Below are 72,089 nucleotides of genomic sequence, written 5' to 3' on the forward strand. Positions count from 1 at the left end.
GGGATAAAATAGTCGACAAAATTTTTGATGACGTCATCGGTCACATGACTCGGCAGCCTTTTTTTTTTTTTTTTAAACTTCAAAAATCTTCTTCTATGGCTGAACCAGTCATCACTGCCAGCAGTTATAATTATGTCTCTTATCAATTACCTTAACACACCAGTACACAAACGCCACACAAAATACACCACACAAAGCTTCACAAACACCACACAACACACCACACAAAACAAGTCCTGGCAAGGGTCTGCAATCTCTGATTGCTCTTTTTCTTGTTTGTGTGTTTGTTATGTGGCGAATTTTTTTTTGCCTGTATGATGGTCTGTAGCGTTTGTCTGTTTGTTTGTCTGTTTTTCACACGATTTTTGGCCACAGTTTTGAAGCAATCGTTTTGATTTTTGGGGGGTGTGTCGGTGACCGGCCAACGAGAGCAACGCTTAATTTTGGTGAAGATCCGAATGCGGATCCGGATCTGAAATTTTTTAAAGTGATTCTTCAACACTGAGGGATTGGGTCAAAACGATATAGAGCACAATATCTCAAAACGTTATGGATGGATTCACACAAAACTCAGTGGACAGGTTGGAAGTGCCACGAGAAAGAATTGATTCAATTTCGGTGAAGATCCGAATCCAGATCTGGATACGAGAGTTATTTAATTTTTAACCGATTCTTCACCATGGAGAGATGGGGCTAAAAAAGTATATTGCATGACATCTCGAAAAGTTGTGGACGGATTTGGATTAAACTTGATGCATATGTTGGGTGCATGACAAGGACTAATTGATTCGATTTTGGTGAAGATTCGAATCCAGATTCGAGAATTTTTCAAGTGATCTTTATCATCGAGAGATGGGACCAAAAATTATAAATACCACAATATCTCAAAAAGTTGTGGATGGGTTATGACAAAATTAGGTGAATGGGTTGGTTAGGTGATTAGAACAAGCCAATTCGATTTTGTTTGAGGTCTGGATTCAGATCGCACCGATCAGTGGGATACAAAAGGTAAACTGTTCAGCCTGGTGGAGGTATGTGTTCTTCCGAGTGCTGTTCTAGTTTATTCATGAGAGTATCTCGCTGAAACCATCCACAACTTCAAACTGTTCGGCTTACAAGAGCAAATTCCTCCTCGGGAGCATCTCGTGGAACACTCAAAAATTCCACCATGTTGTTTGTATTGGACATAATAAATAGATGGGACTTCATCAGGTAACCTACGAAGTAATGTGAGTTATATGCAGAAAGTTATTAGTGACACAGTTAACTACTGGACCTAAACTTTCAATGTATTTCATCCGAACTTTGAAACCGCTGCACAAATGTTGCTCTATTTTACGGTCTCTCATATTATTTATGATTATCTCTCGGTATTTCCAGAAATCTCTGTGTGTCTGTGTCTATGTGTGTGTGTGTGTGTGTGTCCGCGACCGCTGTTTCTCGACAACCCCTGGTCCGATCTAATTGAAACTTGCCAGGAATATTGCTGGGGACCTGTGGATGTGCCTTTTCAAGGTTTGATATTAATCGGACAAGCGGTTCCCAAGTTACGGACATTTATTTACCAACCAATGAAGGACATGGTGCTATGACGTAACGAATTACGTCACAATTCTTTTTTTTCTTTTTTTTTTTGCACGCACGTTTTTTTTTTGTTTTGTTTTTTTGCACGTACGGGCCGCGAGAGCGAAGGAACGGCCTGTGTGGTTGTTTCTGGCATGTGGTTTGAGTTTTTTTTTTTTTGCACTTACGGGCCTGCACTAGCACCTTTTAAATGTATCATTCAATGCCAAAATTTAAACACCCTATATATTAAATGGAATGAATGCTTGTCCATTACTACCATGTTGGTGTGATGCTGGTGACGTCATCGACACGGTGACGTCACCCTGAAAGGGCTTCTTGCAACGCCATTCCCGCATCCAGATTTTTGGGAAAATGGACGATTGAACAAATCGTTCATGACGATCATACCTTGCAGTCGTGCGCCGTTTGCTGGCAATCAAACACCGTCGCTGCAAATCCGAGATGGTTGTGTATGCAGAAGGCAGAGATGTAATTGTGCTGGTTCTGAGACAGGGCGACTTTCAATAAGCAGCGATCGGGAGGGCGGAGCAAGGCAGAGATGGACACGCCCACACCACGCCCACACCACGCCCACACCACGCCCAGAGCGCGCGCGCGCTCTTCGCACCGTCTGCTCAGCTGTCAAGTCTGCGCAGGGAACTGCGGAGCCCCCCATGCTCCCGCGCCCCCTCGCTCCCCGTTCGATAACCGCCTCTGATCTCTCCGGCTCGTTTTGCACATCTCCCCAGCAAGAGCACGTAAGTTCTCTTTCTCTTTGCTCTTCAGCCGCAGAGTAGGCTGTACCGTCTGCAGTCATCTTGTCTGCCTTGCCTTGCGTTGCGTCTGTCCTGCAATTCGTGTTGTCCAACCCCCGTCCGACAATATTGCGTTCACCGTCATGTTTTGCAGACTGTCTTTATTTCACAATCGTGTTTTTCAGCCACACATCGCTATCCTTGCACCTGTGTATTCCCATCTCTCCCGATGTACACCTGTAATTACATTTGCCTCTCGAGCGTCCACAGGGACGTACGTACACGTTACGGGCTGTACGTTGTGTACGTGAACGCAATTCAAATCTGGAAATGACGAGCAATAAACAAACGTCACGAAGACCACTGAACTCTAAACATTGACGGTGTTGATAAATAAAATGGAGATATTGCACATCGGTGGGTGTGATCGAAGGCGCCGATGCGAAATTAGAAATTATTTCCGCTTTTCAGTAATCATATTATCAATTCCGCTATCGGTACACCTGTACACCTGTACAGTGTCATGTCCGCGTGAGTGTGTCTACGATATCGCTTGTACGTGTACCCATGATATCATGTACTCTGTGTCTGTGCGGATTGGACTACGCAGGACCATTTTGGACAAAACTTTTGTCTAGCAGTTCAATTATGACATCACAGCTGGATTTGTACAAGCTTGTTTTCAAAGGAAAGCATTCTTATAAACAAATACGCCGTCCAAAAGTCGAGCAAATTGACTCATTCCAACAAGTCTTATGCTGACGTCATAAATCCATCTTGGCCTGCACCAGGTCTCTTTAATCACGTGACCTTTTTGTCAACTAAACATTGCTTGCTTCGCAACACCATGTCGTTTGGGTAGCTATTTTGGAAGGTTTCGCCCTGGTTACATTTCCTTGCAAGTCACTTTGGTAACAGCAGTGATGATTAATTGCTATGATGCAAAGGTTTTATTTAATTTGATGTATTTAAATAAAGACTTGTGTCGTGGGAAGAGGTTCCAGTGCGGTGAAGAGGATCAGAGCTTCTCAGTGCCCTGTCTCTTTGCTGGAAGGCAGCAGGCCTCCCATTCATCACCAAGCTTGCTCGGCACAGGGCGACAGGCCGTCCCTGCTCTTAAATAGCCCTTGGTAACCCTACCGCCGTGGGGTGAATGGCAGCACCACCACCGCACGCCGATTCGCACCCTTGGATACCCCTCCCTGGAGCAGGCCTCGGGACTTCTGGACCCTCTCCAGAAGGCATTTACTGGGCCTGAGCTGTTTGTGTTATTCTTGTTCTCATTGTTTGGCCGACATTTCCCTCTTCCCTTGTCGGTCTGCGAATATGTCATTATAGCTTCTTGTGTGTCCGTGTCTATGTATAGGCGTGTACAGTATGTCCATTTGGGCGTGCACCTGTGTCCACATCCGGAGTTTGCTCAGGCTAGGCGAGAAGGGAAAGGTCTTTTTGAACATCCGATTTATGCTCGGCTTTCCTTGCTTCTGCAAATTTAAACAACTACTATTGCTTGACCAAATCTTCCATTTCAGATCAGTGTTGATGTCAAAAACAACGCCTTTGATTTGGAACGATGAAAATATATCCCAACACACATGTCCCTTCACTTTTGGTGCTAAAAGTGGACCTTCCAGGTTGCAAACCACATCACCTCTTCTTACCACAAGCAGGATAACCTTAACTCCTGAGGCTTTTTTGTCATTAAGTCAGAGGAGCATCTCCTGATGCCAGTGACTCGTTATTCATGATGATTGTTGTAGAACAGCTTCTTCATGTGGTGAGGTGAGGTAGATGTTCCTGGCCTTGTTCCTTCTGTCCTCGTACCTTTGCATTTCCTAAGCTACCCCAAGTCACACGTGGTCCTCGAGAAACCCTCACCTGCTCACCCTCCTAAAATTCAGACTGCTTGCCCACCTGATTTCATCCCACCATATTCTCCCAACTGTATAATGGTCTCCCTGCGTCCATTGTCTCATCCTCCTCACATCAGACTTCCCAATGCACTGCCAATCACTACCTCATACACAGCTACGATCTCTCAGACGCACATTAATTCCTTCCCATTCTATTCCTCTCTGAGACATTCTGACTCATTTAAGTATTATTCCTTCCATTCCTCCACGTGTATGTCCACCCAAATGCCCTTTGGTAGTTTATGAGCCTGATGCCCTCTGTCATTCAGCTCCTCTATGAGCCTAGACCCTCATACAATCTTATTACATAAAATTGCAAATACCATCCGTCGATTCACTGACGGTAATACAAAAGGGGGAGGGAGAAAAAGAGAGGGGTGGGGGGGAGAGAGAGAGAGAGAGAGAGAGAGAGAGAGAGAGACAGAGAGAGAGACAGAGAGAGAGAGACAGAGAGAGAGAGAGACAGAGAGAGAGAGAGAGAGAGAGAGAGAGAGAGAGAGAGAAGAGTGAAGAGGTAGAGGGGAAAGGAGAGACGAAAGAGAGGGAGTGAGGAAGGGTGTGGGAAGGGAAGATAATGTGAGGTGAGAAAAAGGGAAGGCAGACATGGAGGGGAGCGTTACTTACGATACATACCGTCTCATCAAAATGATTCTGCATAGAATAACAGTGAAGATGGAAACAAAATAATTTGTGAAATCCATTTTCTAAAGGTCATACGATGAACATGGCCTGGAGACAAACTCCATCTGGAGACAAACTCTCGTCGAGACATAAATACTGTCAGGATGCATGCGGAGCCAAGCTGTCTGGAGACAAACACCGCCCAGACACGTCCGGAGACAAACACTGTCCAGACATAACCACCATCCGGATATTTCCAGAGGGAGAGAGAGAGAGATTTGGGAGGAGGGTGCTGCACTGTATTGAAAGGGAATAGAGCAAGGTTATCAGAGAGAAGAGAGAAGAGAGAAAAGATAAATGGGGTAGCGGAGTCAGCAGAGAGAATACGCTATGCTTCATGAACAACACACACACACACACACACACACACACACACACACACACACACACACACACACACACACACACACACACACACACACACACACACACACACACACACACACACACACACACACACTTGGCCAATATCAGCAATTTTTCAGGAAGACAGATTGGAATCGGTGTGATTACCAACGACAGAACTTACTGCATACAACCCAGAAACCTTGAGTAGCTTTCACCAAAACACAACATTGTATTTCTCTAGATGTTTCAGGGATATGTTCACAAACATTATTCTTTATAAACAGCTGTGTGTGACAGGTGGAAAAAATTGGCTCAGTTATTTAGAAAACACGTTAATACAGCAAATGGCTTGGAAATTGGGTGTTATTTCACAACTCGCCCAGAAACGACGAAGCACGAACCACTCAATCAGGGTGACGGAGCACGAATCACTGACTCGGGGTGATGGAGCACAAACCACTCGCTCAGGGTGATGGAGCACAAACCACTCGCTCAGGATGATGGAGCATGAACCACTCGCTCTGAATGACGTGGCACAGCAAAAGCGTTTGCAGAGAGTGAACAATTCGCTCAGAATGACGGAGCGCGGTACCGCGATCGACAATGGGTGCTCGGGAAGTGGCTTAAGCACTCATGCAGGCACTCCAATTAAATGGTTGATAAGGAACGGTTGGCCAGGCTTTCAATGCATACCATAAAGGATCCCTTTAACTTCAAAGCCCGTTTTCAGCTCACATGCAGTAGTTAATGAAATATAATGAATTAATGAAATAAAGTGACTTCATCCATAAAATAGTTGCAGCTTCATGTAGAACTACCCTGGGGACATTGCAAAGTTCAATTGCTCGAGAAATAAACATTGCAGAAAACCTGCCATATTGCCTGCTCATCTGTGCATGTGTCACGTGGTACATCGGTTCGAGGTCCGCATAAACATTAAAACTTTTTTTTTAAACTTCCGTTTTTTTCACCAGATTTGCTTTGATTACCTGTAGAGCATGTCGCAAAACCTCTGAAAATACAGACACATATCTGGCGATGGATCGGCAGGCAGTCCCTTGGGGGGCAGGGTGTGAGGTCTTGCAGTGAATGCATTAAATCATGTAGCTGAATGAAGCTGGTTAATTTTTTTTTACGTTCCTAAATTTTTTGTTCACTCCATAGAATTCTCCAAACAGTTGAAAAAGATAAGTTTAATGCTTTGGAAATTTCACATTTTCTTGTGTATGTGCGGAGGAGGGAACATGGCCTTGCTTGCTCAAAGTAAATAGCTATAATCAGCTTAGTTATAAAACTCGTTTCGTTAAATTAAGAGATTACACAACAGATTTCGACACTTATTTAGTCCGGACGATATCCGATCCTCAAAACCGAAATAATATTTAGATCATGAAAAATCGTATCAAATAATGCATGAAATCACTCCAAGCTACTAATTTGAAAAGTTATAGTACTTACAAAAGTGATGTACACAACAATTCGTTGCTATGATGAACAGGCATTCGATATGAGTGAGGAAACTGAAAAATAAACTTTATCATGAAGAAATCGTTGTGGCCTGTTTCAGGCCAAGGCATGGTTGAGCAGGCCAAAAAAACATGGCGGCTTCACACCCCAGCGAGGGTTCCCAGGAAATGCCTTAAGTCCCAGAGACCGAGGTTGCCGAGGGTCGCCTGATGAAGGATATAATTAAGGCCGTTAATTGCCTTCAAAAGGGGTGTTTTAATTAACCCAAACACCCAATTTTCACTCTTTCACTTCTTTGAAGTTTTCTTCGTGTGCATGCAAAGTTTCAGGCTGCTAGATTTTATGGTTTTGGAGTTATAGAGGAGACACGCGCGCGTGCACACACACACACACACACACACACACACACACACACACACACACACACACACACACACCGCATTTTATTCGTATAGATAACTGCATTCATCCCAATCATCATTGTAAGATCGATAATTCTGCAGTACCTATCGAATTGGATCAAAATGAAGGTTAGAAGGAACAATATCTGGCCATCTGCGAGTGGATGCATACTGAACTGGGATTTGATTACGGATTCATCCCGCTGCTCGCATCACTACTGAAGGGCGGATGTGCTGCTGATGTCGTAACCCTAGATACATCATGGCAGGAATTTGTCATCTGGCCGAGCTGCCGGCACTAACTCACCTACCCCTTTTCAAAAGATCCTTTGCATCCATCAGCTGTTCATTTATCTGAGGGACAGCACACCATTTCATGCATCCAATGCCTTGCCTGCAAAGCACCAGCCCGGCAGTTTACATCGGATCAAGAATCGAACTTGGAGGAGACAGCAAAGTGACAAGTGCAATCTTGATGGACATCACAGTCCAGACTGTGGAGTGGAAGGAAGCCTCTCCCACTTCATTCATTTCGTAACAACAATCGTTGTTTTGGCCGACCAAGTTCACTTGTCATGCCACAACAGGATGGCCTTGGCATAGTTGGAACAGAAAAACTCATTGTTTGGTTCTGATTGCAAGCTTAAACCTGGCTGCGAGCAACACTTCGCACAAAACTATGTTGCACTGGTCATTGTAGCGTGATTGCGTGATATTTTTTGACATCAATGGGCCGATTCATCTCCCGATGCACCTTACCCACACTGCGGTGGACCTCAAACCTTATTGTGTAAGGGTGAACCTCTTGCTTGCATTGAATATGCTGTCTCTAACTTTTGCATTTGTACTTTTTTTTTTCTTCATGCCATGCTTCCAGGTGCTGACTGTGTGTTGGTTTATCTGTTTACTTGTCGCATACAGCAATTCTACCCTTTCATGGTGTACTTTTTTTTCGATGTAGGAGCGAGTTTTTCTGGTTCAAGAACATCATTGACTTTGCAGTCGAACCTGGCAGCATAATACCAGTTTCTCATTCAATTGAATAATTGTCCCCCGGCCCTCCGATAAGGTCGGACGCAGGGGACGTTAAAATGAACGCCATCCGACTGACCGATCATCTGTCCATGTACTTTGTGTACGCTATATTTCAAAAAACATTGAACATTTAGCTTTCATATTGGAGATATCTATTCCTCATGACATTAACTCAACCTGATTAGATCACTGCTGTGATTGGCTGAATTCTGTTGCCAGGGTGACCATCTCAGTAACTTGGCTTGTGTACGTAATATTTCACAAAACGTTCAAGATTTAGCTTTCGTATTCCACAGATCTATTCCTCATACCACCCAATATGTGGGGGACCGAGAGTATCAGCTCTTTGTTTGAGTCCAGTGTTGACAAGATAATGAAGATTTTTTTTTTCTCAGGTTTCTTATGAATATATTTATAGGTGTTGTTTTTTTACTATCATCTTTCTATAATTCCAGCAATGTGTGTGTGTCTGTCTGTCTGTGACCGCTGTATCTCGACAACCACTGGTCCGATCCAATTGAAACTTGCCAGGTATATTGCTGGGGACCTGAGTATGTGTCTTCAAGGTTTGATATTAATCGGACAAGTGGTTCCCAAGTTATGGCCATTTATTTACCAAACCAATGACAGGACACGTTGCTTGGCGTTTTGCACCCAGCGCGTTCTCCATTACGGGTTACAACGTATGGACTTCTGGATAGTGATGACTTACTGTATTCTAATAATTTCTCAATTTCTTATGCGCATTTATAGATTATCACAATGCCCCAATCCAGTCATCGTTTACGAGAGCGAAGGAACGGCCTGTGTGGTTGTTTGAAAGTTTTATTTTTTTTTTTTACACGTACGGGCATGCGAGAGTGAAGGAACGGCCTGTGTGGTTGTTTCTGACACGTGGTTTGAAAGTTTTTTTTTTTTGCACGTATGGGCATGCACTAGTCTTATTAAAACATGTTTTAAAAAACCAGACACTTCAATGGAGATTTGACTGTATTCTTACCATATGGCCAAGCACAGCTGCTCAGGTGCCCATGCAAATGACAAAAATATAAGTACATGTTGAAAAAAAAAAAATAATAATAAATAAATAAATAGATGATGCTTTTCTTTGGAGTAACAAATTAAAGGTGCTAGCATTCTTATAAAGTATGGTGTGCGACATATTATGGCTGTAGTATCATCATCATCATCATCTTCATCATCATCATCATCATCATCGCAAGGATTATGCCAGTTGTTTGCCATTGCCTTCCCAGCAGTTGGTCAAGGCAGGAATTTTTAATATTTGTTCAGGATTCCAGCCATAACCCACCTCCTCTTCACGAAATGCACCGTGGGATCTTTAACGTCCACCAATGACCAGTGCCAGCAGACAGGTCCTTCAGTTTAACGTCTGTCCATCTGAGGGATTGGCGGAACGCATTGATGCCTTGCCCTGCCTGGACAACACCAGGATTACAGTTTATAGCTCAGCCAAGATTCATATCCAGGCTAGACAGCTTCGAGGCAAATGTGCGTACCTTTGGGTCATCCTGCCAACCTTATGTGGGAACTTATTCGGTGACTTGATAGCCTCGTACATTCACGAAGGAACTCCAAAAGCAATTGTCACAGTGCTGTGAGTCAGTGAATGAGTGAGTGAGTGAGTCCACATTGGTTCTCCAGGTCTACTGTAATCTATATAGTTCATTGTAAGGCATTTATATAATATTATTACATCACACACATGCTGATGTGAGCAACATTTAATATAGGGCTCTAAACTGAATTATTAAAAAAAAAATTGTTTTTCATCGATACGAGGGTCACACTCAGTGAGTGGCTTGGTGTGTGAAAGGGGTTGCCGAGACAACAGCCTCTTGAGGCTCGACATTGTTAAATGCTCTACCCTATGAAAACTGGTAACCTTCTTTTGATTTGAGTGCATATTTGACTGGGGTTCAAGTATACATTTTATCAACCGGTTGCATCGTATCAATAAGGCTGATGCCGTGCCGCTTAAGATTTTGCCAGGAATTTGGTATTTTGATGGTTTATTGACAAGTATTGGCCAATTCTCTTCTTTGAAGGGTACCCTGGGATCTTGAGAATATCCACCAAGAATACATACAGATTGCTGCCTTTTCATACTCTGAAGGATGATGCAACACAATGCCTGTGAAGCACCAGAATAGTAGTTTCGAGTCAGCTCAGGGATTGAATCCAGACTGGAGAGCTCAATAGCTTGAACGTTACCTTTAACCCATCCTGTCCCTATCAAACTTACTCTAAAAGACTTCATTTTAAAGATTCCATTGTAATTGTTTCTTAGTCTTGTCAAGGCTGAAGTGCATTTAAGTATTAGATTTCTTGTTACTCCTTTTGAGACTCAGAAGAAAAATATGCACTTTTTTTTAAAAAGAGAGACATTAAACTTAAGGCTTTCTTGCTTAACTGCCATTTTAGTAGTAGTGAGCCATACTTCTGAAATATGAACAATCCAGTGTTGCTACATAAAGCTAGTTCACCTCCTTTCTTTAATCCATAAACAGAATGACCTGCCTGTCCAACCTGCTTTCTTGTAGTGGAGACGTTGTGAAAAACCAAGAGAGAAAAGTGTATGGGTGGGGTGGGGAAGGGTGGGGAGGACGAGGGACTTCAAAGAGGAGCTTGTACAGCAGCTCCACCATAACAGCTGGCCCCTCATTTGAGCTGATTAATGGCCATGGCATCATCATGTGTCCACTGAAAGGCACTCAGTTGGAGAACCAGACATGACACTTTATTTACAATCTGACCTGCATCGGAGTGTCAAAAGCAATGCTTTGTAATGTCGGTTTATATGCAGCCTGTGGCTGCTGGTTACATCATTTCTGGCCGCTGATACAGTGTCCCATCACCACCTAGCTGATACTCATTTTGCCAACCTTTTGGAAGGATGACAGGCTGAGTCAACCCACTCGGTGTTATTTTAATAGCACGACAGAGGCTCAAGCTCAAGACTCTAAGATCGCAAGACAGCCACCTTAACGGCGAAGCCAACACCAGGGTTATGTTTTGTAATCACAGCAACGAAGAGGAAAAGAATGAACTCCCTTCCTCTCCTGGTATATCAGTGGATTCATTGTCGAGTATTGTTTATGGCTTTGTAGGCTGTAGCTATATACTGTAGACTTTAACGAAGACAAATGTTTGATAAGACTTTTTGATACCATGAATGACTCATTTATATACCACTCTCATTAGCATGAATCATATGAGATAGGTACAAGTGTGTTTTTTATGCCAACCATAACAAACTTGCCCTTTGTTGACCTTAGTAAAATAATAATAATAATAATAATAATAATAATAATAATAATAATAATATGAGTTCCCTTTCAAGGAACTTCAAGGTAGGATGAGGCCATTAGGTTCATCAAAGCCTGTGCTATTATTACCAACTTATGATTGTTTGTCCATGCCCTATCCTTTTTATCTGCTGGGCATCAAGCAAGGAAGCAGCCAGCACGTAGCATTTTTAGAGTGGTACGACTCAGCCAGAGTTTGAACCACTGAGCTCCTCGACTTAGAGCCAACACTCTAACCATCGCCACACTGAGGCTGGTGAAGCTGGATACTCGAACCATTCTTCTTACTTCTCCAATTTGTTTCAAAACATGAAACAGAAATGCCACGGATGAACACTGATTCTACGGTGTGCAGTGTATTGAAACATTAGCCAACGGATACAGGATTACAAGGTCTGGTGGGGATATGTCCTGATTGGCCGAGCAGAGACTCGGTTCGAGAATTGTATTCTCGGTTCGATCTCGGATTCGAAAATTCCCCTTTCCCTAAATCAGGATTTTTAATTTAAAAAGTTGATTGTTGTATTTTTTTTTTATTTTCATGTTTTATTTAATCCAATTTTTTTCACTCGAACAATTGAAAATTGCCTCAAAAGATTTTTCAGATTCTCCGGAACATCCTCCTTATCTATTTGCTGATGGCTCCACAGTCAGCCGTAGCATCTCTCATCCTTCAGATACACCGGCAGCAGCCTCTTCCCTCTCTGGAGACCTTCACAGAATCATGAGTTGGTCAAACAATCAGAATAGACATTTGAATCCTGAAAAATCCCATACTCTCACTGTCTCTCCGAAAGAACCATCTGGTGAAGCCTCCCATTTACTTTCTGAACAAACCTCTTGAAAGCCTGCTGTTGATTTAGGAGTTAGGGTGGTTGGCCTGGGACCTTGGAGTCCAGCGTTTGAGCCCCTGTTTTCACTGTTGAATTAACACCAGGTGGGGTTGACTCAGCCTGTCATCCTGAGGTCAGTGAAATGAGTACCAATGTACCGGTAATCGGGGCATTGCATCAGCAGCACAGTTATGGCCTCAGCCAATGATGCTACCTGCAACTGTGTGCTGCATATGAAGGAGGAGGAAACCTCTTGAAGAAGTTCAGTCACTCAAACTTTTGGGTCTTACCATCAGCCATTAACTTTTGGGGGCAATCCATTTATTCAGGTGGGCTGCTGACTGGGCATCCTCCATTGTTCAAAGTCTTTATTTGGAAAAATCTGAAGTTTTATCAGCTTGCAAGGAGTACTGCTCTTCATCTGCAGTTACATGGAGTTGGTGGTCTCTGTGGCTTTTACAATCTGCTTTCTTGTCTTTCATGCTCTCTCGCTTTCCATACTCTGGCCCACCCATGTGTTTTTTAGGCCCATATGGTCTCCCAGTGATCTAGTTCTATTGAAATTCTCAAAATTCAGGTTCACTGCTCATCTTCACTCTGTGATGCCAGAGCAGGGGGGAGGGGCAATTCTCACCCTGTCTTTTTGCCAGGAAGGGGAAAGAGGGGGGGGTGTCGAAATTACCTTATCATGTGGTTGCCAGAAAAAGTTTAACAATATGACGATATTGCTGAACTAATAGAGAGAGTAAGAGGCTTCTAAAATGCACCATATCCTTTGCCTGCCCATCATTTTGTCCTCACAAGTCTTGAGGAGCTTTTGAGAGGAAGACCTCAGGATTCCTCAAAAGGATTTGCTGATGCCGATCTGTCCTGTATTTAGTCTCTTTTTGCTGCGATAAGACACCGCACTTACCGCACGTGGGTGCTGTCACTTGTTGGGACCGTTTGTTTTTGTCCCTCCTTTCAGTGAGTAATTGCCCACAGTGAACTACCTGCCCAGGTGCTATAGGGTGGTACATAAGAAGCACCACATATGAATTGTTTGATTATTTCTCTCGGAAAGATAAGGCCTGCTAGTGTTTTACAAAAAGTATTTAGATTTTGCAAGAAGTGTCAAATTTGTGTGTTATGTATATCTGAGTTTGTTGTTGAAAGACAACGATTTTAACTTTCTCAGGTTCGATGATTTTCATTTCTTACACACTACTTTCAACCTTTCTCTATGATTGTATTTTTTTTTTTTTACCCTCAAATAAATTCTGCTCCCCACCCCCCTTGCCCTTCTCTCCTGTCAAACCAACTTCTCAGTCTGTTTAATCCCATTCTCTCCTCCAGGGCTTGAAGATGGCTGTGCACCCTCAACTTAGGTCATCCCCCATTCATACACATGATCTTTTCTACCCTAATTTACCTTCCCCAAGTATATATGTTCCTTTTCAAATTGGAGTGTTCTCCTCCCTCTCCTTCTCCTCTTTTTCATTTTTTGTTCCATTCTCTTACATCCTCGTTTTTCCCCTTTTTATTACCTCCACCACAGAAGGTGAAGGAGGTTATGTTTTCACCGCTTTTAGTCTGTTTGCTTGTCTGTGTACAGGATATCTCAAACAGTTGTCGATGGATCCGGATGAAATTTTGTGGACAGGTTTGGTGTGTGACAAGGACGTACTGATTAGATTTTGGTGAAGATCCGGATCCAGATCCGTGATTCTTCATCATTGAGAGATGGGGCTAAAAACGATAAATTTATTGGGCCTGATATGTTCTCTTGAATCAGGCATTGTGCGGCGGAGGTTTGCACTCGACCTAATGCCCTTCTAGTTCTTGCTGTGTTTGAGCTTGTAACCCGCTTGTTCACCTGTTGTGTCCTATCTCCTCCTTTTGCTCTTTTTCTTCCCCACACTCATTCTTCCTCCAATGGTCTGGTCCATTCTGCATTCAAGGTCTTCCACGAGCCTCGACTTGGTACACAAAAATTAAGACAAGAATTTTGATCGATTACGAGGCCCACTCACTGTATGCCATGTTTCATTATTTTTGGGGTTGGCGACTCATTGTCATGGAGTATTGTCCAAATTTTTCCCAAATTGGTTGTCTTGGGTTATTGTCTATATGATAAGGTAGACAAACAACCAAAACACCTCACTCTGAGCAGCAATTGTAGTCAAACCACACCAGTGAAGACAAACCAACAAAACATATATTTACTTACCCCCTAAAAATGATGGATTAGTTCTGAATGAGTAGCATAATACAGTACTCTTACCAAACAAGAATCTTTTTATTGCTCCTCCTCTCTGCCTTTCGTACTGACATGACTTGAAGCTGTCTAGAGTGAGTCTTTGATGCTTAAAAATCCATCCTTGGGCAGAGGCAGTGTATGGCATGCTGTTTAAACATTGGGTGAAGTATACAAAAGTTTGCACATTTTGACTTAAGGTGATAGGAATGTGTAATTTACCGAGGATACCAGAAATAGCTTACCTGCTCTTTGCAAATGACACTGTGGTATCTTTAACATTCACCAACTAATGCTTGCAGACACCTTGATGTATCTCATTGTCTTGGAAATAAGACAGGATACTTTGTAGCTGGCCTGAGATTTGAACCCAGGCTGGACAGTTCAGAGGGCGAGTAGGTGTGTATGTGTGTAATGTATGTATGTATGTATGTATGTATGTGTATATATGTATATATGTATGTATGTGTGTGTATGTATATATATATATATATATATATATATATATATATATATATATATATATATATATATATATATATATATATATATAGTAGCAGAGTATGCTTACACATTGTAAGCAATAATGAACCTTACTTCCCCAATGTCTCGGGTTGTTCTGCTGCATTTGATTTTTTTCATTTATTTATTTCCATTTACTTATATTTTCATCGATGGATGCTTTTTGATGGTTCTGTGATTTTTTTGTCCCAGTGTATCGGCTTTGCTGTCTGTCGGCACGCGAAATTACCATTCTTCCCCATTGTCTCAGGTTGCTCACCTGCATTTAATTTTTTTGGTTCACGAAAAAATATTTTCATGAAAAATATAATTTTTTAACGAAAAATATAATAAGTGACCACTATATTTGTTATTGCTGTCTGTCTGTCTGTCTGTCTGTATGTCTGTCTGTCCCGAGCATAGCTCTGTGGTTTTTGATCCGATCCTGATGAAATTTTGGTGGGAGGTTTATATCATGATATAGTTGTGTTTTCCTGAGAATGGGCTTGGTCTGCCAATTATGGGCGAAGCCATGCCCAAAAAACATGTGTTTTTAGGGGGTAGCCGATTTCAATTTGCATCTTCTCCGAGGGGTTTTGTCGAATCTAACAGGGGTTTCGGTATTTGGTTAGCCCAATGGCACCTGCATATCCCCACGGAGCTCGATTTTTCATTTTCGTGTCAAGGTCACAAGGTCACGAACTTAGAAAATTGCGATTTTGACATAAAAATTTCTTCTCCGAGGGGTTTGTCGAATCTGGCAGGGGTTTCGGTTTTTGGTTTAGCCCAATGGCACCTGCATAGCCCCACAGAGCTCGATTTTTCATTTTCATCCCAAGGTCAAGGTCACAAGGTCACGAACTTAGAAAATTGCGATTTTGACATAAAAAATCCATCTTCTCCGAGGGGGTTTGTCGAATCTGGCAGGGGTTTCGGTATTTGGTTAGCCCAATGGCACCTGCATAGCCCCACAGAGCTCGATTTTTCATTTTCGTCCCAAGGTCAAGGCCACAAGGTCACAAACTTAGAAAATTGCGAATTGTGTTTTTAGGGGGTAGCCGATTTCAATTTGCATCTTCTCCTAGGGGGTTTGTCAAATCTGGTAGGGGTTTCGGTATTTGGTTAGTCCAATGGCACCTGCATAGCCCCACAGAGCTCGATTTTTTTTTCTCCCCATTTTCGTGTCAAGGTCACAAGGTCACGAACTTAGACAATTGCGATTTTGACATAAACATCCATCTTCTCCGAGGGGGTTGTTGAATCTGGCAGGGGTTTCGGTATTTGGTTAGCCCAATGGCACCTGCATAGCCCCACGGAGCTCGATTTTTTTTCATTTAGTCCCAAGGTCAAGGTAAAGGTCACAAGGTCATGAACTTAGAAAATTTCGAATTTTGACTTAAAAATCATACGACCGCCCAAACTTTGAGAGCTAGGATGACAATATTTTTTATGCATAATCTTGAGGTCATTCCCCACCTAAAGTCTTGAACCCATTTTGCTCTATCTCGAACACCTTGCCCATGGCGCCCCCTTCAAGTTTGTTTTTACGCTGATTTCATCAAAGTATGGATAATCCGAGGAGTGCGAAATGCCATATAGCCTATATGACGTTATATTGTTCCCGGAATGTTCCGGAGGAAGTTTTGCACCAAAGGTCATAATCCTTGACCTTTGACCTTTAAAGTTCACAAAGGCAAAATTTTCAAAGTTGTGGGAATCGAACCGGGTTTTCGACCTTCTTCAACGAACTAACTCCATTAAGCTATAGCACGTTTCCTGTTTCCTTATTTTAATGTCCACAACATTGTTTTGGGACTTTTGAAGGTTATGCAAAGGTCAAATTTTTAAAGTTGTTGAACGAAACCGCATTTTCGACATTTTGCAGCTAATAACCTGTCACTCGTACCACATCTTGTTGATCATTTTTATAACTTGGTCAAACATTATCACATTGTCTCATCCTTGACTTCTGAAACAATCTACATCGTCAAATACTGCTCGTGAACCATCGTCGTCTTCAGACTTGTCATTTATTTATTTCCATTCACTTATAATTTCTTTCCGGACACTTTCCAACGGTCCTGTGATTTTTTTCCCATTGTATCGGTTTTGATGTCCATCAGCACATGAAATTACTATGCTTCCCCATTGTCTCCAGACACAAACTGTACCGCCGTCCATTGTGGGGTGCTCAGCAAGTGGCTTAAGTACTCAAGCAAGTACTTGAATTAAATGGTTGGCAAGCAATCGCTGTATCCGAATGTCCAAACTATGTCCAAATTAGACAAATGAACACTTTTTTTAGGAGTCGGAACTGCTGCTAAGTTAAATTCTGGAGCTTAAATTTTGTAATTCGGCATAGTTTACGAGTTTCTCAATGGTATGGCATAGGCGAAAATAAAATAAAGACACCAACGCTGGTGTCTCCAGGTGTTTATAAGCATTGCAATGTACCCAGTGATTTGTAGAACAGGCATTTGATAATATGAGTAAGGAAAGTGAAAAAAAAAATTTATCGTTAAGAAATCGTTGCGGCCTGTTCCAAATTAAGTCATGGTTGAGCAGGCCAAAAATACATGGCGGCTTCAGACCACAGCGAGGTAACTCAGGATACGCCTTAAGACCCCCAGAGAGTGAGGTGGCCGAGGATGGCACCTGATAAAGGATATAATTAAATAATTCCGTTAATTATCTCCAAATGAGCTGTTTTAATTAACCCAAACAACCAATTTTCACTCTTTCACTTCCTTGGAGCTTAGTACGCATGCAAAGTTTCAGGCTGCTCTGTTTCATGGTTTAATTTTGGAATTATGGAGGACATATACACACACACACACACACACACACACACACACACACACACACACACACACACACACACACACACACACACACACACACACACACACACACACATGCACACACAAGTTTCTCACCATCAGTCAGATCACAAAATTTACCTTTGTCGTCTTGCAAATGACAAAACCCCTTAAAGAATCTATGATACCTCCGAATAACTCCTGTTAACATGAGTGGTTGTATTGTTCTCTGCATTAATGGTGTCTGAATTGTGCCAAAAGTCATTAAAAGACTGCATTTTTTGAGGAAAAGGCACCTGCTCATACACGTCCATTGTACTCCACTGCTGTGAAATCAAGCCAACTGTTTCATTGTGTCATGATTTGTATAACCCAGTGAATCATTGCACTTCCTGTGTCATCTCGATTTCGCCAGCAAGCTAATTTTGTGGTTGAGACAGCCATATCATTAATAACTCTTGACTATGAAGCTTGATACCCTCACTCCTTTATTACACAAATGGAGGCTCAGGGGTGCTAAACAACAGAGGGCAGCAAAAGACGCATAAACACATTCGAGTATGAGAAGGGGAGTGGCATGGACAAAATATGTGGGGGGTAAGAAAGAGCAGAAGAGACTTTGAGTGAGTCTTGGAGAAAATCATAGAGCAGTGATGTGCTGCAGTCTTCAAAAAAATAAGCACGAGACAACAGACACAGAGAGTCAGGTCCACAGACGAAGGAAAAGTGGGATGAAAGAATGAAGAATGACTTGGGGAGCTTAACCAAGTGTGCTTTCCTGGAGGAGTGTGTGCAACCTGGTGATTCGGCTTGGAGGTTTACCTGCGACCCGGTGTTTAGAGGGAGAGAACAGAGGTTCATTTCTCTTTCCTGATGTTTACTGATCGATACTTTGTCATAATATGATGGATGATTGTGTGAACTTGTGCAAACCTCTCAATGATCTATAATCATTATGAATGGTACGTTCACAATGCTCCTCAATTATTAAGGTTTTTGCAAAGTGGAATTAATGATTGTAGTTGTTAATACTCACAGTTTGATGATGAGTCATTGGTCTTCCTTGATGTGAAGAGATTGAAGTGTCCCTGTAGTTTCAGCCACAGAAACACTCTCTCAGTCTCAAATGTCATACAGTATATTGGTGGAAGAGGGAGGACAAGGACAAGGACAAGGACATGATGATAAAGGACAAGGCCAGGAGGCAGGAATGTAAATTTTACCCAGGTGCCTCCACACAGTAGTATACTTTTTAGAAGGGTGATGTAGGGTCTTAAACATCCACAAATGAGTGGAAGCACAGTGGACAGGTGGATTGACACCTTGGAAATAGCAGTTTTCTTCATAATTCAACACAACACCTGTGCAACACCAGGGTAACAGTTTATAGTCGGATCTTATTACATCAGGAGCAAATCTAGTCTGACGGATGGGAAAGGCAATCTTAATAATGGAGCGAATGCATATATATATATATATATATATATATATATATATATATATATATATATATATATATATATATATATGTGTGTTAAAGAAAGAAGGAGGAGGATGAGGAGGAGATTGGGACCATACTCTGTGCAGAGCATTGGTGCTGTTTCAGCAGTCCCCTTGGCTATTGTGCACAATCCTGGACAGAGTGCCACTCCGATACAGTATACCAGCATGCCAGCGCTCATTTTGCTGACCTCAGAAGGATGACAGGTCAAGTTAACCCCATCTGGTATTAATTCAACAGCTGAGCGGGATTTTAACTCAGGACCATAGGATCCAAAGCCCACAACCCTAACCATGAAGCCAACACCAGGCATATTAATGAAAGACCCACCCACATCTCTCATCTGTGAATGGAGGGAATAGCCAATCAGCTCTCATCTAAACAAACACACCCAGGTGGCTTGGATGATATAAATGATTGACCCCTCCCACACTCCTCCAGCCCAAGTAGCTGCATAAATCAACCCATGAACACTTACACAAGGTAAGTGCTAATACTGTTTCGAACCCTTCCCAGAGTTCCTCAATAATGATAAAGACATTCACACATAGTACAGACATCGAAGCTGATACACCAGGATAAATCACAGAACTGTCAAAGAGAATCCATAAAAAAAAGAAAATGAAAATAAATAAATGAAAAATGAAATTCAGGTGAGCAACCCAAAACTGTGGGGAAGCACAGTTTGTATGCTTATGCCATGTGTAAGCACACCCTGCTAATGTAATATATATATATATATATATATATATATATATATATTCACAAAATATAAATATATCTATCTATAAGTTCAGCAATGTGTGTGTGTGTGTGTGTGTGTGTGTGTGTGTGTGTGTGTGTGTGTGTGTGTGTGTGTGTGTGTGTGTGTGTGTGTGTGTGTGTGTGTGTCTGTGACCGCTGTTTCTCGGCAACCGCTCGTCCGATTTAATTGAAACTTGCCAGATATATTACTGGGGACCTGAGGATGTGCCTTTTCAAGGTTTGATATTAATCGGACAAGTGCTTCCCAAGTTATGGCCATTTATTTACCAACCAATGACAGGAACCATTGCTGCGGCCATTTTTTATCAACCAATCACAGGAAGCGTTGCTGCGTAGCCATGGTCGATGGGGAAGAAAAACTCAGCCGCGTTCGCCATAACGGGTTTTTTCTCTTCTCTTCTCTTCTCTTCTCTTCTCTTCTCTTCGTGTTTTTCCTTGCGAAAAAGCAAAATACGTTGGCGCTAATTGAATAATTGGCCATTAAAACTAAATTGCAAATAATCGTAAATGAGATATGCGAACTTCTGGGCCACGCACGTACGGGCACGCAAGAGCGAAGGAACGGCCTGTGTGGTTGTTGTTTCTGGCTATGATGTTTGAAAGTTTTTTTTTTTTTTTTGCACGTACGGCCACGCACAAACGGGCACGTACTAGTAATGATAATAAAAAAAATAGGACCGTGCATCCTGAAACTCACCTGGATCAGGAGCAAGTCACTCAAACCCCCAGCAGAGCCCCTTAGATGTTGATTTTTTTTTAAATAATGCCGTGAATAAACTTTGGTACATCATGGGTGATCAAGGTTGTGGTCAAGTTTCATTGAAATGGTGTGTGTGGTTTCAGAGGAGACAGCAAATACCTACTTTGGGGGTCAACCCCCTCCCCTGTAGAACCCCTCAATGAGCACAGATTTTTATGCAGTCAATACACCTTCGTTCGGCATCAGATATTCCCAGGCAAAAATAACATTCTTTTTCTGTAGTAATTCCCTGCAGACTACTGCAGTGTATGGGAGTTTCATATACTATAGTTCTAACTGTAGAAACAACTTTCATATACTATAGTTCTAACTGTAGAAACAACTTTCATATACTATAGTTCTAACTGTAGCATTTTGCCTGGGGAAGCTTGTGGCCAAATTTCATCAAAATCATGTGATTGGTTCAAGCGATAATGACGGAAGTGTTTACGGTCGACTGACTGACTGACTCACCGACTCTCACCTAAGGACACTGCTCAATCGCATTAGCTCACCGGATTAAATGTAACCAAGTTACGTGTGGGCTCTACTTAAAGAGAAGCAGCCAACAAAGAATTAATTAGATCAACTGTGTTTATTACTGCTTGAGGCTGCTTGTTCACCACACTCTGCTATTCTGGTTACCATCACAATCCAATGCAACAGCTTAATCAGCACAACGTTGCGTATAAGCACAAGTTTACCTAGCCAATGCAATATCAACAACAGCTTAATCATCTACAGAGGACACTGGTATCATCTGGTTGGTACATCAGGCTGTAAACCATTCCATTAAAGAAACAGAAACATCCATTAAGTGTTATACTTAGAATAGCCAGTGAATTAAGAAGTGAAATTAAACGGTTGGTCACAATGTAACGACACCTGTAACGACGCACATAAAGTCATTACATCCTCTAACGATGTTTGAGACATTGTTTATCAGTGTGCATAACATCAAGTAATCAACAAGTTATATCACCAATCTCACAAACCCCTAATTCCATATGCGTTATACAATACATGCATGCCGTGATATGGCTACTTTACTACACACATACATCTTCCAAGATTTGTTATTGACCTTAGCATGGAGGAATGATGTTTGAACCATGGCAATCAACATAACCATAACAAACTGGATCCCTGGTGTGTACAAGCACCACCAGTCACGATAGCGATCATCGCATAACACATCCCTAGTAAAGCAATATTACACATGATTGTCCTTATTATTACAAAATGAACTTAGTGTCCATTACTTTAAACTAGATGTCAGCACTGCCAGCTTTGTCCACATGCATTAAACAAAGCCATAACGCTTTACTATGATGTAATACACACTATATGCAACACATACAGAACTTGGTGATGTTAGACAGCCTCTGATGCAAGTCCTAACACTTGTCTCTACCAGGGTTTGGCACGTAATGGTAACACATCAATTAAGACCTGAGTGCAAGAAGTACTTCAGTCACAAAATAACACTTTTGAGATATTGAGGATCAAAGTTTTCAAAACATGCTGCAGATACTTTTTTTGAAAGGTGGCATACTATGGAGCCTGTTGCTGGTTCCAGGGGCTATACAGAGCAGATAAACTCTTTTTTGTGGAAAAATAATCCTTTATTACGAAGAAAACGAGAAAATTAGTTTTGGACTTAAGTACTTTTTGTGGCTAAATACCTGTACTTTGGTACTTTTTGCGACAAAATGGCTGGACTTGGGTACTTTTAACACACAAAGCCCTTTATTGCTCATTTTTGATTGCCAAACAGTCATTTTTGCTACGTATCCTTGCCTTTCGTGGTTTAATTTTATGCAGAAATACTCAGTTAACTACAGTATTAATCCCAGTTAAGTCCAAAATTACTCAGTTAAATCGGAACTTAATGTCCTAAATAAAAGAAAACCTAACTTTGGTGCCAGTTGTCTTTCACATCACAAGTCCCTCATTCAGCAAAGTCCTCCTGCTCAGAAAGTTTGCATCAAAATCATACCACATCGGAAATATTACAACAAAGTCAACTCTTAAAGAGTATAAAAATACCATGGCCACCTCCATCAACATTATTTACGGATTTACATAGGAGGAAAACACAACCTATACTGAACTTTCACAGAGGTGACACTTCAGTTGTACCCATAACTGTACTATTCATACTCGTTAACATCATCCGCAACCCTATCATCTCCCCTGAGGTGCTGGTAGAAGGTAACAGTCGGTGACAAATTGATGTGCTCTAACAAAGCTTTCACATCCTTAAGCTTTGCTTCCTTGATTGGCAAGAAATTCGCGTATGCAGGGCGGACAGACATCATTGCTGCTTCGAGTTGCTCCAGCTTCACACCACGTTTCAAGAAGGTGACAGTATCTGTGCAATCTCCTGTCATAGTGGTATGTACCAGCAAAGTATAATGCATTGAAACTACATATCTGATGCTTTGGCATCCTTCATTCTCTTTCTTGCCCAGTCTCCAGGGTTTCTTTTACGTTATTTGTCCCTGTCATGCCTGTTATCAGGGTTATCCTCATTCACACCATGCTGTCCAGCCTCCATGGTCGCCATTTTCATAGCTTGTCACGTGACACATACTAGCATTTTGATTGGACAGTCATCGACTTAGGAACTTCTTGCTCAAACATTATGGACTTGGGTATTCCTTGCACTACATTTTAGTGAATTCAACAATGACCATATCCCAATATACAGGACTTGAGGACTTATTTTCGGAATTTTTTGGTATCAAATAATGCTCTGGCCATTTTCGATTATCGTACTGGTGCCAGCTCATTTTTTTTCAAAAATGTGACTTAAGTACTTTTTGCACCCAGGTCATTTCATCATTCAGTGTAAAATGTCCTTCAGTCGCCGAGATCACGTGGCTTGGATCGTATCGTACCTGTTACAAACTTTTGACAATTCACTCAAGAATAACTAAATTACAAGCTAACATTAATAATGCATATTTACATGAAGCCGAAGAGCCTGGTGTTGGCGCAGTGGTTAGGGCAGCGGCTTGGGATCCAAAAGGTCCTGAGTTCAAGCCCCGTTGGGCCACTGAATTAATACACCAGGGGGTTGACTCAGCCTGTCATCCTTCCGAGGTCGGCGAAGTGAGTACCAGTGTACTGGGCCAGTGTATACCCCGGTTAAAATAGGTGTACCATATCCCTGGGCCGTAAGAGGCGACCAGGGTTGCGCCAGGAAGGGCATCCGGCATAAAACATGTGCCAAATCGCTATGCGGATCATACGGATGATCCGCTGTGGCGACCCCTAACGGGAGCAGCTGAAAGAAGAAGAAGAAGATTTACATGAAGCCGAAGAGACTCACCGCCCAGTGTCTGGAAAGTCGATGGTGTTACCAGGACCGGAAATCCCCTTAAAGTTGCAGGCCAAAGAGCTTCACAACGAATGGTCCAAGACCACAAGGAAACCAAAGGGAACTCTCCATCCATGAGGTCGCTTCAGTCGGCAGAGTCTAACCGCCAGAGACAACACGTATGTTCCTAACTCAATGCAAAGCTCGACAACGAGCACTCACACAAAGATGGCTTCTCCAAACTGTGCACCGGAAAACCGTGCACCCTTCTGCTCAACCGTGCCCCCCCTGTGCCATGAATAATTACAACATCCGGCCCAAGGGGAAAACAACCCCTCCACATACCAACAACAACAGCAACAACAACAACAACAACAACAACATGAGTCACGTGTCCCCAAAATGACCAGCACTATTCCTCACCCAACCACCTAAAGTCCCAGTGAGATAATAATAATAATAATAATAACAATAATTAATGAAAATTATTTAAACAAAATTATTCATTTGGCTTCTCCAGTTTCTCATAATAAAGTTTTGTTGAAAATTTGATGATGAAAGCTCAAATGGTAAAAAAAAAAGTTCCAGCGCGGACAGCCACACAGACAGACAGACACACAGAAGTGATTGCAAAACCCTGTCTTCCACTGCGCGGAAAATGGCAGACATGGGTCACACCATGATTTTGTCTTGGTTACACGTGGCTGCCTAACAATTGCGAGGAACGCTTGATTGATCATGAATGCCCAATTACATGGCCAGCTCGGTCTTCAGAACTGACCCCATTGGATTACTGATGGGGCCACCCAAAATAACTGGTTTCTGAAACTCAGCCAACAATTCACACATTTGAAGAACTTGAGGATTGCATTGCTGGAGCATTTCCATCCATTTCTGAGGAACTGCGATAACATGCATTTTCTGACTTTCCACTACACATTAGAAGACTTATCCAACAAAAAGTGGGATTCATTGAATCATCTTGCAAATCCCAAATCGCTTCATTGCAAATAAACAAACTTAAACCCTGTCCTAAATTTCTGCCAATTTCCATTGAAATTATTAAATCGTCCGTGATACCACATAGGGACCTCCAGGATTCGACCTGCCACGAAAACAGTGGACCATACTGAACTGGATCCACACTCTTCATGCGAGGGCATCAAATGCACATAAGTGGGAATTCAGGGACATCCCAGCAAGTGACGGTGTACACCTACACCAAACTAACATCGTAAACAACTGTTAATTCAGAGAATTCAATGAAGGAATTTGAGGCAAACCACCTGACGACAGACGGCGCTGTGACTTGGCTGTCTAATTTGGAATTGGACCTGTGAGCCACTATTTACCGTATGCAAGAATAGGAGGAAAAAGAAGAAGTTTAGAAATTATTTTTCAGTTGTACGAGTTATTTTAAAATAAATTAATGGTTCGGTCTTAGTTGGGACACTCCGTACGTTGGACAAGACTTGTAAAGATATTGAAAACAAGATCCCCTACTCAACTTCAGAGGCCTCCTTAACCACGCCGTCCCTATTTCGGTATTTGGAGGGGGTTTACCCATGATGCATGCAGTTAGTACACATAGCAAATCAATAACCAGTGAGCTCTTTAGGAAATCTGTCACAACATTTACTCCACTAACTGTAGCATATCTCAACCAGACCTTGTTTGTACGCCCATATTTGTTCGCTGGGAACCCTTACAGCGGCATCTTTGAGGTGCGTATCGGCAACTTGGAATATTAATGTTTTGATATTTCAGCTGAAAAAAAAAGCAAGGAGACTCTAATTTTATCATTGTATTTGCTTTTGCAGTTGTACTACGAGTAATAGTTTTCCCATTATTAACTACTGTATTTATATTCAGAAACCAACAGGTCAAGTCAAAAATGTGTCATTGTGTCATCGTTATTACCTCCGAAGGTGAAGGAGGTTAGGTTTTCACCCCTTTCTGTCTGTCTGTCTGTCTGTTTGTCTGTCTGTTTGTCTGTCTGTGTGTCTGTGTGGAGGATATCTCAAAAAGTTGTGGACGGATTCGGATAAAACTTGGTGGACAGGTTGGGTGTGTGACAAGGAAGAATTCATTCGGTTTTGTGAAGATCCGGATCTGGATCTTCACTGATTCTTTAAAAAAAATTTTTTATATCTTGTCAGTGATTCTTCACCATTGAGAGATGGGGCCAAAAACGATATATAGCACAATATCTCAAAAATGTATTGGGCCCCATATGTTCTCGTGGATCAGGCATTACGTGGCGGAGGTATGCTCTCCACCGAGTGCCCATCTAGTTACATTGGACATGGCAATGACATTCCAGCCATCTGTCAGACTGCAATTGTTTCACTTACCATGGAGCCTTATACGACAGTTTGGCATGTTGCAATATATCACAAAATAAATCGTGTACATAACCAGGCCCACACTGCTGCCGGATGCCACAAGTTGCACAGGAGGAAGTGGATGACGCGTTGTGGGCATCGCCGGCCTGTCTTACCTCGCCCCCACTGAGCCGTTAACCAAAGCCATTGTGATGAACTCGGCATTTGATTGTATTTGCGTGTTTGTTGTTGCATAACTGCAAAACTACAATTCGTGTTTCTTCATTGACAGGTTGAATATGGCTGACAAGGACGTCGTGCAGGCCCTTGAAGAGTCCTTTCGCAAGTTTGCCATGCATGGCGACACAAAGGCCACTGGAAATGAGATGTCAGGAAAGAATTTCGCCAAACTCTGTAAAGATTGCAAGATCATCGATGGCAAGAACATTACCACCACAGATGTGGACATCAGCTTCTCAAAATCAAAGTACGTGCTTCCGGCTTGTGTTTTTTTTAACCCCTTTCACGAGTCATGTCTCTTGCGCATCCTTGTTGCTGTTGCCACTTTACCTCCATTTACTCTCCAGCCAGTACAGTCGGTTTCCTCTCTTTCCTGTTTCTTTGCTCCGGGTCTACTGCCGTGCCAAATAGCTGTTTGTTATCGTACTCCACAATATTCACCGAAACCCCCCCCCCCCCCCGAAGCACCGGTTGCCATGGTAACCGCCATGTTTTTCTATTTCGATCCTGATAGCCCGGCTGTTTTTAATGATTTGCGGAAGGGCGGCCTCATGGGACAAGTTCAGGATAAATTAGCAGCCTGTCTGCCTTCCTGTAAATTCTATTTTAACAATTCTTGGGGTTCTCTTAAGAAAGACTTGGTGGAAGAAGGCGGGATGTTCTTAATGTAGGTTCTAATGAAGAACACATCACGTTGGCTCAAGTCCAAAGGTGGAAAGCTTCCTCCTCAACTTCTGTAAAAGGCCATTTTATGAAGACATGTCACATATTTCGCTCGTAATACTTGGTTTAACGTCATAGTGATGTGTTTATATTTGCTTGAAAATGTTCAAGATGTAAAACTCAGCCTTTTGCAAAAGCAATCTTTCAGAAACAAATTGAGGCCTTGTATAACAATGATTTCCATGCATAAAGTCAGTATTTGATTCCCTTTGTCTTCAGACCTCAGTCGGTTGCTATGTACTACCCATGAGCAATGTGTGAGCTTGGCATTGTAAACATGATCAAAGACGATGTGAGAGGGTGGCAAACAAAACGGTTCTAATTTGTATGGCGTATGTGTGTGATGTAATTACCACTGCACTGAAAGAGAGAGGTTAATCCAACAGAATGATGCATCGATAACGTATTTACCTCTGAGCTGTCTCGGCTTGGTTTGATTCCTGACTTGACTAACAAACTGCCAGATGGGTGCTTCGCAGGGAGAGTCTTGCATCACAAAGTGCATTGTCCCTCGGTTAGACATTAAATTGGGGATCCGTCATGAGGCAATGCCTGGTGGACGTGAACTATCCCTCAGTGTGTTTCGCGTATAGTAGATGAGTTATTTCTGGCACCCTGAACAAATGACAAATTCCTGCCACCTGAAATTTAACATCAAGCCTGGACAAGATGGTGGGAACAATTGGGGAATCATCGTAGCAGTTGTAAGAGTTGTGGTTGTCGCAGTAGTAGTAGTGGTATTAGTAAATGAGAAAAGTTCGATATATTCCCATTTCTGCAGGCTCTGCCGAGAAAATTCCTGCAATTCTGCGCTTCTTGTAAAAAGTCATTTTGATCATGAAATTATTTCTTGTAGGAATGAACCCGGCAATGAGACGCAGATGTCTCACAGCAGTGGGAATCTGCTTTTCTGTTGAGAGGGAGCATTATTACATCTGTTCAGTGCACTTGAATTGTAAGCACTGAGCTGCAGCACTCTTCAAATAAAGCTCGTTTCCATAGCTGGCCAAAGTGGCTTGCGATAGCAAACTTATCCTCTGGTTGGCTTTCAGAGTAGGTCTTCTTGGAAACCTTTGGATATAATTGTTTTGGCGATCGCGTGGGTTCTTCGAGCCAAGTTTCGAAAGTCACCTGTGTCATTTTAGGAACGCAGATTTCATTCTCCTTGAGCATGTTTTAGTGAAAATACACAGATTACTGTCGGGACTATATTCCCTGCAAGTTGCTTGTCTTGGTCAATATGTGCCTGGGAATGGTACAAAAGGAGAAAATGAGGAAAGTTAACAAAAAACAAATATACTTTGTTTTGCTTTGGGTAATTCAATATTATATATTTATATATATATATATATATATATATATATATATATATATATATATATATATATATATATATATATATATATATATATATCAAATGGAGCAGCTCTGACCCGAAATGTGATATGATGCTGACGTGTTGGCATAATTTATGCGCATGAAATCACCTCCAAACTAGGAGACATCCCAATGGTACTCAAGCCTTTGCAGACAGATTAAAGCCCATGGTCACGAATAGATGAAAGCAGAGATGTCAATCTAGATTTTGCCCTTGTTGTGGGCTCATCAGGACAACATACTGCTGATCGTTTATTCATGACCATGTAAGGCTCATTAATATATTTCAGTTTGGGGGTTTGATTCAATTATATATGTTGTTATGGTTGTGGAAATTCACAGGACACCATATAGGTCCTTAGATCAGTTATGTCGTTAAGTCTGTATTCAGATAGATTTTCCCCACCGATGTTTTAAGGGAATTATTCGTGCAACCGGGCTGTGAATCTTCAGTTAGCCATTTTTCTTTTGCTATCTTTATTTTGGACCAACCGCCTCTCAACCACCACAACCACCAGCAACCGCATCTCAACAACCACAGCCACCTTTTCCACAACCACCTTCACAACAACCACCTTAACCACACCACCATCACGACGACCACAAAACGCCGGCCACGCCACCATTACCACAACCACCGTAACCACAACCGCCACAACCACCACCGTGTTTCCACTTCGGCACACGGTTGCGAGAAGCCTGGCATTCGTCGAGGGAGAACGGATGACGGCCTCACCCCCTCCCCCCAACGAATAACCCTGCGAGAGGAACAAAAACCAACGAAAGCTATGAAAAAAAGGCAAAAAGAAAGGCTCCGATCCAGGGAAAAAAAACGCCCTTCTTCTGGAAGTTTCCCGCGCGTGTTGGAAGAAGGGGTGGGAGGCGAGGGAGAGCGGAGCTTGAGATATAAGGAGGAGGCGCAGGCTCTGGAGTAAGTGTGCGTACGCTGAAGCTTTTGTCTCTCTCTCTGGGCTCTGCATCGCGCGTGCTCGCTGGATAGCGCTCGCTGGATCTCTCTCTCTGGGCCCTGCATCGCGCGCGCTCGCTGGATCGCGCATGCTCTGGCTCTCTGTCAGCGAGCTCTCTGGGTCGGTCGTGATGAGAGCAGGGAAAACGAGATTGAAGGTGCCGAAACGCCAGCGCTCTCTGGGTTGGTCGTGACAAGGTCGGATCGAGAAGGACGGAGCCTGAGAATCCACCTCACGGTCACGATTTTCTTTCCTTTTCTTTCTGGGTTTTTGTATGAGAGTCTGTGGCACCGTGTCTGTTAAGTAAACCTGGTTCAGTGTACGATAATAACTATAGACAAAAGGTTGTAGTTTTCTTTTTACTCACGTCCTTACCCCCCCCCCTTCCCCCATTGCTTGATGCATTGCTTTTGTTTGCCTCGCCTGATTGCATACATGACTGCATGACTGCATATGTGTCGTGTGTGTAATAAATGTCCTTGTGTGAATGTTGATCCGTTCGCTGCGTCCTTTCCCTCAATTGAACTGCCATAATTAAGTTCGGAATATAGCTGGTTGTTAATAACCAATAAGAGAATCTGATCTGGCGGGGCTTGGCGATATACACCGCTCGGCAAATCGCAAACGGAGCGAGCTGCTTAGCGGCTCGTTTCCAAGCAGGTCCCGTCGAGGTGTAAATCCCCGGCATTTCTGTCTGCGCGCAGAATTCGGTAAATCGACAATTCGGCGATCGGACCCTGTCGTGTGCGGACAGAATAGCTGGCTGATTTTCTGTGTGATTAAAAGCACATCCGTAGCTGGATTTCGGTGTTGATCCGAAAGCTGCAACTAGGTTTGTCCATTCGGTGGGCGAGAGCGGCCGCCATTGGCTAGAAGCGGTCGCCCGCACGCCGACGGGCGGGAAACCACAACAATATATATATATATATATATATATATATATATATATATATATATATATATATATATATATATATATACATACAAACAACCTGTCCAGGATTGTGCACGTGACTCTCAGGATATGGTCCAGGATATGGTTGAATCCCATATATACATACAATCTCTTTCTAACCACTGACTCATTCACTGACTGATATTGAAGATCGGATTGGTGACTGATATTGAAGAAGACCCAGTGACATAGAAAGCTGAAATTTTGTGTGCCGATGGACATCAAAGCCGGTACACTGGGAAAAGTTCACAGGATCGTCGGAGATCATCCATAAATGAAAATATAAATAAATGAAAAACAATGAAAATAATTCACCAAAAAACCAAAACAGACAGAATGGAAGAAGCCAGACTCACTTTGCCACTGTATACTGCCATACTACCCATGCCTTTACAAAAGGATTGGCAGGATAGTATGCAGTACATGGATTGGTGGAGTCTACAAGGGCTGGTTCTGGGTGCTCATCCCAAGTGAGTGGAACATTTTGGGGACAAAGAAGGTTGCTCTCTGCTTTCTCTGTTTTTCCTTGTCTTTGGGCACACTTCATGTTTGTCTGACTTTGTCAATGGCTTACTTCATCATTGGTTCACTTCATCTCTGATGCTCTGTTTCATCGTCATTATAAATAAACCCTTTGAAAAGGTAAGAAAACCTCTTCCATAAATCTGCCTCCTGAGCATGTGCCATTAATTTTTGGTTTATGTGGGCAATCTTAGGGAATGGTAAAGTTGAAAATTAAAGTGAATGCAGTACTAACACGAAAAAAAAAGCAATCAGAGATTGCAGATCCCTGCCAGGACTTGTTTTGTCTGTTGCTTGTGTAGTTTTGTGTGGTGTATTTTGTGTAGTTTTGTGTACTGGTGTGTTATGTAATTAATGAGACATAACTATAACTGCCACTTGATAACTGCTGGCAGTGCTGACCATGTACCAAGACGCCGCACCTTGATTGGACACCTGACCCTGACCCATGATGTTTATTATTATTGAATTGAATTTAGAATGGGTTTGAAATAAATTCAATTTAGATCACATGGAAGACCAAATCGCTACAGTCTTGCATTAGAGTAATCAGAAGGAACCCAAACAGGCAAAAAGCAAAGATGAAGTCATCAGGAGGAACCTGCATGGGATTCACATTTCAGTTGCTGCTCCTCTACCCTCAAACCCATCCAGGCACAGGCAGTGGTTGAATTCAATGCCCTATTGAAAAAAAAACAAAAAAAAACCCAGATAAAAAATTCAATAATTCTGGCTGTCAGACCATGTGTCCGATCAATTTGAAATGTCTAAAATTTATTCCCCATCATGACGAGATCATAATTGTGCAGTTTTACATCGATTGATTAAGCTGTTCCAGAGAAAACTTCATTTAATATTTTTCTTCAATTCAATATGGCTGCCAAACCATGTGACCTATCAATTATTCCTTTACAAACCTGTACACCCAAGGCTTGGGGAACATTGGTGTGAAGTTTCTGCTCGATCTGTCCAGCCGTTCTGGAGAAGATTTTTTTATAGGTTTTCGGGTAAATCCAACATGGCTGCCAAACCATGTCACCTATGATGTCATATGTGTAAACCTTTTGTTCATCATGGATAGCGGTCATACTTGAAAAATTTCTCTCGATCTGTTCAGCCACTTCAGAGAAGAAGATTTTTGAAGGTTTCAAAAAACAAATAACATGTCTGCCAAATCACGTGACCAATGACGTCATCATTTGTTTTTTTTCTCTGGACCATTTTATCCCGAGATGACCCTCAAAATTTTTCATAGTGATCAGATGTAGTGTTCTACATATGCAATTATGACGTCATGATGAAGGCACCTATGATGTCATAAAAATCACACTATTCCCATGAGGAGTACTTGCTGTCTGGCAAGTTTCAATTTTTTTTCCTTGTGCGGTTTCAGAGATACAGAGGTCCAAAGTTTTTTTTTTCCCCATTTTTCAAACATGGCTGCCACACCATGTGACCTATGGCATCATAATGATGAATAAAACATTCTACATGAGTAGTCGCTCCTTTGAAGAAAATTTTGTCTCAATGTGATAAGCTGCTGCAGAGAAAAGCACTAAAGTTCTGTGCAGACAAACAAACAAACAAACAAACAAGAAAAAGACATCATGCAGAACATGATACAGTACTTGCAAAATCCATAAAACAAATTTCACCTCAACAATATTTGGTGGTTGAATTCAATGAGCAAATATGCAACTCCTCTTCAAATTTCAAGTGAGGAGGAGGAGGAGATTGGTACCAGACTCTGTGCAGAGCGTTGGTGCTGCTGAAGCAGTCTGCTTGGCTATTGGGAAGAATCCTGGACGGGTCGCCACTCCGACACAGTGTACCAGCATGCTGGCACTCATTTCGCCGACCTTGGAAGGATGACAGGCCAAGTTTAACCGAACCTGGTATTAATTCAACAGCTGAGCGGGATTTGAACTCAGGACCCTAGGATCCAAAGCCCGCCATCCAGGCATAAATATCAAGTGAATCATATGAAAATTGACAATTTTCTAAATTCGCCCTATGTTGACCTCAAAAATATTTGGTGGTTGAATTCAGTCACCTGATATGCAAATCCTTTTCAAATTTCAAGTCAATGGGATGAAAATTGAGGATTTTAGAAATACCACCTTAGTTGTTGACCTTTGGCCTTTGTTGACTTCAAAAATAATTGGCTCGTTGAAGTAATTGACCTGAAATATAAATCCTCTTCAAATTTCAGGTCGATCGGATGAAAATGGAGGATTTAGAAATCTCACCTAAGTTGTTGACCTTTTGGCCAATTTTGACCTCAAAAATTATAATTGGTGGTTGAATTCAGTAAGCCGATATGAAAATCCTGTTCAAATTCCTAGTTAATCGGATGAAAATCGAGGATTTTAAAAATCTGATAAATTTGTTGACCTTTGGCCTGTGTTGATATTTTGACCTATTGACCTCAAAAACAATAGGCTTCTTGCTTATGCTAAACTCTACATTGTGGTGAGGTTTCGTGAAGATTGGTTTAAATTTGTGATCTGTAGGCGATTGACAGACAGACAAACAAACAGCCAGAATCATAAAATTGACTGACCAATATCGTACTTGAAGAATCTTCGATTTTGCAAGTAACAAATAAACGGACCCAAATGCAATACCCTCTCCTCCGGCGAGGGTAACTAGAACGGCACTCGGTTGACCACATACGTATGCCAGGCTGAATAGTTTATGGTTTGTATCCCACTGATAGGCCAGATCTGGATCCAGACCTAAACCAAAATCGAATCGGCTTGTTGTTGTCACCAAACCAACTCATCCACCTCGTTTTGCCATGTTGTCCACAACTTCTTGAAGGATCATGTTTTTTATTGTTTTGACCCCATCTCTAAATGGTAAAGAATCATTCAATAAATTCTTGCATCAAGATCCGGATTCAGGTCTTCACCCAAATCAAATCAATTTGTCCTTGTCACACACCGAATCTGTCCAAGTTTCGTCCGAATCTGTCCATCATTTTTGATAGTGTTATGCAGCACTGTACTCACTATCATTTTTAGCCCTATCACACAACGGTGAAGAATCGCTTTTAAAATTTCATATCCGGATTCGGATTCAGATCTTCACCAAAATCTAATCATTTCGTTCTTGTCACACAATGACCCGCTCGGAATACCTTTGTCCAAATCCATCCACAACCTTTTGAGATATCCCATTCACAGACAAACAACCAGAAAGACAAGGGTGAAAACATAGCCTCCGCCAACCTTCGGGACATGTTGGAGGTAATCCAATTAAATAATTATATCATAAGGTAATTAATTATCTTTTTGACTCAAGTACAGGATGGCATATTGCGTGGTTTCATTAAATGTACAATGAGTCGATTAATTAAAGTTGTACAATATAGCATTTACAGTGATGTACAATTTCTATATTTTATGTTCTTCTTTGTGAAGTACTGTAAAAACCTGTATATAAAATTATATTTAATATTCAGGAAGTGAAGACATTTTGCATGAAGGATTAGAATGATTAAAACAAGTATGTATTATATTGCTAGGGTGGAGTCACAAGTGTAACACACATAGTCAGCATTATGTCATTATGTTCAGTGTGCTTCTTTGGTTGATTTTAATGCTCCTGGCTGCAAACCTCCTGACTGGTGATCAGCAGGGGGTGACACTTGTTGCTGACAGGTAAATTCAGCAAGCACTGTGGATGGACTAGATTTGCACCCTGCTGCCTCATTAAGTTAGGGGGTTCGATGAAATATAGTGTGTGTGTGTGTGTGTGTGTGTGTGTGTATGTATGTATATGTATGTGTATATATATATATATATATATATATATATATATATATATATATATATATTGTTGCGGGCCGGGGGTCGGTGGCGAGAACGACCACAAGGTGGGGGAGGCTACGTCGTCTCCCACCAGACTCCCCGGAATTGTAGGCCGTAGCTCTGGATAACTCCCTGAGCCGGCGGGTCACTGAATCGACCGTGGACGCCAATATCCCAACCCCGTTAGCGTAGGGTCTCTTTTTCGAGAACCAATTTACCTAATTAACTACGCAATTTCGACTACCAGGGAACCACGCCCTCAGTACGCCTTGCCCGAACCGGACCACTCTACCAACTACCAACTGCCAACTACCTTTCCGGTTCGGATGCAGCGAGCGGATCTGCCAAGTTCGTACCGGCTAGAATGTTCGGATTATCGGTTATAAAAACCCGCCTAAACTCAGATCCGAACCATGCTGGACCAATGCAAGAAGGACCGGAAATGAACTGGGAACATTTCTACAATTGTTTTATTTACAAATAAAGAAAAGACACAGGGCAAGACTTATCGTGGATATGCAAGCAAAATTTACAAAGATTCAAGCACTTAAACAGTTTCTACTTACAAGACGGACCCACTCACATCAGACGCACACTCAGACGATTTATTGAAAGATCCTCGCAGCCAGAAAGGGAGAGACGAGCTGGGGGTCGCAGTTCATGTGAGTACCTGCACATTGAAGGGAGGAAGTGCTCCGCAGTGCGGCACCTGCCAATAGTCGTGCAGCTCGGCCCACGGTCACATGCGTGGGGCTCGTGCCCGCGGAGGAACTCAAGTCGAGTGGTCGGAGTCCCAGGGAGGGAATCAGGGTCACGGACAAGACCCAGCAAAGCTCCAATGAACGCCCCACGCAGAACTCTCTCAGCAACAACCAACAAATCCCTTCAGAACTCAGAACTCGCTCAGCACTCAAACCTTCCAGCCAAGGACCAACGAACTTCTTCAGAACCAACGAACTCTCTCAGCACTCAAACCTCCCAGCCAAGGACCAACGAACTTCTTCAGAACCAACGAACTCTCTCAGCACTCAAACCTCCTAGCCAAGGACCAACGAACTTCTTCAGAACCAACGAACTCTCTCAGCACCCAAACCTCCCAACCAAGGACCAACGGACTTCTTCAGAACCAACGAACTCTCTGCTGAGGATGGCGTTGTAACTTTTATGGACCTCCCCGAATGGGGCGGGGCTCGGTGGAACAGACGTCACTGTCTGCCCTGATTGGACGGGGCTCCCATGGGTCCGCCCTCTCTGGGCGGGGTTTCGGCTATGCCGGGAAAACCCCGCCCCCACTCCACGCATGCCCATACTCGTCAAAAAGAAGTTACAAAGTTTGTGGAAGTCGAGAAGGAACTGCCAGAGATTCTACCTCGGACAGCAAGTCGCCGGTTAGGCAAGTGAAGCGCTTGTTCACTTGCAGGTTGTTGGTTTGTTTGTGGGAAGATTTAATAACCTAACGAAAAGAAATCGCAACGCACGCCTTTGATTCTCCCACTAGACAAAAGGAAGGGACCTGTCTCGCATGTACTTAACGGGATAATTGACTTTTGGGACACCTGTATGTTGTATGCACATGGTTTCCAGATCCGTAACAATATATAGACATACACACACACACACACACACACACACACACACACACACACACACACACACACACACACACACACACACACTAGCATATAACCCAGTTCCCCTAGGCTGTCGTAAGTGAATTAGTTCCCAGATATGTCATTTAATGAACCACTGCAAAATAAACACTGTTCCTTCTCTATTGGCTCGGTGATGTTTAAATGTGTGGAAATCATGAGGTTTCCTTTGAACTATCGATGAAAGCTTGAGTTGGTGGTTCACAATCAGATTGGATTGATAAATTATAATCTTATCAACAGGAAACAAACACTGGCACTTAGTAATGCATCTGATTAGCCACATGTACTTGGCAGAGCACCACAAGTATTGGTACAAGTATTACTTTTAATTTTCAAACATCTCATTGGAGTATATGTCATACTTCCTGATTCAAAGGAGGTGCTTTGGTTCTGATCGTTAAGGTTTTCTTCTGAATAAAGCAATCAACAGAAGATGGGAAGTTTTGGACTGGCACAAAATGACGGAAAGGAACAGTAATAAATAGATAGACAAACAAATATGACTTGAAAGGGAAGGTGGGATACAGCAGGAGGATTCTGGGAATAAAATTAAAGATGGTGAATGAAAATAGGAGACAATATGAGATGGTGGTGGTTAAGAGATACAACCTTGAAACAGTGGAGAGAGGAACAAGACGAGAACAGGTTTACGGAAGTGATTCCACAGGTGGGAAAAGAGAGGAACAAAGGAATACAGGTGAGTTAAGATTCCTGGACTTTGAAAGTTTAAGTAGGATAAAATGAATGTGATAAAAATTGTAATATACATTATCTAGACAGCAAAGGTAAGGGACTCATTTAGTGCATGTAACATGACCTTTAACGCCCTTAATCGCAGTGTGTCAATGTCAACATTGTTTGTCGTGCTGGATACTCACGCCCTCTGTCGGACCGAAAAGGTTTCTTCATAGACAAGCAGCAAGAACACGAAATGTTTTAAAAAGCAAGTGATAATCAATGGTCTGTCTTCTATTTATGGCAAGTTGTTCCACTTTAATCACCTTAATTTTGGTATTTACATCTGAGCACTTCCAGAATAATGATGTGATCCTAGGTCCGAATCCCACGTATTGTTTTACTTTGTCCATTTTCTCCTATAATTTGCTTGTTTTTCATGGACTAATGTACCATATTGATATGTCCTCATGGGTGGTATTTTTGTCTGTTATTCCCCAAATGAGTCGAGTCCGTGATATAAACCTGTATCATGCATTAAGTGGAAGGTGTCTTTGTTACCACAATTACGCCAATCATATATCTGGCTGTGTTTTGTCATACATGCTTGGTGTTGGCTTCATAGTTAGTGTGGTGGGTTTGGGATCATAGTATCATCGGGTCCTGAGTTCAAATGCCACTCAGCTGTTGAATTCATACCAGGTGGGGTTGTCTCAGCCTGTCATCCTTTTGAGGTCGGCAAAATGAGTACCAGCTTGCTGGGATGATTGAACCATTTGAGTGGTGACCTGGTCAGGATTGTGCCCAATAGCCCAGGAGGCTGCTTCGGCAGCACTGATGCTCTGTACAGAGTATAGTCCCAATGGATTTGGAATTGATTTATCATCCCTGTGATGTGATTGAACTCTTCATCCCTGTACATCATCCTAAAAATGTTCAGTGTTCCAATGTGCATCGCCGTGCCAAGTTCATGCATTATTCGATACAAGCACCAATAATTATTTATCATTCAGATTTGTTTAGAAATCCACTGGAATATCGCTTTGATAACTTATGAAAAAGTTTTCACTTTAGGAATGACTGCTGCCACTCTCTTAATTGTCAATGTGAATTGGAAAAATAATCTCCCTTCATTTTGGAACTGAACTCGATTTTTGAAGATGATAATTTCACATAAAAACATGAGTTACGTTATTTTAAATTTAAGGGAAATGTAAGGTGAGATTTGTCATGGTTTGCTTTCTACTGAATAAGAATTGATTCTAAATTGATGATTTAATATGGGACTTTCAAAATGACGTAATCCGCCCCAGAATGCTCAGCACGCATGTGCAGAAACTCCCCGAAACAACGATCTTCGGAGCATGTGAACTTTGAAGGTGTGTGCAGTAAGGATTCTTATCTAAAATGGATCACAAAGCTTCTAAAATAAGCTGAAAATACTTGGAAAAGAACCTGAGAGAAAACTGGTGTGTGCTTCTGCACAACTAAAGAGTTGGAGGGAGACACCACATCTGGTTTGGGTGCTTCTGAACAAAGATAGGGTGGTCATATCTGGGTCTTTTTAATGAACAGGATAAGTTTAAAATCAACTTTAAATTGACAATATTTACAACTATGTTTGAGGGGAAGGGAGGGTGGCAGGTATGAGTACCGTTATAAATACAGTATATATTTTGTTTGGTTTTGGGGCCACAAGAAAAATTGTACTATATTTTTGCATCTGTTGGTAAAAGGAAAAGTGTGTGTGTGTGCGTGTGTGTGTGTGTGTGTGTGTGTGTGTGTGTGTGTGTGTGTGTGTGTGTGTGTGTGTGTGTGTGTGTGTGTGTGTGTGTGTGTGTGATTTATTTATATATCCAATGCCACCGCTCACTTGTATTAACAGGACATTGTAGGAACCTGACACCTCTCATCTGTGGATATTTCTCATATTTCCTTTATTTTCATAAGTCCGATTCGCATGCAGAAAAACAACCATTATGGTTAACCATTTTAAGCCTGGTGTTGGATTAGTGGCTAGGGTGGCGGCTTGCTATCCGAGGGTCCTGAGTTCAAGCCCCGTTGGCTGCTGAATCAACACCAGGGAGTTGACTCAGCCTGTCATCCTTCCGAGGTCGGCAAAATGAGTACCAGTGTACTGGTCCCAGTGTATGCCCCGGTTAGAATAGGTGTACCATATCCCTGTGTGTCGTAAGAGGCGACCAGGGTTGGCGTCAGGAAGGGCATCCGGCATAAAAAACATTGCCTCAAGAAAAAGCCAACCCCTGCACAGCAGGGAAAAATGGCTATAAAAAACGGTCATTATGGTTAACCATTTTGAAATTTCCACTCCTTCATTTGAATGACAAAAATTATGCTAAAAACTACAGATTTCGCACTGGCAACAGCGGTTTAAAAATTCTCCATCTTGCAAAAGCGAGCCACTGAAACACACACACAAAGCACACGTGTGAAAGGCCTCGTTAGTATTCATACATCATGTTTGAAAGTCCCGTAATAAAGGAATCACTTGATACACACTGATTTGGAATGGTAGACGATAAATGCATGCATAGGCCTACCCTATTTGCATTGTGACCTGCAATTGTTGTTGTTTTTGTTGTTGATACAAAGATGTTGTTGTTGGCCTTTTATTCATGCAGAACATTTCAGAGAAGCCTAGCTCGATAGCACGCTTCATATTCTGATTGCTCCACCTCCCCGATGCCCAGTAAACACCAGGAAATACAAGAAGTGAGATGTGATTAATTAGTGAACTATTCTCAATCTAAATGCATCTATGGTGAGCTGGGTACTCGTATATGTGATTGAACTCTTCTTCCCTGTACATCATCCTAAAAATGTTCAGTGTTCCAATGTGCTGCTCAGTCTGATGGAGGTAGAGTCGTTCACTTGACGGAATGCCTATTATGAGAGCTCACATGTAGCATGTGGTCAGCAGGAAAATGCGAAAAGCCCATTTTGATTTTCCTATCAATCAAGGATCGTTTGGATAGATTACTGGAAAGTTTTTGATGGAAATACTCAGATCTCTTTCACAATTTATTAAACACTTGTTTCTAAACATAATAAAGACAAAGTCAATGTTTTTCTTTTTAACCTATCTGATAATTTCTTTTGAAATTCCAGATAAAGCACTTGGTGGTGTCCTGTCCTGTTCAGTAGGTATACTTAAACGACCACCATAAAGGGAGAACTATGCCATTTGGGTGATAGTTCATAGTAAAGTCGGCCCTACACCTATTTCCCTTTGAAATCTGCTTGGAGGCTGATAAATATCATTGCAGGAGTCTATGAAACGCATAAAATGAGAGGGTACGAGGGATCCGATAATTGGTGGCACCACCCGAGCTGTACCGATATCATAGTACGTAATGAGATGGCTCATTGGCAATCCTTTGCATGCATTGTCACAAACTGGGCCAATCTTTGAGCAAGTAGGGATATTTTGCAGCAGCTCCCTCCTCACACTCTCCTTGTTTCTCTCATTTGCTTGGCAGAGACCGATCTTCACGACTGATCAGCTTCCATCAGTTTCAGAATGCTTTGCAAGACCTATCACGCAAGCGGTTCCATGGGCATGAAGAAGAACAGGCGCTGGAAGAGATTCAGAAACTGGTGGCTGGAAAGTTTCCAATAATTAGTGGCGTCACGGTAAGTCATTGTCATTATCAATATATTTGTTCACGCACATGGCATCTCCACCCACCCCTCACATCCCCATTCCTTTTTTGCATCCACTCAAGTACAGTGGCAATCAATAACTATTTGCTTTCACCATGAAGGCTCATACCATTACAGAGTTGTTTCCCATGTAGTTTTGAGAGAATGTCACACGTTGTCACAGAAGTCGTGTTTTTTGACTGAAACTTTTAGAAAAGGGAAAAACCTTTTGACTCCCACTCATACAGTGCTACAAATGTATATTTATCAATTACCTTATTGTATATACAGTGCATGCCCGTAGGTGTGTACCCGTACGTGTATGCCCATACGTGTGTGCCCATACGTGCAGCTTTGTTCCTTCACTCTCGTAAACGACGACTGGATTGGGGCATTGTTTCAATTAGATCGGACCAACCGTATCATAAATGGCCATAACTTGGGAAACACCTGGGAAACAGCTGAAACGGATGAAGAAGAATGATATCAAACCTTGAAAAGGCACATACTCAGGTACCCAGTGTCAATTGTGACGTCATATCAAACGAAGAAGAAGAAGAATTGGCGCCCCCCTCTCTCGCCCCCTCTCTCCCCCCTCCTCTCTCGCCCCTCTCTCTCGCCCCCACTCTCACCCCCCCCACATCCCCTCTCGCCCCCTCTCTCGCCCCTCCTCTCTCTCCCTCTCTTGAATTGTGACGCCCCTCTCTCCCCCCTCTCTCGCCCTCCTCTCCCCCGCCCTTTCCCCCTCCTCCCTCCCCCTCCTCTCTCGCCCCTCTCTCTGTAAATGTATTCACAAATGTCTACCAAGCACAACAATTAATTCAAACCTTGGGGAAAAAACAGCTTTCAAACCCTTGGGAAATGCCTATTTCCCTTGGGAAAATTCAAACCTTTAGATTAATTAATAATTTGAACGATTAATTCAAACCTTGGGAAAAAACAGCTTTCAAACCATAGGAAACACTTGGGAAACAGCTGAAACGGATGAAAAGCGATATCAAACCTTGAAAAGGCACATACTCAGGTCCCCAGCGTCGATTGTGACGTCATACCAAACAAAGAAGAAGAATTCTGACGTCAATCGTGCAATAAAAAATATAAATAAATAAATAAACATTAATTGTGACGTCATAGCACCATGTCCTGTCATTGGTTGACAGACGTTATTGGTCATTCTTGGTTGACAGACAATATATGTCGTTATTGGTTGACAGACGTTGGTCATTGTATCACGTTATTCTTTTAATTACTGCCAATTATTGTGCTATTATTATAATTAATATGCTGTTATCATTATTCTGAGATATCTTTGGGGAAAAATGGCTTGATAAGGTGGAACGACATTTCAGCTGCGATATATACACCTTTCCAACAATGAAAAAAGCAATAAAATGGCCGTAACTTGGGAACCGCTCGTCCGATTGACATAAAACCTTGAAAAGGCACATCCGCGGGTCCCTGGCAATATTCCTGGCAAGTTTGAATCAGATCGGACCGCTGGTTGTCGAGAAACGGCGGTCGCAGACAGACAGACACACATACAGACACACACACAGAGGTTGCTGGAATTATAGATAGACTAGTACGTGCCCGTAAAAAAAAAAAAATAATAATAAATAAATATTCAAACTGCGAGCAAGAAACAACAACCACACAGGCCGTTTCTTCGCTCTCGCGTGCCCGTACGTGCGTGGCCCGGAAGTTCGCATATCGTGGTTACGATTATTCGCAATTTAGTTTTAATGGCCAATTATTCAATTAGCGCCAACGTATTTTGCCTTTTCGCAATGTCGTCGCAAGGAAAAACAAAAAGAGAAGAGGAGAGAGAGAAAAAAATTTACTTCCTGGTTCGGAGCATACCAGCACTCTGATGTTACCGAAATTTATGCACCGTCTAATATGAAAACGATCATAACTTGGGGCATTGTGTTTATCTATAAATGTGCATAAGAAATCGAGAAATTATTAGAATACACGAAGTCATCACTCTCCGGAAGCCCGTACGTTGTAACCTGTAATGGGGAACGCGGCTGAGCTTCCCTTCCCCCATCAGCCACGCCCACGCAACAACGTGTCTTGTCATTGGTTTGGTAAATAAATGGCCATAACTTGGGAAGCACTTGTCCAATTAATATCAAACCTTGAAAAGGCACATCCTCAGGTCCCCAGCAATATACCTGGCAAGTTTCAATTAGATCGGACCAGAGGTTGTCGAGAAACAGCGGTCACAGACACACACACACACACACACACACACACACACACACACACACACACACACACACACACACACACACACACACACACACACACACACACATTGCTGGACTGATAGATAGGTGGGGGTGAGCCCAAAAATATGGATCCCAGGAAAAGCTTAATAAAACTTTAATATTATCCAATCAAACTTAACAAAAATTTGCACATCGTATTACTCACTCATAGTCAAGATAGCACTGACAATTTCAGCTGCTTACACATAACTCTGACAATTTTACAATGAAATTACTGACGACGTCGATGTTTAATGATGTGCTCCAAATGGGAACCATTTCGCTTGATGCAGAGGGCCATAAGTCGAGCAAAGTTATTGATTACTTGTGTGCACTGAATTCTCCTCAAGCTTTCTTTGCTGATGTTGAGCGAAGAGATTTATTGGGACTGCGAGTGACTGAGTCAGCAACAGCAGCGATATTCTCGGGTGACCTTCCCTGATTTTCATCGGCCGGAGTGGCCTCTTCCATTTGGTGAACTCGTATTCAAGACTGTGCAATGTTGTCGCAATCTTTTCACAAACCTTTGAATTTGAGACTTTCTGGATGCTTTCATTGTTGCAAAATGTGCACAGAAACAGGCACCTTGTCTGTAAGAACGAATATGTCCACAGAGTTTTCTACAGAAAATGACTTTTCTTCAAGTGTCCATGACATTACATGTGAATAACAGAGATTCAAGAAACTTAGCAGATACAGTCTCGCTTAACTCAGCTCGGACCTCCTGAAAAATGAACGAGATTGAATGAAACTGTAAAGGTTGTTAAACTTTTCCCCGGGAGCCACTTTTTATGGGGTCACCCCGTGCAAGGAATATGGACAATGGAAAGGGTCATTTGGCCCATCATGCCTGTGCTTTATCAAACCCCACAAATTGAATCGGTCTATTTAATTTCACCAGTGGGAAGGGGGAGAAGAAGGAGTCGGTAAGATAAGAGTTGGGCAGGAACAGGAACATCACCAGATTATGATTATTTTTTACATTATTATTTTTAGGAATGAGAGGAGTTGTCGGGTGAGAAATGAACAAACACCGACAGCACATTCACCTTTTGACAAGAACCTCACAATTAGTATGTCTGTGTGCAATCAACCATCCATACCCAAGCGGCCAAGCGACTGACCATGCATGCCAATATCCCCGTACAGTGTACCCCATCTATCCCCAATGCTTTTAGGTACCCATCTCATTCCACTTTACACCTATCGACTGTTTCTGCTGCTTCCATGCATTTACTATTCTCTGACTGAAGAACCCTTCCCTAACTACCATATTGAAGAAGTGAGTGATGATCTTTACGACCATGTTGTAAAAAATGTACATTTATCCATTCTCTTATTTGTCATATAGGAGTTTATTATAAAGTCTTTATTCCAATGCTTGGTGACCAACTTTGCACAGGGCACACCTTTAAGTACTCCAATTCACAGTTGGGGAGATACAATCCTTTGATACCAGGACACAGTTAGAAGCTATATTAAAATAATGAAGGCATGTTATAAATACAGTATTATCAATCACGACTTGCATTTAACAAATGTAAACTACAAATGTAGCAAGGGCTGGTAGAATAGCCTTGAGGTATGTGTACTCATCTTTGAGCTGTCTAATCTGGGTTTGAATTCTGACTGGGCTCTAAACTCTCATCTTGGTGTTTCGCAGGGAGGGTGAGGTATCAATATATGTGCCGTCCCTCGAAAGGACGATAAGCTGGAGGACCTGTCCACCAGCTCTGGTCTTTGGTGGATGGTTGGTGGATGTTAAATATTTCTCAGTGTCTTTTACAAACAGTGTTACCGCCAACACCCTGAACAAATTACAAACACAGATAGCAAGTGGTCTGGTCTCGGAGTTTCCATGACACCAGATTACACATTTTGCTATCTTAGAGTGTGGTTGCTGTCTGGACAGCAGTTTCTGGACTGTAAACAAATTGATCAGGTAGTTAACATGATTCAGGTGAAAAGCCTTCATATATGAAGGGTAACCTGCACTCGTATACACATGCGTACGTACACACACACACACACACACCAATGTAACAATTGATTAGTTTATTTAACCTTTATACATTTGTCTGTTTTGTTAAGAAAATTGACAAAATGTTCCCTCACTCACGATAAGCTTAAGGTCATAACTTTGGAACATTTACTTTTAAAAAAAGATTCTTTCAAAATAGGCCACGACAAGCCACTTTCCAAATATGCCAACTGGATTAATTTATACACCAGACTTCATCAAAAAACCCCACAATTAGGAACTGGGCAGGCAATGACTCACAGACGAGCTTTATTACATAGCAAATCCATGACAGGGACATTAACAGATCAAAGACAAATCAAGAGTATATGGGATTTGAACTTGGGGTTACAACATCATGATGCAGGGACTAAATAATGATGGAGAAGGACTAAACCACAAACTATTTGCAGATGACATTTAAAAAAAATTCAACAATGTTGAAAAACTGATTTAACACAAGGTGGGGTCGACTCAGCCTGTCATCCTTCCGAGGTCAGCAAAATGAGTACCAGTGCACTGGTCCTGGTTGTGCCCCGGTTAGAATAGGTACATCGTACCCCTGCATGTTGTAAGAGGAGACGAAAGGGTTGGCGTCAGGAAGGGCATCCGGACATAAAGCATTGCCTCAAACAGGAAACCATGACTGTCATGGGGCCCGCAAGGCTAACCTCTGCTCTCACAGGGAAAAATGGCCTTAAAATGTGTGTTTTTTTTTTTTGAAGAACTGAATGCCATACCGTGATGGAAGAGTTCAATTTGGATAGTCAAACAATTGGACTAAAAATGAGTGACAAGATAAAGTTGATGTTCATCAGCGATGTAGAAAAAAAAAAAGAAGACATTGAAATTGATTATTATACAACTGATAATAATAATAATAATAATAATAATAATAATAATGTCATTCCTTTCATGGCGTTAAGGTGCGTAGAGCTGCCAAGGCAGTTTCATTGGCAAGGAGTACAGTCCTGGATGGATCGCCACTCCGACACAGGTTACCCCGAATGGTTATTACCTGGATACATTGGTACTCATTTCACCGACTTCAGAAGGATGACAGGCTGAGTCAACCCCACCTGGTGTTAATTCAATGGTAAAAAGGGGCTCAAACTCGGGACGCAAGGGTCCCAAGCCAGCCACCCTAACCACTAAGCCAACACCAGGCTTAGTGCACAACCGAAGGAACCAGCAATTACGTTCACTAAGGACAACTCATACGGACGGATATGGGTCGCTTCGAAAAAGTAAAGAGACGTACTAGAGCAGGATGGGCAGAATCTGGTGAATTAAAACATGTCATGAAAAGCAAACTGTAAACATTCCTTTTAAGACACAAGGGCAATCTGTTTATAAGGCTGCTAATGAAACATGGTCTCCAACAAAGAAGGAGCAGAAATTGATCACCATGTAGAGTGTAGAGCCTTGGAAGGATGTTGTCTAGGTGCAACCAAAATGGACAAGAAGAAAAACTCCAGGATCAGGCGGAAAGTAAAATTCCTTGACATTTGGATCACAATGAAAAATACTGAAATGGAACTGCGCCGGACATGTAACAAGAAGAAAGGACAGCCGGTAGACAACAAGAAATACAAATTGGTGATCTGGAAAAGGCCGTGGTAGAAGCACAGGGAGATCAAAATCAGATTGAGATCTGGAATTGAAAAATGTACTGCAGTTCAATGACCTCAAATTATAGAATGGGCCATACTGATGGGGAGGCCTTCATCATGCAGGGACTAAATTGGCTCATCGACTCAAGTTTTGTTTATTTATATTGTTCCAGAAAAGTTAACTTGTATACTATTTCATTGGTCAATAACATGGTAATATTATACTTGTTAAGTGTTAGGATGTATTGCATTTGCTGATGTTTTTAGAAGGCTTATTTATGCATTAACTATCACTGACTCGTTTTTAGCTTTCAAAGTTGTGCATTTGACTCGAGGCAATGTGTCACGCCAGTAAACGATGTCGTCTTATTTAGCCTGCTGTCCTTGAGAAGGGACATGAGCGGAATCATTCGAGTCATCTCGGTTCCACATGATTAAACCTTTTGCTTACAGACTGACTTCATTGCACATAGCAGATCCTGTGTAGCTTTTTGGTTCTGGTTCCCTATCCTGGATCACTCACTTCCTGGAATTGCGCAAAGTTGATGTGGATCATTTCATTTTAATCTGGAAGCTCTACCTCCCCTCTAGTCCTTCCAAACGACTCCATGATACACATGTTCTTCCAGTAACCCCCTCCTGGTTAAACTTCCAAAATTCAGGTTGACTGCACACTTTAAATCTTTTTACTCCTCTTCTCTCCCATATGTGTGAAACTATCTTCATCAGACTTCTTTCCCACTCTTCCCTCCAAGGCTTTAAATCCATGGAGGGAAGAGTGGGATAAAATAAACAAAATTTGAGTCAATTCATGTCATTCCCCATCTTTCATAAACTTTCATAAATTTTCATGAACTCACTTTGTTCCCACCCGCCCTTTTTCTTTCCTCGATTATCCTTGCTCATTTTTTCCCATCTCCCCTTCACTTGCATGTTGCATTATGTAGAATCCCTCCCAAGTAGTTACGTAACAGGTACAAAGCAAAATTTTACTCATTTAAAAAACACAGCCATAATACATGGGACAACTAGCAATAGGCCCAAAGTTGTCCTTCAGGATGGTTAGAGCTCTCTCAACAATGACAACAACGTCGCAACTACACCACCATCATGGTAGCACAAAGTATAACCAATAACTTACACAACCGTCACCTAACCCTCCGTCCATTCCACATTAATAAATAAATATTCATCAAAACGACATGGTGAGATAAGATGATATTTTTTGTTGCCACATGTGACATTCCTTAGCTTCCTGCCCTGGTTTACCTTCATGGGATTTTCCCAGAATGCCCTTTGTCCTTCGGAAACTGCGTTTAGACAGGTGCGGAGGTGCAAATATATTTGCATTATCTGCATTATCTGCATTATCTGCATATCCATACCATCCTTTAGATGCACACGCAGTAATAATTTACTCAAGGCCGATCTAACGTTTCGATTCAATAGATTTTCAACATGACGTCGTTGTTGTTTACGCTGGATGGGAATTACCAATGGAACAAGATGGGCTAGAGAGGCTGAATGATATTGAGATAAGCTTCCGGAAATGGTTGAAGTGCAATTACCCATTAGCTGCTGGTGCTGCTCAAAAGAGAAGGATAAGTATTAGATGAGCCTCGACTTTTGGTGAGATTCGAGGAATTTGGACATTACTCGCCTGCACTTCAGAAATTTAAAGAACTCTGTGACCTAATTTTGAAGCATTTTATATAAATGGTTCTGTTCTTCTCTTGGTATGTTCAAATTGATGGACCTGCATAAGACCACCGCAATTGATTGTGGTCCAGAAGTGATCCTAATGATTATAGACAATGTAAAAATTGAATTTATAGAGACTAGAGTCGGTCTGCGTCGGCGGTGGAAAACATACGGACAATTCCATTTTCTCAACCAAATGACTAGAGAGTTATGCTCACCGCCATGGGAAAGAAGGTGATGTTTCGGACATGAGTCCTTCTTCAAAGCAAGAGAAAGGTTCTCTTTTTCCTCTTTCGTGCTTTGAAGAAGGACTGATGTCCGAAACCTCGCTTCACAATCCCCACCCCCTTTTCCCATGGTTGTTAGCATAACTGGACATGATATTTTCCCAATTTATATCTTCTTCTTCTTTCGGCTGCTCCCGTTAGGGGTCGCCACAGCGGATCATCCGTATGATCCGCATAGTGATTTGGCACATGTTTTACGCCGGATGCCCTTCCTGACGCAACCCTGGTCGCCTCTTACGACACAGGGATATGGTACACCTATTTTAACCGCGGTATACACCGGCCCAGTACACTGGTACTCATTTCGCCGACCTCGGAAGGATGACAGGCTGAGTCAACCCCCTGGTGTATTAATTCAGTGGCTCAACGGGGCTTGAACTCAGGACCTTTTGGATCCCAAGCTGCTGCCCTAACCACTGCGCCAACACCAGGCTCTTTTTTTTTTTTTTTTTTTTTTTTTTTTTCCCCAATTTATATCCGATGTGCAAATTGTTCACTATGCAGGACATATTTCAAAATGTCAGGAAAGGCAATACTAATAACATTGTTAGTGTGACAAAGCATGCCTGAGCTTCAAGGTGTCCCAACTATGTCCAAAATGCTTAAAACCTCACAGCTTCAGGGGGTTTCACCGCCTGTACCGCACTAAGGTGCTGCCACTGGACGTCACCAGGGCTCTGCCCCTGGACCCCACACAGGATTCTTCCCCTGGACCATGCCAGCAGGCCTTAGGAAACCCCCTGGACCCTCCACCAATTTTTATTTTTTCCCCCAACATCTGATATCATGCCTGATAACCCTCTCAACATTCGGTTGAGAAAATTAGTTGTCCTAATGATGTATCGTTGACTCTGGCAAGTGGTCAGGGTAACAGGTTTGAGGCCTAGTTCTGTAAAGTTCTTAGTTCATTTGTCAGTGAACATCTGCTTGGTAAGAAATGGCTTCATAATGGCGGCATGTATCACCACATAATGCATCACTTGTGAATATTGTGCCAGCATGTAGGTTTTTGCAAAAAGGTTTTTGTTCTTATATGGTTTTAATGTAATGGTGTTCCCTAGTTGTGATAAAGAAAGACCTGTAACGGCAAGGTTTTCAAGCAGTGGGGTGACCTGCAGTGGCGTGTATCAACAGAAAACGGTGAGCGACGGTGCGGTGAAACGCCTCACAGACAGCACCAAGTACACAGGCCAACATCGTGGGCGTTTTGACGAAAATGGAAAGGGCAAAGGCAAAGCTGGCCGCGAAGACGTTCCCACCAACAGTGGCTACGTCAGTGCGTACAAGGGCAGAGGCACGTATGATAAGAAGGTGAAGGAGGACAACTGAAATGGGCTCTGCCATGCAACCTCGATGATGTTTGCCACCACAGAAGATCTCTCCCAGATTGGAAATGGCATGAATATTTGCAATGTGGTGTAAAAACTAAATTTAACTCGTTCTTCAATCTTGACTATGTAATGATAAATTGTTTAAGGTCTCGGTTAATACCGTTACTTACAGCCCTTCAGGTGCCTCTTTATCCAAAAATCCCAAAACGTGATGTTCATAATTATTAGTGTTCATAGTTCATAATGTAACTGCGGTAAAATGTTACAGAAAGACTGAAAATGGTCTCTTTTTGTTGGGGTGAGAAGAGGGGAATATTGAAGTAAATTGGTGGCAATGCAAGCAATCGCAGAAAGTATGCAATGCGTTGATCTGTACGATGCTGGAAGACATGGTCTTTGGAACTTGATGATTCATTGATATTTAGAAACATCTTCAAACGGGAATTGTGTGTGAGGATTTTAGTGATGTGACTTCTGAAACAATGTGTGTTTATTTGTTGTTCGCCATTTTTACTGGGTTTGTTTTTGTGGTGGCTTTGGCTGGGTTGCCTATTGTGCTTTTCTGCTGAGAAGCCGAAGCCAAGTTTAGGTTCCGCTTCCACCAAGTGCCTTTGTTTTTGCACGCGGCTGGCTTTTCACTTGCTACCTTCATTATGGGGATTCAAAATTTTCACAAGGCCTTAATAAAAGGTAAAACCAATTTTAATAATGATGGATGGATGTCAAAGTAAATGTGCATTCTCAATTCACCCCCAAAACTGCCTTATTCTCTGATTCTTGTCATCAGTCCTTATGAAATATCCCATCACTATAGGGGAAACTGGGGTACATTGCGACATCTCTCGTTGCAGATATTCTTGGCCCTTCGATGGTATTAACTGCCATTGTGTTGGCACGTAATATCATTGGCCAAGAATAACTGCGAGGGCAGATATCCCCCACATGCCGCAATTTCTCTTGCTACCAAAAGTATTGGGACAGTACACCAAAACTTGAAATGAACTGTCTCAACTTGCATTTGCGTATTCCCGCCACACTGCGAAGCTCCCAGTACCTCATAAATGTATTGAAACTCGACTGGAATCAACATATTGGTTGTTGGATGTTAGAGATTTGTAGAATTTTCATCATATAAAGCCTCCCCTATGCAAACGTGGCTGTACTATAATGTCCTGAAGAACAAGTCTTGACGGTGTTGAAAATAGAACAGGGAGGACAAAATTATTTCCATTTCAAGCCAAAATAACTTTAAAATGTGGAACATTCCACTTGACATCCACTAATATTTGGTACAAAGTGTTGGTGATGGAGGACAAGCTTGTTTTTCTTCCAAAGGCAAACCGACATTCTACTGCAGGTTAGAAAAACAATTATTAATTGATGTCCCTTCATGGTTTTCCTTACTGTCCCAATACTTACTTGTAATGGAACATGTGAATCAGATATGATTCATATCCATAATACTATATGATATAGATATATTGTACACAAAATGAATGTGCATTTGTATGTTTGTTATTTTAGGATTTTACGTCCTACAACTAGACAGTTTACAGTGTAGCCGCCCCTAGAGCCGTAACTTGCTGATTCGAGGTACTTTGTAAATAAATAAATAAACAAACACCAAATGGAATTTTAAAACTCTGGAGGTGGTGTAAGCTCTCAAGATGGTGAATGCTTTCGGTGAGGACTCCCAACTATTGCCCGAGAGGCTGTGGGTTTGAATGGACTTGATAGCAGCAGTTTTGAGTTTTGGTTGTATTAGGCATTAAAAGATGGAGGAATACTTGAACACCCCTCCCTGTCCTCGAGAAACCTCATTCTCATTACTCCTGTCTCTTCAAAAAATTATTGCTTAAGATCTTAGGGTCTTGAGTTCAGGCTCCTGTCAATTCGTTGAATTAACACCAGGTGGGTTGTCAGCCTGCCATCCTTCAGAGGTCAGTAAAATGAGTACCATCTTACTGGTAACAGGGTGCATTGAATCAGCGACACATCTGTGCCCCCAGAAAATGATGCACCCCAGCAGCCATAGGCTGCATACGAATAAATAAATAAATAAATAAATAAAAGCAATTATTTCCCTTCTCTCAACATTCCTTCCCTCTTATCACCCTCCTTCCCTATAATTAGCTTCTAAATACATATGTAACAAATGGATGGCCTCTTTCTACAAAACTATCGTATTACCAGTAAAAACCCAATTGACTCACTAATGACCTTCATTCTAGGGATGTAATGCCTCCACTGTCCATAGAATCATATATTTAGTAAGTTTAAAAACTAAAAGTTAATGTTCAACTCAAATTTTATCATTTTGACTTTAATTGCTTAGGTTCAACCTTTAAAACTCATGAAAAGAACAGACTGGGAGTAAAACCTGAATTTGGCACCTTTTACTTGATTGGCTTCTTTTGGTTGAAGGAAGTTCGTTGGACCGTGTTAACTTTGGCCACAAAGAGTTACCAACAACAATGCATGCTGTGGGTCGTGGCATGTACCATCAGGAAGTGAAGGTGGTCGAGTGACTAAGCTCTGCCCATTCAAGCCTTTATTAAGCCTTCAGGCAAGTGTAAACCATTTTGAATTATTGCACCAAGGAGTATTTCTAATGTCAAACCTGGCAGAGCAAGTGCATATTCATTTTGAAAGTCCTCTTTTCCACATTGCCATAATAAGTTGTATATATTTTAATATATATAAATATATATTTTAAATTGCAGTTATGATCTCCTGGTGTAATTTTTATGCTTAAATTTAAGTCTATAGAGTCGTTGCTCTGTTTGTTTTTGTTGAGGATGTGCATCGATGAGGATGACGATTTCCAGGAAATTTTCTGATGGCGAAGACGTGGGAATCAATATTATCCACGTAATCAAATCTCTGATTGTATATGGGTTACCTGTGTGCACTTATATGGACACATGACAGTGGGCGACACCTTTTAGCCTCAAGCTGTCTCACCCCCATCAAGGACCTCCAGTAATGTTTGTTTTTCCTCTTTTCTCATCTCCGTTAGTGTACGTCTTTGCTTATTGGGTGACGTTAACTCTTTTCAACACATCTCAACATTTAGATTTTTGCAACATTGCGTTTTATCTTTAACAGCATGTACATGATAACCTTGCGGATCTGCTCTTCTTATCCGAGCAATGATAACAGTTCCATTTCAATGGAACCCATGGGGTTGTTTGTCCATCATTGTAATCAGCAGCTAATGCTTTCAATCATACATAAATTATTTGTATAAATTATTGATATTGCCATGTGAGCCAAGTGATAAATGTTTGATGTTTAAATGTAAAGTGTATTACACCTGTCTGACGTATGAATCGCATGGCAAGGCAATCGGTGTGCTGATCATGCCCAGACACCAATGCACGGTGCAGGTTGTTTGCAGACCTAACTTCTCGCCTGATTAAAGTGTCTGTGACCCTCTACTTATTACTTGAAAGGAGAATCCAGGTGGACCTAGTGTATACGCAGGCCGTGGGGGAACGGCATGGGGTTTCAAAATCCCATCGTTCTTGTGTACGTAATATCTAGATGGTTCCGGTCACAGTAAAAGCCAAGAAGCAATAGGTCATGAGTGCCAGTTAGGCCTGTTCACTTTATTGCGCGAACAAGGAACCAGGTGCTTACAGGTGCTTATTGTGTGCAAATGGCTAAGAATCAACATTCCTTTGTCTGTAAACATTGTCTTCCTTGGAAGCATTGGCCTGAATACATTAAGTACTTACTTGTACCTATTCATTGTATATTGTATAATATGCTTTCAGACAACGTTTACTTGATTTTAAAGGCTTTGAGTCTTGATATGTGCATCTAATTACATCAATACTACCATTCTTATATTCATGAATGGGACGCTTTGCAATGATTTCTTGATTCGTGTATTTCAAAAAGCATGTAATAAAGACTGGAAATGCAATGACGTGTTATTTGTTTAACTATGGGCAATCGATACATCCGTTTATCAAACAGGACGGTCGTTATCTCGTGTCCGATGGAGAGCTTCCTCTGATCGTGAGATTGAATTTATTTATTTATTTGTTCAAACCATAAATAATTGTTCGTAAGAGTAAGATACTGGCACGGTGCGTACACTCACTGCACAATCATTGTGAACTATGGAACCGATCAATACTTAATTGAAATTTCATCGATTCACGGATGTCTTACTGAATACGCAAATGGTGTGTGACAACATTTCTGAGACTACAGGGAATAAAGAATGACAATGTGAGTCCTTTTTAGCTCGCCTGTTCAAAGAACAGAGAGCTATAGCGATACCCCCGGCGTGAGTGTGAGCGTCAGCGTCAGCGTGAAAATGTTAAAGTTTTTGGTGCAAGTTATTTCCTTTCTAATGTTTTTATCTACCACACTATTTTTTTACTGATTACAATATACAAATAGATATATTGTTTTAAAATTATTTGGATCAGACTTCACTGCAATGCTTTATAAAAAATATTATTTGACGAGTCTTTTAAAAACGATAAATGTATAAACAGGCGAGCATTGGGTGGCTTTGACACCAACTCTGGTTTACGTAGAGATAAGAATTGATGTAAAGGAATGAGCAGAACAGCAGTGGCAAAAGGTTCAACAGAGATAAAATAGGACAAAAGTAAAACAGGTGGGCAAGAACATACGTGCATATGCACTATAGCATGAGCGGAGGAGTTGCAGGTGATCTCAACAATACACGATTTTCGAAATGACATATCATTGCTAAAGGCCCAGTCACACCTTGACGTTTTAGCCAGCTTATGCCGATTTTTGAAAAATTTGTCTAAAACGCTGGCGCACGTCCAATACGTGAGGGTAAGTTTTGGAAACATTGAGAGCACGCTGAAAAACACTGCCATACGTCGTAGTACGCTGTCTTTCATCGTTCTACTTTGCGGTTGTCATCAAATTTTAGCATGCTTGAAATTTTATGACTTATGCCAGCGTATGACTCACAAGTTCCACATACGCTGGCCATACGTTTTAGGTACGTTATGCGATCGTTGACATACGTCGACACACGTTACTTGTAAGTTAATCATAAGTTGAAACACGTCGAGGTAATGTTTAGCGTACCCGAAACTTATTTCTAACCTATGAGTAACGTGTTGTAGGCACGTTGCGCGATCGTTGACACACGTCAACACACATTACTTTTAAGTTACTCATAGGCTGAAAGACGTCGGGGTAATGTTTAGCGTACCTGAAACTTATTTATAACCTATGAGTGACATGTTAACACGCTACGCGATCGTTGAGACACGTCGACACTCCTTGCTTGTAAGTTACTTATACGTCGAATCACGTTGAGGTAATGTTTAGGGTACCCGAGACTTTTATCTAACCGATGAGTGACGTGCTTTGAACCTATGTGTAACGCACCTCCGCCGCATATTTACGTATGTAGATGTATTCAACGTTTTCCGGACGACTACAGAACTTACTGAACGTGTTACCAACTTACAGATTCCATGTAATGATGTAATGGCAGCGATTAGGGGAATTGGTAAATAAAAAGAGGGTTCACAGGAGGAACCCGTCAGTGTTGCAGACTACATAGCGAGTACATGTCCATGACATTACGAGAGATGGAGTATCCGGCAACGCTGAGACGACAATACCTACCTACCTGTCCTCCAACATCAACATGCCCTCATCGATTTGGCACTGCACCAGTTGCGTGCCAATAGAGCCGGGAGAAGAAGACGTGAACGGAGGAGAAGGTACTGGGTGACACCATGGATCGGGAGGCGACGGTATTTTGGTTTGTATAACTAGCTCATGGTGGAACTCCGTAACGAGGACCACTCATCCTTCAACGACTTTCTCCGCATGCCCCCAGCGATGTTCAACGAGCTGCTAGCCAGAGTGGGTCCAATGATAACCAAGCGGCACACCTTCTACAGGGATCCGCTTGAGCTTGGCATGAGGCTGGCACTGACTTTGCGACACCTTGCCTTTGGAAGCAAGTATCACTCAATGAAGTTCAGATGGAGGGTCCCTCATAACACCCTGTCCCTTGTGGTCAGAGACGTCTGTCAAGCTATTGTTGACGAATACGTGGACGCGTACGCGGACGCAAGGAGGATCCATCATCACCCACACCCTCCCCATCACACTCACCTACTACTGCCGACATGAACGTACTACTATTACTTCTGATACTGATACTGTTACTACTGACATGGACATCGACTCAACATGGAGTCTAAAACACTGATGGGTTCCCCCATGTGAAGACCATTTTTATATACCAATTCCCCTAAATGCTGCCAATATGCCATTATATGGTAGTTGTAAGTTAGAAACACGTTTATTTAGTTCTTTGGTCGTCCAGAAGACGTCAACCAAATACGTCTACATACGTCAATGTGCGTTGGAAATACATAAGGAATTGGTTCAAACCACGTTACTCATAAGTTAGAAATAACTTTCGGGTACGCTAGACATTAGCTCGATGTGTTTCGACTTATGAGTAGCTTACAAGTAACTTTTGTCGACGTGTGCCAACGTTCACATATCGTGCGTACAACTTATTCCCATCGCATGCGGAACGTGTGAGGCATACGGCAAGTACCTCGTAAAATGTTTAACACGTTTAAAATTACAAGACGTACTCCACTTACTATGACGTATGATAGCGTACTTTAGCGTTCTATTCACGTACTCCAAACTTACCCATACCGTATTCGACGTGCGCCAGCATTTTAGACGCATTTTTCAGAGGTCGGCATACGCTGGCAAGATCGCCAAGGTGTGACTGCGATGTTGACACTTCCATTTCTCCGGCGGTTATGATTTGAACCGTTGTGTGGCAGGTTTTTAATAGGCTATGCCATGTGATCGTCGGCGATACGTGCAGCGCGCTATGCACAAGTTAGACTATTGTTGGGCATAGGTTGTGAAGGCTGACGACAGGCTATGCATTCGTTGGTATAAGTTATCTATAAGACAATGAAACGTTCTGTGTCCGTTACTAATATGTTATGCATACGACCAACTCGTTATGAATACGTCCGAATCTTTAAAAAAAACTTCAAAAGTTCAACGTAAGTTAGCGTTTACATACATTTTGATACGTTGCCATTGCTGGCTAAAACGTCAAGGTGTGACTGGGCCTTTAATGAGGGCTTGCATGCAATGCAGTGCGTGTGTGTGTGTGTGTGTGTGTGTGTGTGTGTGTGTGTGTGTGTGTGTGTGTGTGTGTGTGTGTGTGTGTGTGTGTGTGTGTGTGTGTGTGTGTGTGTGTGTGTGTGTGTGTGTGTGTGTGTGTTTACACTGACTCGGTTCTGCTCGGCGGGCACTTTTACCCTGCCGTTTCTCGGGAGAAAACTGTAATTCAAATCGTTTTTTCAACCATTTTCATCATTTAGATGAAAGACTGGAAATTTTTGAATGGTTAACCATAATTGTTGAGTTCCTGACCGAAAATCGGATTCACGGAAAGATATGAAATACGAGAAATATCTGTGGGTGAGACTGAGAGGTGTTGATTTCCTGTTAATATAATTAGCGGCTGCAGTGAATATTTAAAGACATGCACACGCTTCAACTTTTAACAATAGATGCAAAAATCGAGTGCAATAAATTTCTCTTGTGGCCACGAAACCAAACAAACCTGAACAAATATATTTATAACAGCCCTCACAGCTCCCATGCCCACCCAACCCCCCCCCTTTCCCTGACCAATCCCAGCAAGCTCAACAGTAAATATCATAATTTTAAACTTACCCTGCACATGCACAAGCTCCAGATATGTCCTTCCAATCGTTGTTCAGAATCACCTAATCCAGAAAAACAGTGGATTCACGAGTAGCGATCGATTGGGGAGTTTGCACTCGGGCCTTGCACTGGTCCACGTGGTCGAGAGTTTGCAGTATGAGCAGCTTCCCATTTGGTGAGCTGAGAAAGTTATCAAAGTCTTTCATTGTGCAGAGATACAGTCCTTTCTCTCAGGTACTTTTCCAAATATTTTCAGCCTATTTCAGAAGCTTTATGAGGCATTTCAAATAACAATACTTATCTCCGACTCACCTTTATTAGACCCTGCATGTCAATGTTCCTTGGGGTTTCTGCGCATGCACGCTGATCATTTTGGGGCGGAATACATCATTTTGAAAGTGCCATTTTATAACACAGCTCAGAGGTGGAAATGTGAGAGACAGTGAAGGTGTGTTGAGCAATGGAGTTGAAACAATGGAGGGAAGAGCTTGAGACAACAAACTCAGGAAGATGTTCCACAGTCAAGAAAAGCCTGATTAATGAATGGAGGTGACTGTGAAGTTGAGGCTTGGAGAGGGTAACAAGGTGAGGCATTATGGAAGAATGCATGTGACTTGGAGGGGAAGGGTTTTGCAGAGAGGTGAGGAGCAAGGAAATAATAGATTCTGTAGAGGACTGCAAGATCCCCAACCTGCCTGGAGTGGGACCGAAGCAGACCCTGAGACTCAGTTTCCTGTTGTGAAATGTAAATGGCATGGAGGGTCTAAGATTTCATGACCTCAATGGGGACAGTATAGTCGTATTCCATGACACTTCACATGTCGGACTTGCACACCATTATAAACTGAGAATGAGAGAGGAATGACTTGGCCCTGCAGAAATATTGAGGTGGTGGCCAGCTTTGGAGACCAGCTCAGAGGAGATATGATCTTCCCAAGTCACATAACTCCAAGATTCCAACCATGTGCCCTCTCTCAGAGGCTGACTGCGTGAATATATCGGGTGATTTGCTCGCCAGTCCTTATGGAAGGGCAAAGTTAAAACATGGGTCCTTCTGTCATGAGAAGTCAGTTGTTGCATCAATGACCAGTCCAAATATTTTTTTGCAACCTGTCTGACTATCCTGCATAGAGTGCATGTGATCTGCAAAGTCATGATGTGTTGTATTTATCGTGAAGAAGAGAAATCATTGATATCAATATCAATATATATATATATATATATATATATATATATATATATATATATATATATATTGAAACAGCTGATTGATAAAGTTCATCATAGACTTTCATCCATCCATCCATCAGAACCATACTTCATGCAGAGCGTTGGTGCTGCCTAAACAGTCTCCTTGGCTATTGGACACAATCCTGGACGGATCACCACTCTGACACAGGATACCAGCAAGCTGGCATTCATTTTGCCAACCTCAGAAGGATGACAGGCAGAGTCAACCCCACCTGATATTAATTCAACAGCCAAGTGGGATCCCTAGGTCACCACCCTAACCATTAAGCCAACACCAGGCATAGACTTTCATGGGAAGCAGAGATAAAAAGAATGAGACAGTTGATCCACTTCAACACAGACTTACGCAGAATGCTGAGCAACAAAGACTTTCAAGAGTAATGTGGGCTCAGCAAACATACGTATACATGAGCATCCGTAAGGAATCCGGATGAAGTATCTGATAATATTGTCCAAGAGTATAATTGGGGTCCTATGACCTCACCATGTGGGTACTGTTCTGAGAAACATTTCACAAATGAATTAACAGGGAAACAGGATGGATTTACACTTTGTTGCTCCAAGAGGAAAGTCCAATTACCTCCACTATTTGCCATACCTGCTCAGCTGCAACAACTTTATCAAGGTAATGATGGAAAATATTGCAACTTCCGAGACAACATCCGAAGTTGCAATTCGTCTTTGCTCCAAACACAGCCATTTCAGATATCTGGGATTTATAAACCAACTTTGTTATTTTATTTTGTATACCTTGTCGAGGCTCGTGTGAGAGCTAACACACAACGCATAGCAAGGGGACATGAGACAAGAGGGGCGGGAGTGGAAGGGACAAAACAGTGGGGAACAGACATTAGGAGATCTGTGGAAGGGAGAGGGATGGGGATGGGGTACATGGGGAATAGAAGATGGACATTACAGGGACTTTCAGGAATAGAAGGAAAGCAGGGAATTTGAAGGAAGTGGGCTTGGGTGGATTATCGGGGGGAGAAATTTTCTCAAAACTAGCGATGACTGGGCTGGCAGGATAGTCTGGAGGTATGCACAATCACCTCTGAGACATCTCGCCGCAGTTTGAATCCCAACCCAGCTATCCTGATGTTTCGAAGGAAGGGCGATCCATGAATGTGTGTGCCGTCCGATCGGGTGGACGTTAAACAGGACTGGGTGTCCTGTCTGCTGGCATTAGTTGGTGAACGCTCGAGATCCCACAATGTCCTTCACGAGGAGTAGGCGAGACATTGCTGACACCATGAACATAGTACAAATTCCTGCCCCAACCTACAGGGGGCACTGCATCAGCGGAACAGCCATGCCCCCTCAGCCGATGTTGCGACACGCCGGCATGTGCTGCATTCTGCATACAAAATAAGAAGAAATTAGCGAATACATGCATTGGAAGTACAATTTACTGACAATTTTTCAAAACAATATATAACTTCCAAACATTTCAATGTGCCCCAAGCCAACATCTTCCCAGTTTTTCTTCCCAACGATACTTAATTTTCAAAATGCAGTTTAATATTCCAGAGGTTTGGATTCAGAACTCTTACTACTCTTGTTGGTTAATAAGGATGCCATTCCCAATGAGGACGATAGTCAGTCGTACCACCAACTTACACAAATGCACAATTATGACTGCTCTTCGAAACCCAAGACAACCATTGACTTATGACTTGCGAACACTAGAACACATGGATTTGTTAATAGTGTTGGAGTTGCTAGCCACATATTTTAAAACCATACTCTGAGATAGCAAGCAGTATAGCCTGGTGTCAAAGAATATCCAAGAACACCAAACCACTGGCTAGTGGCTACCTGCTGCATTTTAGGTGGGAATTTGTCAATTGTTCAGACTGCGGTGATAACGATAGAAGTAGGCCGACTCTTTACAAAAGACAACGTGGGATCCTCATCGTCCACCAATTAGTTGTAGCAGATGGGACACCTGGCTCAACATCCATCTGAGGGCCGGTCTACTTTGGGATACAACGCACGCAAATGCAAAATAATGCTCATGTTTACTGTGTTACCTGAAGCTTTCTTCTTGATGGTGATTGAAGCACTTACTCATTTTATCACAAATTTTGTACTATTTACCTTATAACACACTTGTGTGGATCAGCTCGCTACGCCCACCTCTCCACACTTCGTTGCAGATATTGATGTCACAGATTTTCTGTGTTGGCATGATTTACACCAATTATAATGCAAACATTTCTTTTTCACAAATTTATTTGTAATATTGGTGATGTTATATTTATTTGAAATTTACTTGTGATATACAAAGGCCCAGGTGGTCTAAATGGTCAAAGGTTGAAGCTGACTAATTTGTTTTAAGGGTGTAAGGAGTCTAAATGGTGTTCGGGTCGAAAGGGTTTGGGGGGTCTTTGAGGTCTTTTTGGGTCTTTGGGGTCTTCAGGGTCTTTTGTGGACTTTGGGTCTTTGGGTTATTCAGGGTCTTTTTTAGTCTTTGGTGAATTGTGGGTGTTCAGGGTCTTTTGGGCCCTTGGGGACTTTTGGGTCTTTGAGGTCTTCAGCGTCTTTGGGGTCTTTTGGGTCCTCAGTGACTTTTGGGGAATTAACTGGACATGATTAAGAGGCAGACAGTCTTCACAGACTGATTGAGGGCTTCATGACTTCACCACCTTACCGACTGTGCTTTTCGTTTTTATATATACGAGTACGTGCCCCTACGTGCGTGGCCGTACGTGCATGGTCATACGTGCGTGAATGCCGGTACGTGCGTGCCCGTACGTGCAAAAAATAAAATAAAATTAAAAAAAAACTTTCAAACAAACACACAGGCCGTTCCTTCGCTCTCGTAAACCACGACTGGATTGGGGCATTGTGTTTATCTATAAATGCGCATAAGAAATCGAGAAATTATTATAATACAGTATGTCATCACTATCCGGAAGTCCGCACATTGTAACCCGTAATGGGGAACGCGCTCTAACTTGGCCATAACTTGGGAACCACTTGTCCGATTAATTTCAAACCTTGAAAAGGCAAACAAACAGAGATTGCTGGAATTATAGATAGAAGATAGATACTGTGGGTGCAAAACGCCAAGCAACGTGTCCTGTCATTGGTAACTGAGGATCTCTTCCCCAACGGCCATGCCTACGCAGCAAAGTGTCCTGTCATTGGTTTGGTAAATAAATGGCCATAACTTGGGAACCACTTGTCCGATTAATATCAAACCTTGAAAAGGCACATCCACAGGGCCCCAGCAATATACCTGGCAAGTTTCAATTAGATTGGTCCAGTGGTTGTCGAGAAACAGCGGTCACAGACACACACACACACACACATTGCTGGAATTATAGATAGAAGATGTATATGTGCATGGCTCACAAAGTGGGTATGCTGTGGTATGTTTGTGGGAAATTCCACATAAAACTATTATGAGGTACTTAGACAAACCATCAATGGTCAGAAATGAAAGTGGACATCTTGGGGAACCCGTAGAAACCGACAATATCATACTCTCCATTTCCATGTTTTATTTAAGATGAATTAAAGCAACAGAATATGGTTATTTTAACCTTAGAAATGTTACAGTTTGGTAAAAAAAAAAATTATTTTCCTGTACGTTCCTTATGTGACAGTTATTTTGAGTGTGGTGACTCAGAATGTGAACTTTGGTGTGTCTTTTATGTTTTGATGATGTTCTGTCTCCCTATTCGGTTTTTCTGGCATCTACCCTATCTGATGAAATAATGGATTCGTACATAACGCTTCGTGTCCACTGCATCGAGAAAAATAAGGAGTCCAGTGTTGATAATGTTTCTCATGATTTTTATTCAAAGTCTCCCTTAATTTCTTGGAAATATGACAAAGTCTAACGGCAGAAAAATATAGATCAAAATTGTGATCAGAAAATAAAATTCGGACCGCAAGTAATCCCGTCTTGATTTTCGTGTCAGTCCCGTTATGTACGAATCATCATCTCTCGTCGGATGCAAATAACGTTAGCATTAGAAAATCTTGCCGTATTGCAAACTTCCCCGATTGATAGATATAATAGGCACTTGCAAGCGTGTCAGCACATTTCCATTCGCCGCCGAGCGCAGCGTTTGTCTTCGTGTCTGTGTCTTTGCGAGAGCCGTAACGTACTGTTACGGCTGTGGAAATTCGCAGACCACCATAAAGGACCTTAGATCAGTTACGACGATAAGTATATGTGTAGTTAGATTTCCCCACCGTTGTTTAGAGAGAATTTCCTGTTCACAGTGCTGCGATCCTTTGAGATAGCCGTTTTTCTTTTGCTGTCGTTATTTTGGACCAATCGCCCACCAACAACCAAATCGCCACCACCACCACCCTTCCCAAACCACCACAGCAAACTCCCACCACCTTCGCCTTTCTACCTAACGTTGTGCCATGGGTTGTGAATGGGTTCCTTTCGAAGAAGAAATCGGATCAGAAATGATTCATGCCCACTTTTCTTCCATCCAATGGCTGAGCATCAGGTGGTGTAGCCCCACCTCCAAACCTGCTGTGATCCACAAATTTACATATGCACTCCTCCCCCGGCCTATATAAGCGCAAGCACAACGCAGCTCGAGGCAGTCTGGAGGGGTCGGAGAACAGGACAGAGCTCGAAGAGGCAGACGGCGGCAGTGTCGGTGCGGCAGTGTCGGTGGGGCAGAGTCGGGAGACGGAGCTCGGAGCTGAAGTCTTAAGGCAGACGGGGGCCGATCGACGGAGAGGAAGGAGCTCACAGCTCAGGTCGAAGTTGAGGGGCGAGGAGGGCGAGTTGCTGAGTGGAGCAGGGATGCGGAGGAGGGCTCAGAGGCGAACCAGAGGGCTGAGTGGGGACCGCCGCCGGAGAAGGGGCGTATTGGAGGCCACAGCCAGGAGGAGTTCGCCGAAGTCAGTGCGGTCCAGAGCGTCAACTCGTTGGACGGAGCGTCAGCAATTCCCCTCTCCCTTACCGAGCTCCGCGCTAAGAAAGCATCGGTCACCCCGTCCGTTGCCCTCCCCAACTGTGGTGCCGACGGAGAAACATGTGCCTGCGCGGAGAACACCAGAGAGAGCTCACCGGCCACGCCAGGGGCATGAAGCCAGGCACGGCTACGCTGACATTGCGGCTTGCCTGCCATCGCGCCTCGAGGGCACGGGTAAGACCCCTCGTTCTCGTGGACCTGGCCGCTCATCCAGGTCCCATGTACATTTGGTCCACGGACCTGTCTGCCACCCTTGTCTTTGAGGGTGGCTTTTGTGTAAATGCATGTGTTGGCGCCATCTTGTAAAGTAGACCTGTGTAAGTGACTGTGCATGTACATTCTCATTGCTCATATTCGGTTGTAACTCTGCCTTTGCTGGCTTTCACTATGTACGTGCATGATTTACTGTATGGCTGTGAACATGTGCCTTGTCTGAGTGTGAAATAAATGTGCTTGTTGAACTCTTCCCCGTTTCGTTGCAGCCTTTCCCTTGTTTGAAAGTTCCATCTTGCATCACGGAAGGAATTAGTAGAAGGGTGTAAGCACCCAGTAAATAGAATCACATCCGTCGGGGTCGGCGATAACACCGCTCGGTTATGACTGAAGCACGGAACAGACCGCTTAAGCGGTTCGTGTCCTAGGCCGGCCAGCGCGAGGTACGATCGCCCGGTTAACTACTCGCGCAGTTACTTAGGTAGGTCGAGTTTGGTGAACAACCCTATCCTGCGCGGGTGGCCGATTGGCACGATTGTGGTGTGGTCGAAAGACCCACCCGTGACTAGCTCCTGGCGGTAGTTCCAAGGAGGGTCACGACTGAATTGTCCGTTCCGGTGGGCGACGCGGTCGCGATTTGAGTTACGTGGCTGTTCGCATGCCGGGCGGACCGAAATTCATAACAGTACGAATCCAGCGTGAGGACGTCGAGCCGGACGAGGTGACTCACATTTGTCTGATAATTCTTTATTTTAACCAACGCTATAATTTTTTTGGTGCTTCATGAGGATCCGAGAGGTAAGAATTATGTTTTTCTTTTCATGTTTAAAGTGATTATTTTTCAAAAGTTCGAAAGAAATAGATTCGATTTTAACGTTATTTTTCGCTTACAAGTGTGGCTTTCTTTGCTACTGAACTCATCTGTGTTTTCTTCGTAATTTATAACATCGGACTCTCTCAAAATGTGTTGTTTTTTCTTTTTCCTGTCAGAGTAAAAATTATCTGTATGTTATACCAAAATATAATATTTACGTTGTTTTTTTCATCTGATTCCGTACATAACGCTGACACCGAGCTCGAAATTCGAACGGGTATTTACAGTGTTGTATATATTCAGTGGTAACTTTAAAACCGGACGTGCTGCAGGTCTAAAAATTTAGATTTAGCTTTTTGAATACATGCAGATTAACATAATGAGTTGCATTTCATGTTTCCCTAAACTTATTTTTGCCCTTTGTGTAACAGTAGTGTACCCACTTTGTGAGCCATGCACACATATATTTATATATATATATATATATAGACATAGATCTGAGTTATTTTACAAAGAATCAACCTCAGGAGGAAATTAGGCCCATCAACCCTGCACCATGGTTGCTAACCTATGGTTGAGTGGCTTTCAATATCCACCAAGCATTCAAATAATGTTCTTATGCTTAACTTACCTATCCCTATATGATGGTATTATGGATTAGACTCATTAGAGGATCCTAATATAACTGAGTTACATCAAAACTTCCGTGATCTTGTGTCCACTTGTCCAACACATCTTTCCATCTTGGTCTTGCCACTACTTTGGCAGAGTTCTTAGGTTCCAGTATTCTCAGGTTCAAAGTTCCGGTATTAAGAGTGCTTTCAGTATTGTGAACTTTCCTTAATATGGTGATATGCCTGAAGTTGACATTTAAGTGATATGGAGTTTGTATATCACATCATTTGTAAAAAAAAAAAAAGGTTTTTCCGAATCAATAAATGCTCAGCTGTCCATCCTGAGTTAAACCAGGAAAAATCATCTTGATAATCTCATGGCTGAACTCTCCAATCACTCATTCCTCAAATTCCTGGTAGCACTTTGTCAAGTCCATCTCTGCTGTATGCTGCCCTTCCTCCCTCCTCCCTCACCATGAATGGCAATATCACCAGTATGACTCAAGTCAGTGTTTGCTTCCAAATTTGCGTACAAAGCCGATCATCTCTGCCAAATGGACTCTGTCTTTTTCTCAACTGAGATGGTAGAGAAAGTTCTGCCCAGCCTGCACTCTACTTCACCAGTCAAGGCTGTGCAAAACTTTCTCTGCCATCGATATTGTCCGTATTTTTCTTCTTCATCTTCATATGGAGTGGCATCATTGGATAGGAGTGCGGTAGTGAAACCGATGCAATGCCCCCCTGTAGGTTAGGGCACGAATTTGTAATTTGTTCAGAGGGCCAGCGATAACTCGCCCATTCTTAATGAAGGACACCGGGGGATCTTTAACATCCACCAACTAATGCTGGCAGATGCGACGCCCGGTTTGTCGCCTATCTGAGAGACAGCACACACATTGATGCCTCACAATGCCTGTGAAACATCAGGATGACGGTTTGTAGCTTGGTCGAGATTCTAACCCAGACTAGATGGCTCAGAGGTGAGTGTGCGTTCCTCCAGGCCACCCTGCCAACCCTGCTCATATTCCCAAATCCTGCTTTGCTGCTTCTCCCTGTCCCCTTCAGCCTGTCATTCACCTTCGGCTAACCTCCTGTTTTCCTGACAAACAGCCTGCTCTCATCACTACCATATGCAAGGATGCAAAACAGATCCTCTGAATTACAAGACAGTAGATTTACCTCCAATTAATAGGGAGGTTATGGAAACGATCATCCCTGCTGACGTCAAGTCTTCCCTCCTTTCAAAGAACCTTCTTTGACCTTTGACCATCCGTTTAGATTCCATCCCAGTCACTCAATTTTGGATATTCTGGATATGCCCAGCAATGGTTGGAAGCTTTGTCTCAAACAAGTTGTCAGGACCATCACCCTGGAAATATCTCGGCCATTCGACATAGTCTGGCATCCAGCTACTTGCTAAGCTCACTGCTTACAGCATACAAGACCACCTCATACCTGACTTTCTGATTTGTTCCACTTACACAGTCAACTCATTGCTATGAACATAAACCCTTCCTCTGCTGCCATAGGATGTTGGAGTGCCCCTAAAGGCAGCACACTGGGCGTAGTCTTCTTGTTCCTCATAAGCATAATAGACGTCTCCAAAGTTCTGAAAACTTCTTATTGCTCTTTGAAGATGACTCCACATTATCTTGTACAGTACCCCCATCCTATTGACAGCCAGACTGTATCTGCATCACTCTCTACAAATCTAGAATTGATGAGATGTTGTTCTGACAAATGCACCATGTCTTTCAATGCTGACGAGTCTCGCAGTCTCTTCATGTTGCTCCAGAAGGATTGTCAAACAAACCCACCTATCTATTTCCATGGTCAGTCACTGGAAGAGGTTCATTCTCGTGAACTTGTAGGCCTCACCATCAGCCATGACCTCTCCGAGGTTGAGCATATAGCAAAGCTGGCCTCAAAAGCCTGCAGCAGAATGAGAATCATCCATCGTTCAAAGTCGTCTCTTGAAAAAATCAGAACTACGTACTCACAGTCTACAAATCCTTTGTCGACATTTCAATTGAGTACTGATCTCGCCTATTGGGCTGGGACCCCCATCTGTCTCTCATGGATTCTGTACAATCTCAAGCTCAACATTATTGGAATCTCCCACGATGACCTCACATTACAGACAGGTTAGGGACCTCTCTCTTTTTTGTTCAATGACTCTCCTTCGATCTTGCTCCATCCCATGCTGTCTCAGTCTTTTGACTGCCCCAAACTTCTCCATAACACACGTTTTTTTTTTTCCAGTAGCCCCATTCCAAGATAAACTCTCAAATTCTAGGCTTTCTGCACACCTCCACTCTTTCCTTCCCCATTTTGTGGAACGTCCGGAAACTTTTCAATCATATTTGTCCCTCCATAGCTTCAAACAGACTGTGCATCGGTATATCATGTCATCAACCCCATCCTTACCCAAAGTCGTTGTTTTTTATCCCCATTGACCCTGCCTATACCAACACTCATACTTGCAAGTCGCAGTGTTTCTTAACCTCCTCTCTCTCCCCTCTTTTCCTGATCGTTCATTCCATTGCTTATTAGCCCACGCATGCAAAGCAAAAAGCAGCGTTAAGCAATTGGTTCATGTCCATCCATCCGCCTGTCTATCAGTTTCTGATCATCAGTTTGTGAACGAGGAACAACATATTTAAATTGAATGTTACATTTTGAACACGAATCAGAACATGAATAGGAAGACGAGTCTTTCATGTTAATAAACCTTGGCTCAGAATTCCTCCAAACCGCACATGCACAGAGAGGAGTGAGATAATATTTTTACTCTGTCTGCCTGTCTGGCAGTCAAACAAAATTGGAAATCCCTCCAAACAGGAAACTTAATGTCTTTAAGGGAATTCTAAAGGACACACACAACAGGGACGAATAACTCATGTAATGTGCTCGATAGGGTGACGTAATAGATGCTGGGTAAAATGGCGGTAAAACCCAGAATTTATTTATTTATTTATTTATATGCCTTTGAACCTCTTTAAACCTTTATTTAAATTGAATTATATATTTGAACACTGTAGAACACAAATCGCTTTCATAATACTTTCAAAAACTTCCAGTTTTGCAGAGGTGTGTTCAGTTACCAAGTTTGTTGTAGAGCACTCGCTCAGTGGCTTAAGCACTCAAGCAGGCACTCAATTTGAAACAGTTGATAAGGACCGGCTGGCTTGGCAAGCGCGAGCTGGCTGCTTGGTAACGTTACACACCTCAGTACTTGGACAGAATTGATTAATTTATACGTCTTTTACAATATCTATTCTATTTAAATTTAAATTTATAGTTGAACACTGTAGTACACAAACCGTCTGTCATACTTCCAAGATCCTCCAGTTTTGCAGGACAGTACTTCAATTTCAACAAGGAAAAAGGACATAAATGTCATCGCCCTCGTTGTTTAGTAATTTTGCTGTACGGCGTTAAAGTGCTCGCTGCCCATATTTATTTACAACTAAAACGGCCGCCAGTCTACCAGTCGGCCATCTTTGATCAGATTGCAAAAAAAATTCAGGAGTAAGTGTATGCCATCGTGTACTGTACGTGCTTGTGCCATGTTTGAACAAAATTGGACCATGCACGTCCGAGAAATGGTTGGGGACACATTTAAGTAACAAAATGGCCGCCAGTCGACCGTATTGGATCTGATCTCGAAAAAACAACACGACATGCGCATGTAAGCCATCATTCATTATCTGTGTGCCAAGTTTGAACAACATCGGTAAATGTATGTCCGAGAAATGGTTGAGGACGTGTTCAACATTGGGGTTTTTTGACAACTAAAATGGCTACCAGTCAGCCATCTTGGATCTGATCTCGAAAGAAAATGGCAAGAATATGGAAGCCATCATTCTTTATCTGTGTCAAGTTTTAACAACATCAATAAATATAAGTCCGAGAAATGGTTGAGAATATGCTCAGCATCAGGGATTTTTTTTTTATAACTAAAATTGCCGCCAGTCGACCATCTTGGATCTTATGTCGAAACAAAATGGCGTGAATATGTAAGCCATCGTTCACTATCTGTGTGCCAAGTTTGAACATCTCGACAGCTTCGAGGTGAGTGTGCGAACCTCTAGGTCTTGGCTATCCTGTCAGCCCCTGTGTTGAAGTAAGAACCACAAACAGCACCTGAAAACTGCAGTGGGTGTGTCATAGGTTCAAGCAGCCCGGGGGAGAACCAATGGCACATGATCACAAGGTCAAAATACCAAAGGGGCGGAGTTAAATTTGGCAAAGAGAGAGCTCAGCAGTCGGCACGGTCATTCGGTGTAAGAAGAATTTGTTGGGGACGGCAAATGAATCGCGAGGCATTGCAAGACGACTTCCAAAGTTGGCATGACCACAAGATGTTTTGAACTTTGTTTGCCCCTTTTTCTGCAGCCAACGTTGAGCGAAGCTTTTCCAAACAAACACTTGTTCGGCTATCCACTGTGTCATTAGATCATTAAATTGCACAAAAATTCACGTGAAAGATCTAATTGTTCATACATTTAGTAAACTCAAAGCACGGAAAGTGAAATTCTAAATTCTAATAATCAACTTTGTTGCAGGAACACATAGTATGTCATCACGTGATCCATATAAAGTGCATTTCTTCATGTACATATCCTTTTAAAAGTGTAGAACAAAAAAAATATATATATACAATCAGCATCAGATTCGTCTTTTTCATGTAAAATAAATCACAATATGCATTTTCGAAAGTGAATTGTCCCCCCCCCTCCCCCCAACCTCCCAGTGGGGTGGGGGAGGGGAGGAAGCTGAAAGTTTGCTGATAGTGCCTATAATACCCTTTCACTGGCCCTGCTTCCATGAGCCTCGATCTTGTATTGAAGGAGATTGTCAGAAAAAAAGTTCATGCCAAACAACAAAATAAATGCCCAAAGTACATGGTACGATTAATGTAGCTGGAGTTCAACAAAATAACGTCCTCGAGACCCCAGTACCTGTTTACGAGGTGTGCTTACGAAACTTCCTAAAGTGAGTACGAAACACAATGAAGAGGTTCCGTAAAGGGTGTGCCTGTTTCAGCACAATGTCTTTGGGAAATGGTTCTGTCTGACTCACTTCTGCCTTCATTGATTGCACATTGGAGGCAATTCTCTCGGATTTCAGAGAGAGAGAGAGAGTAATATACCGGTCCACCAAGAGTGCCAGTCGTGTTACCTTGGGCAGAGGTCTATGGTCTGTCCTGGGTGATGAAGGTGTCCAGTAGATCCGGATCTCCATTCGTCATTTCCAAGGAAAACCGATTGATGTGTTTCTTTTGCCTCTGAGCTTTCTAGTCTGGGTTCGAATCCCAACGCAGCTATAATTTTCCATCACGGCGTTTCACATGCATTCCTCGAATAGATGTTAAGTTAGGTGTCCCGTCTGCAGGCATTGGTTGCAGTGGACTTTAAATATCCCACGGTTTCCTTCGCGAAGAGTTGGCGAGCTATCGGCGGTACCCTGAAAAAAGTAACAAATTCCTGCTCTGACCCACAGAGGGCACTGCATCAGTGACGACATGTCTCGGTGCACACATGTGATATCACGTCATCCCCAATCCCTCCTCGCAATCTTAACCCCTTAACCCACCTAATCCAATGAACCCTCTTACCTGTAGGTTACTGTATGTGTGTTTCCTTCCCTCCTCTGTCTCTCTTCCATTCTTTTAATCTTGGGTAGAGTAGAGATCTATCTGGGGTGGGGGAGATTTTGGTGGCAGGGAGATGGATCTGTTGGTCCTCACATTTTTCAGGTAAACCTCACCTTTTTCAGGTTAACTAAAACATTATTAGACCTTCATTAAAGATTTTCCTTCTTTTTAAACATTCATTTTTTTTTTTGCACAAGGTATTAGCCAACGCAGTGAGTTTCATACTTAACGCGTGCACATGAGAGAATGGGAAACAACAACAACAACAACAACACAATACCCCTGGCAATTTGGAATCCATGTCGTTGGCTATGACCCTTTTGCTTCCGGTTTTTTTTAAAATGCTGTGCGGTGTATAAACACGATTGGGTTTTATTTCTATCTTGTGAATATTACTTAATGCGTGCACATGAGAGAATAGGAAACAACAACAACAACAACAACACAATACCCTGGCAATTTGGAATCCGTATGGTTGGCTATGACCCTAATGCTTCCG

General features: G+C 42.4%; 1 protein-coding gene across 2 annotated transcripts; it reads left to right on the plus strand.

The window, feature by feature from the left end:
* The first annotated feature begins 2,165 nt into the window (after positions 1 to 2,165).
* Positions 2,166 to 54,284, plus strand: TPPP3 (tubulin polymerization promoting protein family member 3). 2 transcript variants are annotated; one of them, XM_085891373.1, is made up of 4 exons: positions 2,166 to 2,324; positions 26,831 to 27,025; positions 40,966 to 41,119; positions 50,157 to 54,284. In XM_085891373.1, exons 2-4 carry the CDS (start codon positions 26,838 to 26,840, stop codon positions 50,349 to 50,351), a joined length of 537 nt encoding a protein of 178 aa, XP_085747499.1. In that variant the 5' UTR covers positions 2,166 to 2,324; positions 26,831 to 26,837; the 3' UTR covers positions 50,352 to 54,284. The 2 variants fall into 2 exon arrangements, with proteins under 2 accessions (XP_085747499.1, XP_085747498.1); XM_085891372.1 differs by lacking the exon at positions 2,166 to 2,324 and having other exon boundaries at positions 50,141 to 50,279.
* Positions 54,285 to 72,089: the final 17,805 nt, after the last annotated feature.

This window comes from Eptatretus burgeri, chromosome 8 (genome assembly GCF_056783735.1).
Source record: "Eptatretus burgeri isolate ZD-2024b chromosome 8, Ebu_testis_v1, whole genome shotgun sequence".
NCBI lineage: Eukaryota > Metazoa > Chordata > Myxini > Myxiniformes > Myxinidae > Eptatretus > Eptatretus burgeri.

What these genes read in the sequence shown, in the direction of transcription:
- TPPP3 (XM_085891373.1), top strand. Translation starts at nt 26,838, where the DNA reads ATGGCTGACAAGGACGTCGTGCAGGCCCTTGAAGAGTCCTTTCGCAAG. An exon ending in ATCAGCTTCTCAAAATCAAA is followed by an intron (nt 27,026 to 40,965) that starts GTACGTGCTTCC and finishes TTTGCTTGGCAG; the next exon opens with AGACCGATCTTCACGACTGA. An exon ending in CAATAATTAGTGGCGTCACG is followed by an intron (nt 41,120 to 50,156) that starts GTAAGTCATTGT and finishes GTGTATCAACAG; the next exon opens with AAAACGGTGAGCGACGGTGC.